Below are 69,440 nucleotides of genomic sequence, written 5' to 3'. Positions count from 1 at the left end.
TGAAATTGGGGCTCCCACAGCTGTGAAAATAACCACCCCAGGCTGCTTTGCGGTATGCTAAGTGGGGTGGGAGTGCTGATGCAAATAACCGAAATACCAATGCAACACTTTAAACTTCTTTCCGCACTCCCCATAATTTACCACCAGATGTCAGGGTGGGGCTCATCCTGACTCTGCTTACACCTGTATATAGGCTGTGGGGGCATCTGGACCATTGGAAAGCAGCCCTCGAATCCCTCTTAAATCAAACCGTCTTCTGCTTCGGCTGGACCTTTTCATTCCCCCTCTCCCCCCCCCCCCCCGGCCCTCTGCATTAGGACTTAATCATGACCCCTCTGATTTCAACAGTGTCTCAGGTCTCTGGTCTGCTGGTTCATGTTATCTAATGCTGTACAGCATCTAGGGTTTTATAAAAACAAAACAAAACAAAATATTCTCTCGGGGCATAGACAAGATAACGATCAACACAATTGTAATTCTTGCTTTGCAGGCCCTGCTACAAAGTATCTTTAAGTTTGTTTTTGTTACTATTTCTGATCGGTCGTAGGCTGGGGGAGATAATTCCTCATAAATGGGAAAGTGCTTCCGAATGACAAACGCTTGCCCGTGTTAACACACAACATCTAACACGGAATGGCTGCCTACAAAACTGTTTCACTAAAAGAGTGATCAACATTCTCCCCAAAACTCAGGGCAGCTTTCTTACCCCCAGGCCATGAGCTCTGTGGCTTTTTTAAAAATGTGTTTGTCCTCACTTTAGATTTTAAAAAACATTAAAAAAGAAGAAAGTGTGTGTGTGTGGGGTGGGGGGCGGGGGGGGGACGGGGACGGGACAGACTTCTTATCTCTGGTAATAAACAGCTAACTTCTTTTACATACGCTAATTTTTTCTTGTGTTTTTTGTATAAATCCAGACTGTTAAAAGCAATCTTGTTTATTTTTTGTTAATTTTTTTAAAATTAAAACACATCTGTAAACTCCCCTCAATTGCCAGTTTTCATATTCTTACCCAGTTGCTGTTTTGGTACTTTAAAAATGCTATTTTTAAAAGGACAGGCTAGTATCTTAAGCCTTTTTAGTTCACTAAACTTCTACAGAATATCCCTCAGAGTGGCCTGGTTTTGTTACAGCTCAGGCAATACTGATTTGTCATGTTAAACTTTTTAAAAAAGAAACAAACATAATCCTTCAAATAGGCCTCACTGCATACAGAATAGCCTTTAAAAAGGTCATGTTATATTACAGCTCAGTCAATGCTGTATTTTCATGTTAAATATTAAAAAAACCTTTATTTTCATGTTAAATGTTAAAAAAAAAACTTTATATAATGAAACACTGCACGTTTAGCAAGTATTAAAAGTATGGAGGGAAAGTCAGGGGCTGTTCTTCAGCTAGGCTCTCTGAGCTTCATGCAGTCACAAAGCCGTGGGTTTTTGTCTTTTACAGTCAGTAAATGGAATAAAATACTTGTTATAACTTTCACAAAGTGTCTTTCACAGCAATCTCAACATTGTTGAACATTTTACAGCATTAAAAAAGTTAGGAAAGAAATCTGTGTAAAAAAACAAGCAAACGGAAAGGGTGACCCTAGAGACTTGCTAAGGCAGACTATAGTGCATGGGTCACTGGCTAGCCTAATTAATCTTATCTGTTTTCAAAATGTAGAAAAAGCCACAGTGGTTTTCACTCTGGGGTGTTTCTGCATGCTCATTTCCTTTTAATTGAAACACACCTGTAAAAAAGTTAAATAAAGGGCTCTGTCTTCATATAAGCTTCTCTTTTAAAGTGTTTATTCCTTTACAAAACTTAATATAACTTTCACTGGTATTTGTTAAAAAGTGGGGGAAGATGCGGCCTTCTTAGCTCTGATCAACTGCCTCACAGACATTGATTTTGCTAACAGTGGCTTTGCTGCTGCCTCAAATTGTCCTCACTAAAATATCACTAGTCTTAGTCTAAAACATAGGGAAAAACTTTTAAAAACTGTTTGTTACTAAGGGCTTATGATTTTAACCTTTATTAAAGCACCTATGTAAAAGGGCTGCATGGCAGGAAAGATGCTTGGGGTCTGTTTTTTAGATAAGAATAAGGCAGTTAAGGGGGGGTAGTGAGGGGAGGGCGATGGCTCTTGTATACAAATCTTGAGACTATAGGATTGGTTCAGGAAAACGTATTCTATGATGCAGCTGTAGAATAGCATCTGATTGGTCCGATCCAAAGGCAGATAACTAACCTGAGGGGTTGTGAGCCCTGGGAGTTCCCTCCTGCCCCAGGAACAGCTGCAAGGGTAAGATCTCTCTCTGACTCAGCCACCTGCTGTCTATCTTTGCCCTTTGCAAAGGGGTTTCATTTCCCTTTTCTTGCCCTGTTTTCTCTCTTTACCTCTCTTTATATGTTTCTCTTTTATTTCACACTTTTAAAATGCTCTTTTCTTAACTTACCCTTATGTTTAATATTTTAAATGTTTTTTTATTAACCAACCTTTATATTTTTACCATGTGCTCACTACACAGTCTGCTTGATAAAATTCCCTTTTTTGCCATGTGCGTTCTTTTTTGTGTCAGTATCCTAGAATCATAGAATCTCAGGGTTGGAAGGGACCCCAGGCGGTATCTAGTCCGACCCTCTGCTCAAAGCAGGACCAAACCCAACTAAATCATCCCAGCCAGGGCTTTGTCAAGCTGGGCCTTAAAAACCTCTCAGGATGGAGATTCCACCACCTCCCTAGGGAACCCAGTCCAGTGCTTCACCACCCTACTAGGGAAATAGTGTTTTCTAATATCCAACCTAAGCCTCCCCCACTGCAACTGGAGCCCATTGCTCCTTGTTCTGTCATCTGCCACCACTGAGAACAGCTGAGCTCCATCCTCTTTGGAACCCCCCTTCAGGTAGTTGAAAGCAGCTATCAAATCCCCCCTCACTTTTCTCTTCTGCAGACTAAACAAGCCCAATTCCCTCAGCCTCTCCTCGTAAGTCATGTGCTCCAGCCCCCTAATCATTTTTGTTGCCCTCCACTGGACTCTCACCAATTTGTCCACATCCTTTCTGTAGTGGGGGGCCCAAAATTAGATGCAGTACTCCAGATGAGGCCTCACCAGTGCCGAATAGAGGGGAATGATCACGTCCCTCGATCTGCTGGCAATGCCCCTACTAATACAGCCCAAGATGCCATTGGCCTTCTTGGAAACAAGGGCGCACTGCTGACGCGTATCCATATTGTGCTGCATTGTTTCAGTACAAAAGAAATTCTAGACAAAGCATCCTGAAAAAAAGGAAACGTTCTATCTGGACATTTCCAGAATTAAATGTTTTGGTTCTTTTCAACTCAAAGTGTCCTTTTGTTTCAAAATTGACGGCAATTTGTATTTTAAACCAATTTTAAAATATTAAATGCTTGAAAATGAAACAAAACCATTTTTGTTTGGCTTTTCAGTTGGACAGGAAATTGGGCAAACTCAAAACAATTCCCACCCCCCCACCCCCAATCTTTTAGAACTGCCAGTGAACCAAAGATCTGTTATTTGTGCAGCTCTGTTGCCTGGTGCTCCACCCTGCCCCGAATCTTGGCTGTTACTCCCTTTCCTTCCTCATTTCACTCATGACTCTCTCCTCCTCCCCCCGGGCAGCGCTCGCCGTGTCAGTCCTGAGAAGCGCCGTTCAGCTCCGAGCCCAGCCCCGGGCGGCTCCCAGCACCAGGATGGTTTCCTTCATCCTCTGCCTGCTCCCTGCTCTCCTAGCTACGAGTGCACAAGGTGAGTCACTCACTGCTGTGGCCAGGTAACCCCCTCTGGACTTGGACACCCCACGGATCCCCAGTCAGGGGAACATCCAGCATGTGCAGGGAGGGGGGATTAGCTCTGGGTGGGGTACAGGGCCCTGTCTACACTACGGCTACTGTAGCCGCTTAGCCACAGCGCTGTAGCTGGGCCGGCAGAGACCCGTAGTGGAGGTGTCGCCAGTCCCAATGGACAAGGTTTTCCATCCTTCTAGGAGCTCCCCTCCCCGAGTGACGGTAGCCGAGCCCAGGGAAGCATTCGCCTGTTGACCTTCACCTACTCCAGGGGTTACACTGGTCTAGCTGTGGTGCTCAGGGTGTGGATTTTTCACCCCTCCCCTCCCCGAGTGCCACAGCCATATCACCCTAACTGTTTAGTGTCGCCCAGGCCTGGGACACCGTTACTGGACACTGCCCTGAATTCTTATTCCCACGAAGGCCTCTCTGCCCGGCTTTGCCTTAATATGGGAATAAATGACTCTGCTTGGGGATTGAGTGTAACCTGGAATCAGGCCAACAATTTCCGGTAGCAGAGGGATCTCGAACTGAGCAAACAGGCAGAATGAGCTCCAATGGCTGGGAGTTGAATATAAACAAATCCTAGCTGGAATAAACCCTGGCAAAAGCTTTTCAAGAAGGGGATGGGGTGGGCAGATTCTCCATCCCTTGGTCTCTGTACATTGAGACTGGACATTGTTCTAAAAGATCGGCTCTAGCTCAGCCATCAGATATGGGCTGGATGGAGGAAGGGCTGGGCGAGGTTCTCTGGCTTGGGCAATGCAGGAGCTCAGACTAGAACAGCATCAGAGCCTGAAAATCTAAATCTCTCTAAAAGAAAAGGTGCGAAGCTGCTGCACTTACACAGCTTGTGTGCAGGGTGCTGTACATAAGGACTAAAGGGCAGAGATCAGTCCCCACACGGCTAGGGGCCAAGGCACTGGCTTCTGCACCCCCAAACCTTTCCGTCAGACCCCTCTGCTGGCCGGCTGGCAGCCCCGAGAGCCTGGCCGCTTTCACCTCAATGGCATTTCTCTGCTTCTGTGCAACAGGCTAATGTCTGAATCCTGCATCTGACCAATTCCAATAATCCGGCATCACTGGGCAGAACCCTACTGATTTGGGGGAAAGTGAGAGAACCGGAAGAGGGAAATCAGGGACAGACAGAGTCGTTGGGTCTGGCCAACCCAGCCACTTTCAGACCCCTCTGTGACTGTGTGTAGGTCACAGAGCCGGTTGGTGGTGACAGTGATACCTCCCAGCTCATCAACCCCGCCCTGCCCAGCGTCCCCATGGAGCTCAACATGTTACACCCTGAGCAGCTGATCTCCCAGACAGAAAGATGGTGATGGTGGGGGGAGAATGGAGGGCTCTGGACTGGGGAATGGGGATTGGGGGGCACACAGAGCCCCTGGCATGAGGTAGGATGTGTGTGGGGGGAGCTAGCCAGGCATCCCTGCAATAGAAGTGGATGGGATGGGCACCCGAGGAGTCTGCGAGGGCCACAGGGGGCTGCCAGGCACCTTGGGCCATGCAATGGACTCAGCCAACACAGGCTGTGAAGCAAGCGACTCTCCAGTACTGTGAATACCTGCACAACAGGAGCCACATCTGGGATGGGCGGAGCTTATTTTGTGGGCGGAGCTTGGGAAAAGCTGGCCCAGGGGCTGAAAGTGTGCAATTGCTGAGGGTCGCCGGGGAAATTGGGTCCATTAACCCCATGGCTAGTTTGGAGCAGAGGGGGAAGACTGGGGCTAAGGGAGGTGACACTGTTACACCCCAGTAAGAAGGAAACACTTGTTCTCGTTCTTTCTCCAGCGTCAACCCTGACATGCAAAACCTGCGCTGGTTCAGCGGACGCCTGCCGTGCTGCTCAAGGGACCTGCAGAGTGGACAAGGCTACAGGTGGCTGCTATTCGGTGGCAGAAGATATTACACTGGGTAGGTGACATTGCCGTCAACCCAGGCACATCCTATCCTGCAGTCTGTCACCAGCCTCACCTCATTGCTAAGCCCAACCCCAACACAGTCCATTCACAAACACGGTCACCCGGCACAGAGCACTCAGTTTGGGCTCGATGCTTGATATGTTTAGGCAACATTACGGTGTTTCCTGCCTTCTGGAGTCAGTTGCAAATCTCCCATTGACTTCAGGGCAGTCAGGATTTCAACCCTTGTGCTTTATTTATTTATTTATCTATTTATTTTTATTCACTGAGTTTCCTTCTCCACAACAGACGTCAAAAAGCAAAGTGAAAATGGTCCTTCTGAATCATGTTAAAAACAGGAAATTGGTGCCGAGATCCCTTGTACACTGCTGGACACCCAATGTCCTTTCTGAGCTGCTAGTCTCCTGCTCAGGGCTGGAGCCCTGCATAACACATTTTCCCCCTTGCTTTGGATGCAAATTCAAGATGGTTTTTGCCCCTTTGACTTAAAGAGATTCCAAACCTTCTCCACATTCAACTCCCTGAGCTCTTCAGGCCGGCGGATTTCACTAGTTCCCGTCATTTCTCAGCATTTGCCCTTTGGAATTGAAAATCTGAGTTACAGACCTGGCTTTGTTCATCCTTCCATTGAATTAAAGACATTTAAGATTCCTTCCATTTATCCTGTAAGATGGATGCATAGCACAGCATCAGCTTTAACGTGGTCTGTCATTAACTATCTATCTAATCTCCCATACATGCATCTCTCCCTATCTCTCTCTTTCTCTCTCTCTCTCTCCTGCTTTTTCCCCCCCACCCCCCGACCACACTCAGGAAATTTTCCCAGCACAGTGACAAATGGGTTGATTAAAACTTCCCCCCACTCAGGGTTTGTCTTCACTGCAGTTGATGTGGGCTGTGACCTGGGGTTTAGCCCCAACCTGCCCCCCCACCCCCACCATCCCCTACTACCCCCCCCCACAAACCCCTTTAGCCTCCCTGGATACGAGCTTTGAGCTCAGCCCGGCTGACGCAGTTCAAGGTGTAGCTTAGACCCGGGTTCCACTTTAACTTTGCAGTGAGGATGCAGCTGTAAACTAGGTTATTTCACACAGTTGCTGATAGTCCTCCAATGACTTCCCATAATTCCTTCGGGGCCGTGTTTTCCTGCCCTCCTTCCTACTCACTTCTGCTGTACTGAAATCACCTGCCGGTTTACACACCCCTTGGTGATGTTTCAGACCCCACGTTCCCTGCAGCCGGCTCCGGCTCTACCCGGCTCTCAGGCAGAGACGCCGTCGCAGAGACTCGCGGCAGAGAACGGCCCAGCTCAGGGCAGCGCTAGGAGCCCTGGGACATGCCCCCAAAGGCCTAGCGCTGCCCCGGGGTTAGTGCAGCACCGGCCGGGTGGTGTCCGGGTGGATCTAACCCCTGGGAGGCTTCGCAGTGTGGACGCTCATCCCAGAGCGTGGCTAACCCGGGTTCACTCTGCAGTGCAGACACGGCCACCGAGTCCTAGACCCCAGGGCCACAAGGGACCGTTGGGATCGTCTTGTCTGACCCCCAGCTCAGCACAGGCCAGAGACCTGCCCCAGATCATCCCTAGAGCAGAGCTGGGAGAGAAACCTCCCATCTGGCTTTACACATTGTCCCTGATGGAGAATCCACCCCGGCCCCTGGGAGATCGTCCCAGTGGTTAATGACCCTCCCTGTGAAAAACCTTCCCCTTATTCCCAGTCTGAGTCTGTCCGGCTCCAACTCCCAGCCACGGGACGGCGTCCGACCTTCCGCCGCCCGACTGAGGAGCCCGTCAGTGAACGTTTGTTCCCCGGGTAGGTTCTGGCAGACGGGGACCACGTCACCCCTGAACCGTCTCTGTGTTCAGCTCCACGGATCGAGCTCCTGGCATCTCTCACGCTAGGGCAGGTTTTCGAACCCTTCAATCGTCCTCACGGCTCTTCTCTGCCACTGACCAACCTCCTTCCTGAACGGTGGGGCCCAGAACTGGGCACAGGCTCCCAGCAGCGTCGCCCCAGGGCCAGACACGGAGGTAAAATAACCTCCCTGCTCCTCCTCCAGGTTCCCCTCCCAGCCTCTCAGTTCTGTTCTCTGTTTTCTTTCTTTACAACAGAGGGGATAAAGACCATGGGCTTCGCCAGTCGCTGTACAAATAACTATAATATGGGAGTTAAAGACCCCGTCACTCTCACTCTTGGAAATGGCACGTATCTGCGGATCAACACCACATGGTGCAACACAGACAATAACTGTAACTCGGCCGTACCGGAAGGTAGGTTATGGATCTGTTTTACTGGCCCCATTTAAGGGCTTGTTCACCCAAACAATTAGACAGTGGTGAGCTGGGGTGTTTGTCACTGTGCCTCTGTCAGTCACAACAGAGAATACCAAATTCAGGACAGGTTGCTGGGGAAAGGGCAGACACACCCCAAAACTGGTGGCTATTCTTCCATGAGATATACCAAACCAGCAACCAATGTAAACTTCTGTCTCACCGCACCAGCTAACAAGAAGTCAACAGTGCAGCCTCCTTAGGCCCTCCAGTCCTTGTATCACCACCAAAAACCCTAGACTTAAAGATGAGTGGTTATTGAAAACCAATTTTATCAAACAAAAGGGTTCTTCTGGGTATGTGGCTGGTCCTTTGGGATCAGGTCACTATATAACTCAGATCTTAGAATAGTCATGCTGGTGCCAATCCTTTAGTATCTAAAATCTAAAGTAGGGCTGTCAAGTGATTAAAAAATTAATTGCAATTAATCACACTGTTAAACAATAATAGAATACCATTTATTTAAAAAATTTGCATGTTTTCTGCATTTTCAGATATATAGTGTTCTCCGACTGCTTTTTGAATGTTACAATTCTTAATGTCTGATTTGTGTCCATTAATTCTTTTGCGTAGAGACTGTCCAGGTTTGGCCAATGTACATGGCAGAGGGGCATTGCTGGCACATGATGGCATCTATCACAATGGTAGATGTGCAGGTGAACGAGCCCTGGATGGTGTGGCTGATGTGGTTAGGTCCTATGATGGTGTCCCCTGAATAGAGATGTGGACAGAGTTGGCACCAGGGTTTGTTGCAGGGTTTGATTCCTGGGTTAATGTTTCTGTTCTATGGTGTGTGGTTGCTGGTGAGTATTTGCTTCAGGTTGGGGGGCTGTCTGTAAGCAAGGACTGGCCTGTCTCCCAAGGTCTGTGAGAGTGAGGGATCATCCTCCAGGATAGGTTGTAGATCCTAGACGATGTGCTGGAGAGGTTTTAGTTGGGAGACAGGCCAGTCCTCGCTGTATTTTAAAGAAGCCTTATTGAGGGTGCAGGAACAAACCATCCCGATGTGCAGAAAGAATAGCAAATGTGGCAGGCGACCAGCTTGGCTTAACAGTGAAATCTTTGAGCTTAAACACAAAAAGGAAGCTTACAAGGAGTGGAAACTTGGACAGATGACTAGGGAGGAATATAAAAATATTGCTCGAGCATGCAGGGGTGTAATCAGGAAGGGCAAAGCATAATTGGATTTGCAGCTAGCAAGGGATGTGAAGGGTAACAAGAAGGGTTTCTACAGGTATGTTAGCAACAAGAAAAAGGTCGGGGAAAGTGTGGGCCCCTTACTGAATGGGGGATGTGGAAAAAGCTGAAGTACTCAATGCTTTTTCTGCCTTGGTCTTCACAGACAAGGTCAGCTCTCAGACTGCTGTCCTGGGCCACACAGTATGGGGAGGAGGTGAGCAGCCCTCAGTGGTGAAAGAACAGGTTAAAGACTATTTAGAAAAGCTGGACAAGCACAAGTCCATGAGTCCAGATCTAATGCATCTGAGGGTGCTGAGAGAGTTGGCAGATGTGACTGCAGAGCCATTGACCATTATCTTTGAAAACTCGTGGCAATCAGGGGAGGTTCCAGATGACAGGAAAAAGGCAAATGTAGTGCCCATCTTTAAAAAAGGGAAGAAGGAGAACCCAGGGAACTACAGACCAGTCAGCCTCACTTCAGTCCCCGACAAATTCATGGAGAAGGTCCTAAAGGAATCCATTTTGAAGCACTTGGAGGAGAGGAAAGTGATTAGGAACAGTCAACATGGATTGACCAAGGGCAAGTCATGCCTGACCAACCTGATTGCCTTCTATGATGAGATAACTGGCTCTGTGGATATGGGGAAAGTGGTGGCTGTGATATATCTTGACTTTAGCAAAGCTTTTGATACGGTCTCCCAGAATATTCTTGCCAGCATGTTAAAGAAGTATGGGCTTGATGAATGGACTATAAGATGGATAGAAAGCTGCATAGATCATCAGGCTCAATGGGTAGTGATCAATGGCTCCATGTCTAGTTGGCAGCCGGTTTCAAGTGGAGTGCCCCAAGGGTCGGTCCTGGGGCCGGTTTTGTTCAATATCTTCATTAATGATCTGGATGATGGGATAGATTGCACCCTCAGCAAGTTCTCAGATGACACTAAACTGGGAGGAGTGGTAGATACACTGGAGGGTAGGAATAGGGTCCAGAGTGACCTAGACAAATTGGAGGATTGGGCCAAAAGAAATGTGATGAGGTTCAATGAGGACAAGTGCAGAGTCCTGCACTTAGGATGGAAGAATCCCATGCACTGCTACAGACTGGGGGCTGTCTGGCTAAGTGGCAGTTCTACAGAAAAGGACCTGGACATTATAGTGGCCGAGAAGCTGGATATCAGTCAGCAGTGTGCCCTTGTTGCCAAGAAGTCTAATGGCATATTGGGCTGTATTAGTAGGAGCATTGCCATCAGATCGAGGGAAGTGATTATTCCCCTCTATTCAGCACTGGTGAGGCCACATCTGGAGTACTGGGTCCAGTTTTTGGGCCCCCCACTACAGAAAGGATGTGGACAAATTGGAGAGAGTCCAGTGGAGGGCAACAAAAATGATTAGGGGACTGGGGCACATGACTTATGAGGAGAGGCTGAGGGAACTGGGGTTATTTAATCTGCAGAAGAGAAGAATGAGGGTGGATTTGATAGCAGCCTTCAACTACCTGAAGGGGGGTTCCAAAGAGGATGGAGCTCAGCTGTTCTCAGTGGTGGCAGATGACAGAACAAGCAGCAATGGTCTCAAGTTGCAGAGGGGGAGGTTTAGGTTGGATATTAGGAAACACTATTTTACTAGGAGGGTGGTGAAGCACTGGAATGGGTTCCCTAGGGAGGTCGTAGAATCTCCTTCCTTAGAGGTTTTTAAGGCCCGGCTTGACAAAGCCCTAGCTGGATGATTTAGTTGGGGTTGGTCCTGCTTTGAGCAGGGGGTTGGACTAGATACCTCCTGAGGTACCTTCCAACTCTGATATTCAATGATTCTAAGATGGCTGGAAACCGGGTTTGGAGCCCCAGGGCTGTTCATCGCTGGCCACTCTATTCCCATGGGCCCTTGTGCGAAAAATTCAAAACCACCCGTTTGGCCATTTCCCCAAACAATGTGATTTCCTGTCGCTTTCAGCATTTGAAGCAGTGAATGATCCCAGCTGTGACATCGCCGGCATCACAGAGCCGTGTGGGGAGAACACACACGGGTGGGATATCCGCACCCAGGGGCCCAGCTTGTTCCTGGAGGGCAGGGATAGCGGGAGGAGGGGTTGCCTTGGATAGCAAAGGTGTTTGCACCTGCTCTGAGGCTGAGATGTGAATAGCAGACAAACTCATTGGAAATCTCTGGGTAGGGATAAAAGGGGAAAAACCAGGGGGAGCGCACCATGGTAGGGTTGGCTACAGACCGGCTAGCCAGGAAGAAGAGGAGAATGAGGCTTTTTTTAAAAACAATTAACAAAGTCATGCAAAGCCCAGGACTCATAGACTCATAGACTTTAAGGTCAGAAGGGACCATTATGATCGTCTAGTCTGACCTCCTGCACAGCGCAGGCCACAGAATCTCACCCACCCACTCCTGTAACAAACCCCTAACCTATGTCTGAGCTACTGAAGTCCCCAAATTGCGGTTTGAAGACCTCAAGCTGCAGAGAATCCTCCAGCAAGTGACCCGTGCCCCATGCTGCAGAGGAAGACGAAAAACCTTCAGGGCCTCTGCCAATCTGCCCTGAAGGAAAATTCCTTCCCGACCCCAAATATGGCGATCAGCTAAACCCTGAGCATATGGGCAAGACTCACCAGCCAGCACCCAGGAAAGAATTCTCTGTAGTAACTCAGATCCCACCCCACCTAACATCCCATCATAGACCACTGGGCATACTGACCTGCTGATAATCAAAGATCAATTGCCAAATTAATTGCCAAAATTAGGCTATCACCTTCATACCATCCCCTCCATAAACTTTATCAAGCTTAGTCTTAAAGCCAGATATGTCTTTTGCCCCCACTACTCCCCTTGGAAGGCTGTTCCAGAACTTCACTCCTCTAATGGTTAGAAACCTTCATCTAATTTCAAGTCTAAACTTCCTAGTGTCCAGTTTATATCCATTTGTTCTTGTGTCCACATTGGTACTAAGCTTAAATAATTCCTCTCCCTCCCTAATATTAATCCCTCTGATATATTTATAAAGAGCAATCAAATCCCCCCTCAACCTTCTTTTGGTTAGGCTAAACAAGCCAAGCTCTTTGAGTCTCCTTTCATAAGGCAGGTTTTCCATTCCTCGGACCATCCTAGTAGCCCGTCTCTGAACCTGTTCCAGTTTGAATTCATCCTTCTTAAACATGGGAGACCAGAACTGCACACAGTATTCCAGAAGAGGTCTCACCAGTGCCTTGTATAACAGTACTAACACCTCCTTGTCTTTGCTGGAAATACCTTGTCTGATGCATCCTAAAACCGCATTAGCTTTTTTAACAGCCATATCACATTGGCGGCTCATAGTCATCCTGTGATCAACCAATACCCCGAGGTCCTTCTCCTCCTCTGTTACTTCCAACTAATGCGTCCCCAATTTATAACTAAAATTCTTGTTATTAAACTCTAAATGCATGACCTTGCACTTTTCACTATTAAATTTCATCCTATTACTGTGGAAGCAGCAAAGAATCCTGTGGCACCTTATAGACTAACAGACGTTTTGCAGCATGAGCTTTCGGGGGGGAATACCCACTTCTTCGGATGCAAGTAGTGGAAATTTCCAGGGACAGGTATATATAAGCAAGCAAGAAGCAAGCTAGAGATAACGAGGTTAGTTCAATCAGGGAGGATGAGGCCCTGTTCTAGCAGATGAGGTGTGAAAACCAAGGGAGGAGAAACTGGTTCTGTAGTTGGCAAGCCATTCACAGTCTTTATTTAATCCTGAGCTGATGGTGTCAAATTTGCAGATGAACTGGAGCTCAGCAGTTTCTCTTTGAAGTCTGGTCCTAAAGCTTTTTTGCTGCAGGATGGCCACCTTAAGATCTGCTATTGTGTGGCCAGGGAGGTTGAAGTGTTCTCCTACAGGTTTTTGTATATTGCCATTCCTAATGTCTGATTTGTGTCCATTTATCCTTTTCCTTAGAGACTGTCCAGTTTGGCCGATGTACATAGCAGAGGGGCATTGCTGGCATATGATGGCGTATATTACATTGGTGGACGTGCAGGTGAATGAACCAGTGATGGTGTGGCTGATCTGGTTAGGTCCTGTGATGGTGTTGCTGGTGTAGATATGTGGGCAGAGTTGGCATCGAGGTTTGTTGCATGGGTTGGTTCCTGAGCTAGAGTTACTATGGTGCGGTGTGCAGTTGCTGGTGAGAATATGCTTCAGGTTGGCAGGTTGTCTGTGGGCGAGGACTGGCCTGCCACCCAAGGCCTGTGAAAGTGTGGGATCATTGTCCAGGATGGGTTGTAGATCCCTGATGATGCGTTGGAGGGGTTTTAGCTGGGGACTGTATGTGATGGCCAGTGGAGTCCTGTTGGTTTCTTTCTTGGGTTTGTCTTGCAGTAGGAGGTTTCTGGGTACACGTCTGGCTCTGCTGATCAGTTTGCTTATTTCCTCGTGTGGGTACTGTAGTCTTGAGAATGCTTGATGGAGATTTTGTAGGTGTTGGTCTCTGTCTGAGGGGTTAGAGCAGATACGGTTGTACCTCAGTGCTTGGCTGTAGACAATGGATCTTGTGGTGTGTCCGGGATGGAAGCTGGAGGCATGAAGGTAGGCATAGTGGTCGGTAGGTTTTCGGTATAGGGTGGTGTTAATGTGACCATCACTTATTTGCACCGTGGTGTCTAGGAAGTGGACCTCCCGTGTAGATTGGTCCAGGCTGAGGTTGATGGAGGGATGGAAGCTGTTGAAATCGTGGTGGAATTTTTCCAGAGTCTCCTTCCCATGGGTCCAGATGATGAAGATGTCATCAATGTAGCGTAGGTAGAGAAGGGGCATGAGTGGACGGGAGCTGAGGAAGCGATGTTCCAGGTTGGCCATAAAAATATTGGCATATTGTGGGGCCATGCAGGTGCCCATAGCGGTGCCACTGATCTGGAGATATATATTGTCATCAAATTTGAAATAGTTGTGTGTGAGGATAAAGGCACAGAGCTCAGCAACCAGTTGTGCTGTGGCATCATCAGGGATACTGTTCCTGACAGCTTGTATTCCATCAGTGTGTGGGATGTTTGTGTAGAAAGCCTCTACATCCATGGTGGCTAGGATGGTGTTTTCTGGAAGGTCACTAATGCATTGTAGTTTCCTCAGGAAATCAGTGGTGTCACGGAGATAGCTGGGAGTGCTGGTGGCATAGGGTCTGAGTAGAGAGTCTACATATCCAGACAGTCCTTCAGTGAGAGTGCCAATGCCCGAGATGATGGGGCGTCCAGGATTTCCAGGTTTGTGGATCTTGGCTAGTAGATAAAATAACCCTGGTCGGGGTTCTAAGGGTATGTTGATTTGTTCCGGTGTTAGTGTAGGGAGTGTCTTGAGTAGATGGTGCAGTTTCTTAGTGTATTCCTCAGTGGGATCTGAGGGAAGTAGCCTGTAAAATTTGGTATTGGAGAGTTGTCTGGCGGCCTCCTTTTGGTAGTCAGACCTGTTCATGATGACAACAGCACCTCCTTTATCAGCCTCTTTGATTATAATGTCAGGATGGTTTCTGAGGCTGAAGAAACCCTATTACTATTACTCCAGTTTACAAGGTCATCCAGATCTTCCTGTATGATATCCCGGTCCTTCTCTGTGTTAGCAATACCTCCCAGCTTTGTGTCATCCGCAAACTTTATTAGCACATTCCCGCTTTTTGTGTCAAGGTCAGTAATAAAAAGGTTAAATAAGATTGGTCCCAAAACTGATCCCTGAGGAACTCCACTAGTAACCTCCTTCCAGCCCGACAGTTCACCTTTCAGTATGACCCATTGTAGTCTCCCCTTTAACCAGTTCCTTATCCACCTTTCAATTTTCATATTGATCCTCATCTTTTCCAATTTAACTAATAATTCCCCATGTGGAACCGTGTCAAATGCCTTCCTGAAATCGAGGTAAATTAGATCCACTGCATTTCCTTTGTCTAAAAAGTCTGTTACCTTCTCAAAGAAGGAGATCAGGTTGGTTTGGCACAATCTACCTTTTGTGAAACCATGTTGTATTTTGTCCCAATTACCATTGACCTCAATGTCCTTAACTACTTTCTCCTTCAAAAATTTTTCCAAGACCTTACATACTACAGATGTCAAACTAACAGGCCTATAGTTACTCAGATCACTTTTTTTTCCTTTCTTAAAAATAGGAACTATGTTAGCAATTCCCCAGTCGTACGGTACAACCCCTGAGTTTACCGATTCATTAAAAATTCTTGCTAATGGGCTTGCAATTTCATGTGCCAGTTCCTTTAATATTCTTGGATGAAGATTATCTGGGCCCTCCGATTTAGTCCCATTAAGCTGTTCGAGTTTGGCTTCTACCTCGGATGTGGTAATATCTACCTTCATATCCCCATTCCCAATTGTCATCCGTCCATTATCCCTAAGCTCCTCGTTAGCCTTATTAAAGACTGAGGCAAAGCATTTGTTTAGATATTGGGCCATGCCTAGATTATCTTTAACCTCCACTCCATCCTCAGTGTTTAGCGGTCCCACTTCTTTCTTTGTTTTCTTCTTATTTATATGGCTATAGAAACTTTTACTATTGGTTTTAATTCCCTTTGCAAGGTCCAACTCTACATGGCTTTTAGCCTTTCTCACTTCATCCCTACGTGTTCTGACCTCAATAAGGCAGCTTTCCTTGCTAATCCCGCCCATCTTCCACTCCTTGTAGGCTTTCTGCTTTTTCTTAATCACCTCTCTGAGGTGCTTGTTCATCCAGCTTGGTCTACAACTCCTGCCTATGATTTTTTCCCCCTTTCTTGGGATGCAGGCTTCTGATAGTTTCTGCAACTTTGACTTGAAGTAATTCCAGGCCTCCTCTGCCTTTAGATCCACAAGTTCTTCAGTCCAATCCACTTGCCTAACTAATTTCCTTAATTCTTTAAAGTTAGCCCTTTTGAAATCAAACACCCTAGTCCCAGATCTATTTTTCTTTATCCTTCCATCTGGTTTGAAATGAATTAGCTCATGATCACTCGAACCAAGGTTGTCCCCTGCAACCATTTCTTCTATGAGGTCCTCACTACTCACCAAAACCAAATCTAAAATGGCATCCCCTCTTGTTGGTTCTTCAACTACTTGGTGAAGGAATCCATCAGCTATCGCATCCAGAAAAATCTGAGCCCTATTATTGTTACTAGCACTTGTCCTCCAGTCTATATCTGGGAAGGTAAAGTCTCCCATGATCACACAATTCCCATTAGTGTTTACTTCATTAAAAACATTAAAGAGGTCTCTATCCATATCCAGATCAGATGCCGGCGGTCTGTAGCACACCCCAAGCACTATCTCAGGGGAGGCTCTAGTAGCTTTCTTTCCCAATGTGATTTTTGCTCAGACAGACTCTGTCTTATCTATTCCATCACTTCTTATTTCTTTACAGTTAACCTCATCACTGACATACAATGCTACTCCACCACCTTTGCCTTTATTTCTGTCCTTCCTAAACAGCACATAGCCTTCAATACCTGTACTCCAGTCATGACTACTATTCCACCATGTCTCTGTTATCCCTATAATATCCGGTTTCACTTCCTGCACCAGTAGCTCTAGTTCCTCCATTTTGTTACCTAGGCTCCTCGCATTAGTGTACAGACAGCTTAATTTTTGCCGTTTTGGCTTCACTGACATTCTTTACCCGGTTAGGCCCAGACATTCTACCACCAGCATCACCTATTAGACTGGTATCTACACTACCCTTCCTCCTTATGTCCATTCTTCTGCCCATGGCTGTATCCTCTCTTACTTTGTTTTCTTCCCTCTCATGTTAAATTCTGGCGTGGAGATTACCTGGACATCTCCCAACCATCTCCCCCAAATTCCTGGTTTAAAGCTCTCTTAATCAGTTGTGCCAGCCTCCATCCTAGAAGTCTATTTCCCTCCTTACTCAGGTGAAGTCCATCCCGAGAGAACAGTCCTCTGTCCATGAATGCTTCCCAGTGGCCGTACATCCCAAAGCCCTCCTTGTAGCACCACTGCCTGAGCCATCTGTTGATCGCCATAATCTTGTCACACCTTTGTTGCCCTTCTCTAGGAACAGGCAGAATCCCACTGAAAATCACCTGATCCTCAATTTCCTTAAGCATCTTCCCCAGCCTGGCATAGTCTCCCTTGAATACGTTCCAGCGAGAATCTAGCCGTATCATTTGTTCCCACATGAAGGACAATCAACGGATTCTTTCCCGCTCCCGTTAGGATCCTTTTCAGCCTCAGGTCCACATCCCGTATCTTAGCGCCTGGCAGACAGCACACCCTTCTGTTCTCCGGATCAGCTCTAGTTACAAGCCTGTCTATTCTTCTCAGTAAGGAGTCCCCAGTCACATAGACCTGCCTTTTCCTGGTGACAGTGTGATTCTCTGGTCTATCCCCTGCTCCCACTGTCTGCAAGTCCTCTTGATTGCTATTGTCCCTTGCAATCCTCCGCAACCCATCCCGTATCCTCCTGGGGCTCATATTTGGTGTTGTCTCCATTGACTCTTCCCCTCTTCCTATAGGACTAGCTGCTCTTCTCGTTTTCCTTGTCCTCTCACCTTCAGCGACCACCTGCTGTGCCCCTTCTTCATTTTCCAACTCTGCAAACCTGTTCCTGAGCTCTATTTCTCCTTCACTGGCCCGTCTTTTCCTCTGCCTGGTTCTGTTAATCACATGCTTCCACTGTCCACTTTCCTCACCCAGCAGTCTCCCCTCAGAATTCTTTGGTCCTGCTTCCATCTGCAAGTCTGAGATTATCCCTTCAGCCTCCTCATGTCTTTGCTCCATCATCCGCTCGAACCCCCTTCTAAACTCAACCAGAGTTTCCACCTGCATCTCCAGTCCTCGGATCTTTTCTTCCATCAGCTCTATCAGGCGGCACTTCATGCAGACGAAACTCTTTTCAGGTACCACCTCCAGGATCATGTACATGCTGCAGCTTCCACATCCAGTCATCCTCATTGTGTCTTTCACTGCTGCCTCTGTATCGGTCATAGCCTTCCCACCTAAAACCTGTTAGTCCAGGAAACACAAACACAAACCAAAACAAAGCCCCAGAACACCGGCAGACCACCACCCCTCCCTTCACTAGCCTGTCAGTTCCTCTGCCTAGGTCTAAGTCTCCCCCGCAAACTCCCAGTGAAACTCCCCTGTTTACAGCTCTGTTTGCTGGCTGCTGTGCCGCTGCAGCTGTCTAGGGACGTGTGGTGATGGGGGACTTCAGCCACCCAGAGATCGGTTGGAAAATAATACAGCTGGGCAGATTGTCCAACAAGTTCATGGAATTCATTGGGGACAACATTTTTTATTGCACTCTTCCCTTCCTTGCCATGGATTCAGGGCACCCACCATGTCCCCCTTCCCCTCTTCCCCACCCATATCAGGTCTGTGTATATGCCGCCTTAATCCCCCTTCCACCTTCCCCCCCGCCACTATCCTCCTTTCTGTCTGGGAGATGGGTCATTCTGGGTGTCACTGTGTTACACCCCCAGGGACGCTGGGCAGAGCGGAGATGGGGTGTCAGTGGGGCCATTGACCGGGGGTTTGATCTGAGACAATTGCAGAGGTGGCTGGGCTAATCAGCTGTCGGGGTGTGTGCGTGGGTGGATGGGAGAGGCGGGTCCGATTTCTCTCAAAGATGGCAGGCTTCTGGCCCTGGGTGCCTAGAAAATGCCCAGAAATTCTGGAACCGATCGGCTGCCAGTTTCAGAGGTTGCCGTGTGACAGACGGATGCTGTCGGGCTGGGGGTAGGGACCTTTAAACGCTCAGGCAATGCAGGGCAGTGGGTGCACCGTACGGTTTGAGCGAGGTTTAACCTACCCGGTAATCATGTCTGTCTCTCTCTCTCTCTCTCTTGGTTCTCAGTGCCCAAGGGGAGCACCACCAAGAATGGGCTGCAGTGCCCGACCTGCTGGTCTCTGAGCACTGATACCTGTGACAGCCACATCGCCCCTTGTACAGGGGACGAGACCTATTGCATCGATTTCGCTGGGACGATACGGAGAGGTAAATGCTGCCAGCTGGCCGCAGTGTGGGAGCTGCCCCGGGAATCTCACGCCTCAGGAACTCCCCAAAGGGCGGGTGAAACCTAGGGCCAGTCTACACTGCACCATTGTACCGCATCTGGTGAAGACGCTCTGTGCTGACGGGAGAGAGCCCTGCTGTCCGCACAATAAATCCACCTCCACAAGCAGCGGTGGGGATGTCAGCAGGAAGTGGGCACTGGATGGCGTAACTTACATCGCTGAAGGATGTGGCTTCTTCATACCCCTGAGCGACATACAGACCCAAGCTGTAGTGTAGACAGGCCCCTAGAGTCTCCCAGACCCTCAGGCTGTGCTGAGCCCTTGGGCGGTTGGGAGCCACCAAGAGGGGTTTTGGCCGGAGGGAAGGAGAGAGGAATTTGGAAGTTTTCCCTTCCAGACCAGCTCCCCCCTCCCAGTGATGCCGCCCTGATCCTGGAGTTACGACAACACAGTACTTGCCATGGGAAGGGTTGTCATGTCAATGATGCAGAGCTGGGGAGAGAACCCAGGAGTCCTGGCTCCCAGCCTCTCCCTGCTCTAACCACTAGACCCCACCCCCGGTATGTTTAAGGTGGAGCTAAGCTATTGCTCAGTGTGGAAGCTCCTGTTCTCAGTGTGTGTCCAGGACCCCCAGCGCTTTGGGGTGTTTATAAAATAACTGAACTGAACCCGGTCAGGGCTGCAGGGGATGGTGAAAGCTGGGCCTGGGCCATTCACTTTCCACCACAGGCCTGGCCCCCTTCCTCTTCTCCCCGAGGTCCTGCCGGCCAGCCAGGCTGGAAACTGGAGCCCGGCCTGTCATAGGTTTGTTCCCCACTTTGAACTTTAGCGTCCAAAAGGTGGGGACCTGCATGTACCCTTCTAAGCTTAAATCCTAGCTTAGATCTGATAGCACTGCCACCAACCAAAAATATAGTGTTTTGGTTCACTTTCCATTCCCCCCAAACCTTCCCTGGGGAACCCAAGACCCAAACCCCTTGGGTCTTAACACAAAGGGAAATAAACCATTCCCTCACCTTCCCCCCTCCCAGACTTTCCCTCCCTCGGTCGTCTGGAGAGACGACCTTGATTCAACCTCCTTGAATCTAAAAGAAAGAGGGATTCACCTTCCCCCCCTTCTCTCTTCCCCCCACCTATCCCTGGTGAGTCAGACTAATCCTCTGGGGTCTCAAACAAGGGAAAAATCAATCAGGTTCTTAAAAAGAAAAGATTTTATGAAAAGAAAATAAAAACTAAGGGCTAGTCTACACTTAACAGCCGGGTCGACGCGGTGAGTTCGACTTCTCGGAGTTCGAACTATCGCGTCTAATCTGGGCGCAATAGTTCGAACTCCGGAAGCGCCGGGGTCGACTCCGGTACTCCACCACTGCAAAAGGCGGTGGCGAAGTCGACCTTGGAGCCGCGGACTTCGATTCCGCGGCGTCTGGACGGGTGAGTAGTTCGAACTAGGGTACTTCGAATTCAGCTACGCTATTCACGTAGCTGAACTTGCGTACCCTAGTTCGACCCCCGCTCTTAGTGTAGACCTGCCCTAACTCTGTAACGCCAGGATGGAAAATATACAGGGTTTAGCTTATAAAAACTAAAGGGACTCCCGCCCCCCTTCTAGCATAAGCACAAGTAACAGCAAACAGAAATAAAATAATCTTCCAGCAAACACACATTTGCAAATACAGAAAGCAACCAAAAGACTAATCCGCTTTTTAACTAATACTCACTATACTGAATAGAAGAGACTATTTCAGGAAGCTTGGAGAGCCTGTAAGTATGTCTGGCTTCTCTTAATCCCAAGAGAGAACGGACAACAACACAAAAAGAACAAACAGACTTCCCTCCACCGAGATTTTTAAAGTATCTTGTCCCCTGATGGGTCCTCTGGTCAGGTGTTAGCCAGGTTCACTGAGCTTGTTAACCCTTTCCAGGTAAAAGAGACCTTAACCCTTAACTATCTGTTTATGACACGGCCCAAGGAGCCTGAGCAGCTGTGGGGTGCTGTGCACTCTCCATCTGCTCTGGGCAGGGGACCCAGAGGGCAGGGACTTGGGGCGGGGGCTGCTCTCAGTTCCCCCACCCTGGGCAGGTGGAGAGGCCCAGGGTCCCCAGCCCTGCAACGGCTTCCGGCTTGGCTGGGGGGCAGGGCCCCAAGGGGAAGAGGAGAGGTGGGGTGGGACCACAGAGGGGGCAGGGCCTCATGGCCCCCCACTTTTAGGAAGACTCTGTCGACCCTGGCCCGAGCATGGTCCCCGGGGGTGCCGGGCGCTGTGGAAGGAGCCTTCACTGGAGATCAGCTGGTTCCAAACTCCAGCTTCAGTCTCATGTGGAGCTGCAGAAAGGGGTGCGGGGGAGGCAGGAGGGGACCAGACGCCCGCCCTGCCATGGCCGGTTACAGCGAGAGCAGGGAGAGCACCGGGCGGGTGGGAACGGGAGGCAGAGGTGGGAACCGCTGGATGGTGGAGACAGAGGTTACGGGGGCAGAGAAGGAACCAGAGCTGCCCCCGCCTAATAACAGGCTGATTTTCTCCATCAGGTTCAGAGAAATCAACATTTGCTGCAAAAGGCTGCGCTACTGCGTCCACAAAAGTGATTAAAGGGGGAATGGGCCTGTTTTCTGCACTCTCCACGTTCATGTTCACCAAAGCGACCTCCAAACCTGCGGAGAAAACACCCCCCAGTGGGGCCAGCCCGGCTCTGGGGCGATTCTCCTTTGCCCTCTACCTGCCTGGCCTCACTGGGCTGCTGCTGGTGAAGCTGCTCGCCTGACCCCCGACCGGCACGGCCCTCACAGCACCTGATTCCTGTGCGTTGCAGCCCGAGCTCTGAATCATACGTTAATTCTATTGATTACTTACGAAGTCCCAGTGCTCGCTGGGAGGTCTGACAGCCTCTAATTCCTAGATCCGTCCCAGTGTTATTAAAATTGCTGTTCAGTTGGGAACCCCGAGGGGGCTGGTCGCAGTCCTTGCACTGTAGGAAACTTCTGTGTTTCTAATGGTTGATCAGCACATTTAGCAGAGTCCCAAAGGCTCCAGCCCAGGAAGGGGGACAGCGGTAACACAGAATGTCCATCTGAACCGCCCCGTTCTCGCACCGCCCCTTGCAGAACAACCGGAAATGTCAGTCATTATCTTCCTCCTCACCAGCACCTTCCTCCTCATCACCCGGGGCCGTGATCCGGGCACCCCCCAAACACTGCGTCTCGCTCACCTCCTGCCCACAGGCTGGGGTGTGACTTTTATAATGTTACGCTGACGCCACTGTGCCTAATGCCTATTCAGTAGGGGCTTCTCCCCTCCGCCTTATCTGTATCTCCTCACCCTGCCGATGTCGGGGTCCCTTCTCCTGTAGGTTAGGATGTTACTGATCTCAGCTTATTCTCAGACACGTCAATTCCTTGCCATGGCCGGCTTGTGGTCAGACATCTGCAGACATTCCCGTCCTACAATATCCCAAAGCCGGTGTTAGCTCACGTCCCTGTGGCTGGCTGGTGTCATTACGGACAAACCGCCCCTTTAAACACTCTGTTCCCAGGCCCCCCAAACGTAGGGGCGAGTTGTGATAAGTAAAGTTGGGGGCGAGCAGCTCCCTTTGATGGACACCCAGCCAGCCAGTTAGCTGTAAAATCCCTCTTGGTGGCTGTTCTTAACTTGCTTTACCTGTAAAGGGTTAAGAAGTCCCCCAGGTAAAGGAAAGGAAGTGGGCACCTGACCAAAAGAGCCAGTGGGAAGGTAGAACTTTTTGAAAATGAGGAAAGAAACTTTCCCTTTGTCTGTTGTTCTCTCTGGGCTGCGGGGACAGGATCAGCCATGCTATAAGCAGCAATGCTGGGTAAGCTTTGAACCACGTATGAAACATTATTTTCCCTGCCTAGCAGGGCTCATTGGGACAGGGAATGTCCAGGTGGACGCAATCAGGTTATTTCTTTATTTTGGCTTGTGGACTCCTCTGTGCTAACCCCAGGTGCTTCTGTTTGCTTGTATCCTTTAAGCTGAACCCCAAGAAGCTATTCTGGGTGCTTGGTTTTTGGAATTGCTCTTTTAAAAACTAGCAGAAGCTGAAGTTCCAGATGTATTTTCTTTCTTTTTGATTTGAATAAAATTTACCTGTTTAAAGAACAGGATTGGAGTTTCGGTGTTGTAACAGGTCTGTGCACATGCTGTTTGATTAGCTGGTAGCAACCACTAATTTCCTTTGTTTTCTTTCTCAGCTCTTCCCCTGGGGGTGTTGAGAGGGCTTGAGGGTGCCCCACATGGAGGAATTCCCAAGTGCTCCTTCCTGGGTCCAAGGGGTTTTTGCATTGGGTGGTGGCAACGTTTGCCAAGCCAAGGTCAGAGAGAAGCTGTAACCTGGGGATTTTAATACCAGCCAGGAGTGGCCAGTACTGATGTTTAGAATCCTTGCGGGCCCCCCTTTCCACACTCGAAGTACCAGAGGGGGATTCAGCCCTGACACGAGTGTTGGCACATGAACGTGTGTGTGTGTGGACATAATACTTGAATTAAATATCTACATTCCAAGCACACCATGGAGGTTGCACACGTTGCCATTACCAGCTTAATTCATTCCCCCGGCCCGTTTGCAGTGTGCCACAGCCTTTGAGTCCATGGTCACACACTGTGTTCTCCGACACAGCCCTGCCTCAGACAATACGTCTTTTCCTTCTTGCTGGGTGGGCGGAGGGCCACCCCAGGGTGTATTTCCCACCCACTGTTCCAAGCCTGCACTGAGCTGAATGATTAATGACACCCCCGGGCCTCTCTGGAGTTCTCGCTGTGGTATCTGAGGGCATCACAAACATTCATAACTTGGTCTGAGCAACAGCCCTGTGTGACCCCGGGAAACTGAGACACGGGCACAGGGAGTCCTCACACTCACCCCCCCTGCTCACGTCCAAGTCCTGGTGTGATTCTCACATGAGCCCCTGCCTCCTTCACCTCGATACAGCAGAGGTGCTGGGGAACTTTCCTGGCTTCTGCAGCACCCTGGTGGTAGTGGACAGTGACAGAATCTGAGTCCTCCCTTCACCCAGAGGCCGGCCACCTTCAAGGGCTCCCCTTCCTCCCAAGAGGACACAGTTTGCAAGAGACACACGTCTGGGTTTGTTGAAAGGTGTTTTGAGTGAGCCTAGACACGCTCGAGATTTAAAATTTTTTATCTTTCACAAAAAGCATCACCACTGGGTCATTTTGCACTAAGTCGTTACAATATAATTTTTAAATCTGGTCAAAGATGAACCCTTGCTAGGGCGATGTAAGGAAAACACACAGGGATAGCTGCAGCCGACAGAGCAGGGGTCTTGTAATCGGGTTTGCCCACCTCACAAAGCCTCGATTTTCACCATCCAGCTCTGCTGCTCTGTGTTGCACTGACAATGTCTTTGTAAAACAGACTAGCAGAAAATTGCGTGGCAAGGGTGTCATCACTGTAATTGAGCACCGAGTCTATAAAGACTTTGTAAGGGTCACAGTTGTTGCTTTGGCTTACAAGGTGGTCTCCCAGCATGACATCCAGCTGCCTGAAAATAGATGCCACTGGGTAATTCACCAGGCCCACCTCGGCTTCCCTGGTGAGTTCAGTTCCGTCCTCTTTTAGAGTCTTGCAACAAAGCGACAGCAGCGGGCTGCTTAATATAACCTGCAAACAGGGTTTGAAGGAGCTCTCCCCTGACATCTAGTGACAAGCTGGGGAAGAGGATGTGGGGAGCGCTTCTCCTTTGCCCGGGCACACCCACACTGCCTAGGTGCTCGGCATGATGGGATTGCTTGCCCAAAGGGTCACTCTTGGCTGGTGTGGGATCCCCAGTCGCCTTGTAATTGGGGCAGGGGCACTAAAGGGTGGTTATCCTTGTTGCGTGAATCGAGGGCAGCAGAACCGTACTTGGCACATCCCGACTGAGGGACTCGCCCTCAACTGAACGGCACTCGCTAGGCAGGGGACGTGGGTGCCAGTGAGTTCAGAAAAGGTGATAATAGGTACTTGTATTGGGTGTGTGTCTGTCTAGTCTATTTGACCCTTTTCTCTGTCCACTGTATAATAACAGAGCTGATTAAGACTCAATTAAGAGTCTTATTACACCCCTGGGGTGAAAGGCCAATATGGCTTTCTGGTAAGTGGCCACCAGTACTGGTCTGTACACAGCTGATGTTAAAGTCCCAGCAGCTCTTTAAGATCACTGCCCTTTTCTACCCATCCCCTGTCAGTGGCCTGGCCAGTAGGGACCCTACTGGCAGGGCTGCTGATGTGGGGTGGGATAAAAGGGGCAGCTGCCCTGGGGCCTAGTGATTTAAAAGGGCTTGTGGCTGCAGTGGCTGGAGCCCTGGGCCCTTTTAAATCATCGCCGGAGCCCCAGGCAGTGTGGGCCAGGCAATGCGGATGGGCTGGCTGGGGGAGGCCACCCCAAGCACGGCAGTCAGGCAGCCTTTGGTGGCGCACCTGCGGGAGCTCCGCTGGTCCCGTGGCTTTGGCGTACCCACCGCTGAATTGCCACCGAAACCGCAGGACCGGTGGACCTCTCGTAGGCGCACCGCCAAAGGCTGCCTGACTGCCGCCCTCACGGCAACCGGCACGCCGCTCCCCTTGGCTTGCCACCCGAGGCACACGCTTGGTGTGCTGCTGCCTGGAGCTGCCCCTGGCTTTGTCATAGTTGCCGTAGACAGTGGGGTTCCCATAATTTATTAGGGTCACTATAGTGTTCTGCTTGTTAGAAACCTCGCCCTCTCCGGGAATGCAAGTGCAGCTTGACGATCACCTTGCCACTGTGAAATGGGACGCGTCTCTTCTGGTCTGTCTTTATTTTGGGGGTGATGGTGCCGATGTGGTGTTTACTGACAGGCACGTAATGAGGTTTATCATAGGGGATGGTGACAAACTCATTGTTCCTGCCTCGGATGGGGGCGCAGAGTAACAGGGGAATGGAAAAGTTCCCCACCAGCCCTTTCCGTTTTAGATAGTCTCACGTGGTCGCCTTTCCTAAAAGGGGCAACAACTTGTTTCATTTTACAACTCCCTCTGTAAACCATTTTTCACACCTTCAGAGAATTTGGGGGGTTGACATCAGCGGGTCTGGTACGTAGAGTTCTGTGAAAGTTCCGGCTGTCACTCTTTAGAAACTCAGGGAACATGTCGAGGTAGCGAACGGTGTTGTGGGATGTAAAATATCTCCATGTAGCGGGGTGGTCACTGGCTCCTGCCTGGAAGGGCTTCAATCAGCCCTGGGAGAGGGCTGGGGCAGAGAAAAGCTGGGCTGATGGAGAAAGCAGCCACAGCTGTAGCCAGTGAAACCAAGGCCTCAGCTGGCCCTATTTAAGAAGCTGGGAGCCAGGAGCTCAGGAGACTCCCTCTAGCTTCTGAGAAGGAGGGGCCTGGATGCAGGGACCTGGATGCAGGGACCTGAGTGGAGCAGGGCTGGGGAAAGGCAGAGGAGCTGGGGAGCTCCAGTCTGGCAAGCCCCAGGCTGCGGCCTAGCATTGGGCTAACAGGTACTGGGGGTTGCAGAGGGCAGCCCAGGGGTAGGCCAAGGCAGCAGGTCCAAACCCTCCTTGCCAGTGCTGAGTGGCTGATACTGCAGCCTGCCCCAGGGCGCGGGGGCTAGTTGGTGACTGGCAGTAGCTTACAACTGAGGCCAGGTGGGGATTAGAGGGTTGGGGGTTCCCCAGAGAGGGGAGACCCAGAGGCAGAGGGTGGGGGTATTGCCAGGGGGCAGCACCCCAGATAAAAGGGTAGCGGGATCTGGGAAGGACACGGCACCCAAGCAGCAAGCGGGACACCGGCCTGCAGAGGGCGCACCAATGGCTGGAGAAGAGCTAATTCCCACGGACAACCAGCAGGAGGCGCTGCCGGGTGAGTCTGCACCCGCTTACACTCCACAGCCGAGATTTTGAAGTCCTGTTAAATCGCACCACAACCCCCGCTTTGACTTCATTATTAGTAACAAAATGGTGAACACCATTAACGCCGCTTTAACAATCTGCGTAAAGGTTTGTTTAAAAATTATTTTCCTCAAACGTTTTGTAATTTTTGAGACACGCGACCTTCGCTGAAAACAGCTTTAAAGGCCGTGGATACTTCACTGCCCGTCTTTCTTCCAATTTATTCTTATCCTGATTTTTCTCTTAAGAACTGTGTCTCAGGCATGAGCAAAAACACCTGATGCATGAAAGATTTACTGCCACATGACTCTCAAAGGCCTCTAGAAAGGTGGTGTTGAGATTTTCAGAAAAGAAAGAGCTGTAACCTCCCTTCCCCCTGCTTTTAGATTTACAAAACCCCAAGTTGGTTCCTACCCCATTACACCCCATTACACCCCATCCTTGTCCATCACTTCTTATCATTTATTCACCTGTGCAATGTCTTCTCTGTTCACCTCGTCCACCAGTGACTCCCATGAGCTGCAGGCACCTTCCTCCACACAGGTGGACAACAGGAGGCCATCATGCTCACCAGTCTGCCTCACGAGCGCTTGGGTCATGGGGTTGGGTTTTGACGTACTCATCAATGGCTGGGCCACAGGGCTCCCCTCGGTCGCTCCCTCCACCTCACAACTGTCGCTGACGTAGGTCTTTCTCTGCAGGCAACCGAACACCCTGGGAACTACAACAAATTCCTAAATTCTCACTGGAGTGGTGAAGGACTCCATGTTTCCTCTCAGCATTTCCACAATTTCTGGAAACAAACAAACAAACAAACAAAAATCATGTTATTGAAACGAGACAGCCTCTTCTATGCAGTGTTGGGACTTCTGGGGCAGTGCTGCCAGCTGGCCAACCATTGTGCTCCAGAGATTGGGAGCGGGGGTTCCAGCCCAGAGCCTTGCACTATACCTATATGGATTGATAGAGGGTGAAATCCTCGCTGATTGGTAGATGGTGGTGGGAGGAGTTCTTGGATTGGTTACACGAGCCACTTCCAGCTGGGAACCCTGCCCCAATTGGTCAATTCTGCTCTTGCGGAGGGCCCATGGAGCTGAAACCCACCGCGATTGGTAGTGCGCAGCAGGAGGAGTTCTTAGAGGGGTCACATGCCACCCCTTGCTTCTGGTCATATGTCAATCTTGACCCTGGAAGTAATATCCCACAGGATGGGCCTTATGGTGAGAGGTGGGAGGGGCCTTAGTGGCCACAGGGCGGAGTCAAAGTTTGATTGACAGTAGACCCTTTTACTACTCATGGCTCTTCTCTGCAATTGATCAACATCCCTCACAAATTGTTGTCCCCAGAACTGGACAAAGGATCCCAGCAGCAGCTCCACCAAGGCCAACTTAAATCACCTCCCTGCTCTTATGTGAGATTCCCCCTATTTATTGGGCCAGAGATACCAAGAGCACAAGCGAGAGAAAAATTCTGTACCTGGGAGGTGGGAGTCTCAAGCTCTTGTTCCAATGAATATTTCAGTTACACACCGTGGGACAGCATCAGTAGGAGGCAGAAATAAGCTCTACGGGCAAAAGGGGTTTTCTGTTGGTATAACTGCCCCCATGCTGGGGCTTTAGCCAGCACAGAGATGTCCCAGGAGATCACGTGCCCTAACCAGCTTAGCTGTGCCAGCAAACGTTTCTGGTATCGACCCAGCCATACTCTTGTGTCTTCAATGACAGCGAGATTCTAGAGAACAAGGCTGCAACTTCAGAGATGCGCCGATACAAAACCACCACCCACCAGTTGAATCTGAGCCTCGCATTAATACATTGATCTAAATAATCCCCAGCTTTTCCATCACACTGTTCATCCGTCAATCTCCAACCACCCTCTGTCTCTGCCCTTCCTGGTGATCCTAACTCCTGGATTCTGTCTGGAAGCCCCCTACCCATCTCTACAACCTCAGGGAGCAAAACTGGCCTGAAGCGCGACGAAGGCCAAAACGCTCTTCTCCACTCAGTTATTCTATAACTAACTTCCCCCAGCCGGGTGCAACGTCATGTTCGTGAGATCCGGCTTGGCACAACACCCTTGAGATGTGGCGGGTAAGAAAATCTTTCCCCAATGAATATTTACACAAGTTAACAACAAGGAAGTTAGCGACCTGTTCTGGGAATGGGAGGGGAGCTGTCGTAATGGAGCAACTCCATGGCCATCCTTATGTTTTGCTATGACGGTCTCACCAGACCCCCATTTGGTGTCAATTGGCCATTGCTCCATTGAAGTCAATGGAACCAGATCCCCCACTGTGTCAATTGGCCCTAGCCCCACTGGAGTCAATAGGGCCTGACCCCCATCTGCTGTGAATTTGCCATTGCTTTATGATCTACACACCTCAGGATCTGGCTAAACACCTCTAATGTGCAAACAGTCGCACCTCTACCCTTGTGACTGAGCTGAGTATCACCTCTTATCTCTGTTGCAAGGACCAGCAGACTGTATGGAACAAGTTCTATAAAACAGAATAGGTTGAAAAGGGTCAATATGAACTGTGTTTAAAGAGGGAGTGTCCAGGTATGAGTCTTGTATAATGTTACATTTCAGTAAATCATTCACTTTTACTCCCAATTTCTGGAATAATCCAATTCTGTCTTTGGACTATATATAGAGGAAAGGGGCCGTGCTAGATGGGCTAGTGAATCTCTGAATTTGGAGAGAACTTGAAGGTGAACAGAACCATTGTGCAGCTGAAGGTAAGAGTTTTTAATGCTGTGTTAAATTATTGTTTGTAATCTTTCATGATCTGCTCCAAAGCACGTAAAGGCTGGAGATATATTTCAGGTGGAAGCTCCCATTGTAAAACCCCCTGACGACGACAGAGCAGGGGTAAAGCGGCTCAGTTTGTGCAAAGGAAAAGCAGCCCCACTCATGGAATGGTGTGTGAGCGAAATAGGGAGATTTTCAAAGGCAAAACTGGCAGTCAGGGGGGCCAGCATCTGCTGAAACTCCCTGGGAGTTGGGCCTCGAACTCTCTTCGGCTGCTTTGAACATCCCAGGCTTAGGGAGCAGAGAGGAACCAGTTGACATACTTGATTTGGACTTTCAAAAAGCCTTTGGCAAACTCCCTCGCCGTGGGGCAGTAAGGAATCGAAGCAATGCTGGGGTGGGAGGCAAGGGACTGTCATGGAGGAGAAATGGGACAACAGCCAGAGAACAGGAGTTTGCAGCGTTGTAGCCATGTGGGTCCCAGGATACTAGAGAGACAAGTTTGGGTGGGTGAGGGAAAAGCTTTTATTGGACCAGCTTGTGCTGGGGAGAGACAGAAGCTCTGGAGCTCCGCTGACCCGCAGAAGAGCTCTGTGCCGCTCAGACGCTCGCCTCTTCTCCCACCTTCTGCCTCTAGAAAACAGAGCTGGAATTCAAGGGAATTTTGTGTGATGGCAAAAGCTTAAAAGTGGAGGCCTCCAAGTTCTGCACTAGAAGAGAAAAGCGAAGACGCCGTTGGGCTGCCCAAGGGGATGGAGATAATGTGAAAACACTGCAGTGCCCCTCTGCAGACCAGCAGGATGCTCTGACCCTGGCGCCCCACAGGCCGTGCTGGTCGTCGCATGTCAGAAGGGACAGTGCAGATCTGGAGCAAATACGGACAAGGGAGTGAAAACTGGGCCAGATCCCTGCTGGGGTCAATAGGTCGTAGCTCCATTGCAGTCAATGGGTCCGGATCCCCAGCCGGTTTACACCAGTGTAGCTGTTGAAGTCAATGGACCCATTTGCTTGCTAGGGCCCTGGCCATCTGGCAGTAAGTACCCAGGCTATAGGCTGACTTGCTGTTTAACTGTTTCCGTCTACATTCAATCTTTTTGGTGTAACAAGGTGTGAGTCATAGAATCATAGAATCATAGAATCTCAGGGTTGGAAGGGACCTCAGGAGGTCATCTAGTCCAACCCCCTGCTCAAAGCAGGACCAAACCCAACTAAATCATCCCAGCCAGGGCTTTGTCAAGCCTGACCTTAAAAACCTCTAAGGAAGGAGATTCCACTACCTCCCTAGGTAACCCATTCCAGTTCTTCACCACCCTACTAGTGAAAAAGTTTTTCCTAATGTCCAACCTAAACCTCCCCCTCTGCAACTTGAGACCATTACTCCTTGTTCTGTCATCTTCTATCACTGAGAACAGTCTAGATCCATCCTCTTTGGAACCCCCTTTCAGGTAGTTGAAAGCAGCTATCAAATCCCCCCTCATTCTTCTCTTCTGCAGACTAAACAATCCCAGTTCCCTCAGCCTCTCCTCGTAAGTCATGTGCTCCAGCCCCCTAATCATTTTTGTTGCCCTCCGCTGGACTCTCTCCAATTTATCCACATCCTTCTTGTAGTGTGGGGCCCAAAACTGGACACAGTACTCCAAATGAGGCCTCACCAGTGCTGAGTATAGGGGAATGATCACATCCCTCGATCTGCTGGAAATGCCCCTACTTATACAACCCAAAATGCCATTAGCCTTCTTGGCAACAAGGGCACACTGTTGACTCATATTCAGCTTTTCGTCCACCGTAACCCCTAGGTCCTTTTCTGCAGAACTGCTGCCCAGCCATTCGGTCCCTAGTCTATAGCAGTGCATGGGATTCTTTCGTCCTAAATGCAGGACTCTGCACTTGTCCTTGTTGAACCTCATCATATTTCTTTTGGCCCAGTCCTCTAATTTGTCTAGGTCCCTCTGTATCCTATCCCTACCCTCCAGCGTATCAACCACTCCTCCCAGTTTAGTGTCATCTGCAAACTTGCTAAGGGTGCAGTCCACACCATCCTCCAGATCGTTAATGAAGATATTGAATAAAACCGGCCCCAGCACCGACCCTTGGGGCACTCCACTTGATACCGGCTGCCAACTAGACAAGGAACCATTGATCACTACCCGTTGAGCCCGACCATCTAGCCATTTTTCTATCCACCTTACCGTACAGTCGGGGCAGGTCATGTCCCCGTGACTCTCACTGGCTCCATTTGACGTCTCTGCTTTGCTGGTCACCATGATTCCGTCCGGAGCAATGACTATTACAGGGATTGCCCTACCGAGCGCCCGTCTCCGGATGTCCCGGAGCCCCCGCTCTGCTACTGCTGGGCATGTCTGTGCCATGGGGAGCTGGGAGAAATTCTCTAACCAAAACTTTTCTCCACTGAAAAATACAGGTTCAGGGCGACTGAAACATTTCACAAATTTGTATCGATTTCACTGCATTGCTTCAGCCAGAAAAATTCTAGGAAAAAAAATCCTGAAAAATGGAAACGTTCTGTTTCAACACTTCCAGAATGAAACATTGAGATTTTTTTCAATTAATTTCAAAGTTGACGGCAATTTTTATTTTAAAACCAATTTACAAATGTTTTAAAACGCTTGAAAATGAACCAAAATCAGTTTTCATTTGACTTTTCAGTTTGATGAGAATTTTGGGTCAACCAAAAATGATTCCCCCTCCCGATCTTTTGGAACTGCCAGTAAACCGTAAAATTGGTTATTTGTGCATCTCTGTTGCCTGGTGCTCTTCCCCTGCCCCCCTGCCCTGAATCTCGGCTGTTATTCCCTTTCCCTCCTCGTTGCAGTCTTGACTCTCTCCTCCTCCTCTCTGGCAGTGCTCGCCGTGTCAGGCGTGAGAAGCTCCGTTCAGCTCCGAGCCCAGCCCCGTGCGCCTCCCAGCACCAGGATGGTTTCCTTCATCCTCTGCCTGCTCCCTGCTCTCCTAGCTACAACGAATGCACAAGGTGAGTCAGTCGCTGCTGTGGCCATTGAAACCCCCCCGGACTTGGAGAGTTTACACCCCACGGATCCCCAGTCAGGGGAACATCCAGCATGTGCAAGGAGGGGGGATTAGCTCTGGGTGGGGTACAGGGCCCTGTCTACACTACGGCTACTGTAGTCACTTAGCCACAGCGCTGTAGCTGGGCCGGCAGAGCCCCCTAGTGAAGACGCCGCCTGTCCCAATGGACGGGGGTTTCCATCCCTGTGGCAACTCACCTCCCTGAGCCGGTAGCCAGGCCAAGGGACACCATTACTGGATACAGGCCTGAATTCTTATTTCCGCGAAGGCCCCTCTGCCCTGCTTTGGCAGCATAAAGAGGACTAAATGACACTGCTAAGAGACTGAGTGTAACCTGGAATCAGGGCTCTCCAGCCGAGCAAACAGAGGCCAAATGAGCTCCAATGGCTGGGAGTTGAATTTAGACCAATCCAAGGTGGAATTAAGCCTGGCAGCAGCTTCTCAAGAGGAGGGAGGTGGATTCTCCATCCCTTGCATGTGCTTTTAAAAGATCGCCTCTAGCTCAGCCATCAGATATGGGCTGGATGGAGGAAGGGCTGGGCGAGGTTCTCTGGCTTGGGCGATGCAGGAGCTCAGACTAGATCAGCATCAGAGCCTGAAAATCTTAGACTCTCGAAAAGAAGCTGCTGCACTTACACAGCTTGCGTGCAGGGTGCTGTACATAAGGACTGAAGGGCAGAGATTGTTCACTTGCAGGTCCCCAGCATGTCCACGTGCTGTGGTTAATGCCACTTGTATCACCGGTAATTTGGGGAACACGGGACAATGAACGTCTTTTGTTCTATTTTTTGCCTGGCAATTTCCATCCTTCCCATCCCCCACAGATAGCGAATGGCTGGGCTGATCCAGAGGGATGTGGGCAAAGTTGGCTTTAATTTAAGCTCAGGGCCATGTAACCGGCTGTAAAGCTGGGGGACCAGTCCACTGGAGCCTTCCCAATGGGGATCAATCCCCACTCGGCTATGGGCTGAGACAGCTGGCTTCTGCACCCCAAACCTTTCTGTCAGACCCCTCTGCTGGCCGGCTGAGAGCCCAGAGAGCCTGGCTACACTCAGTTCAATTTCTCTGCTTCTGTGCAACGCAATAATGTCTGAATGCTGCATCCGATTGGGGTGAAAGTAACATTCAACACTTACCGGTGCAGGGGCCGGCTCCAGCCCCCAGGAAGGGCGGGGCCTCAGGCAGAAGGGGCGGGGCTGGGGGTTCAGCGTCCCTCAGCCGGCCCATCCATGCTGCCTGGCCTGTGCCGCCCGGGGCTCCAGTGCAATTTAAAGAGCCCGGGGCCCTGGCTGCTGCCACGGGAGCATCAGTGGTGGTTGGACCCAGCGCCCTTTTAAATCGCCAGCCCTGGGGCTGTTATATCCTTGGGGGGCAACTGTTTTAGGAAGAAATCACTGGAGACACAGAGAGCTGTAAACCTGGGAGCAGCCATTCATTGCCACACTCAGAACTAACTAGCCAAACAGGCTGGGCTATCCCCTAATAACCTAGCTCAGTTGCCATAGCAACACAAAATTCTATTACCATGACCACCAAATACACAACAGAGCCCCCCCCCAGTCAGCGGCCCCGGGGGGGGGGAGAAGGCAACAACGTTAAAGTGCCCCTGCATCTGGTCAATTCCCAAAGTTTTCAGGCATCACAGGGCAGAACCCTGTTGATTTGGGGTGAAATCAGAAAACCAGAAGTGGGAAATTGGGGACCCACAGAGCCATTGGCGTCTGGCCAACCCAGCCACACTTTCAACCACCTCTGTGACTGTGTGTACATCAAAGAACCAGCTGATGGGACCATTGATATCTTCCAGCCCATCAACCTCCCCCCACGACCCCCAGTACTGCCCCATGGAGCTTAACATGTTACACCCTGAGCGGCTGATCTCCCAGACAGAAAGACAGATGATAGTGCGGGGGGATGGGATGGCTGAATTGGGGGCACACAGAGCCCCTGACATGGTGGGAGAATGGGGGGATCCTGCTATGGAGGATGGGGAATGAAGGACACCCAGAGCCCCTGGCATGAGGTAGGGGTGGAGGGGGTTGCATGGTATCCCTGAAATCGAAGGGGATGGGAGGGGCATGTGAGGAGTCTGTGAGGGCCGCGGGGGGCTGGCAGGAACCCCAGGCCATGCAATGGACTCAGCCAACGCATGCTGCGAGGTGAGCGACTCTCCAGTAGTGTGAATACCTGCACAACGGGAGCCACATCTGGGGTGGGCGGAGCTTATTTTGTGGGAGGACCTTGTGAAGAGTATCATCCCCTTCACCCGTCCCCAATGGGACCCCCGGGTACTGCTGGCCCAGCGGCTGAAATTGTGCAATTGCTGAGTGTCCGGGAGGAAATCGGGTCCGTTAACCCCTCGGCTTGTTTGGAGCAGAGGGGTGAGACTGGGATGTGTCAGAGTGACACTGTCATGCCACATTATGAAGGAAACACGTCGTCTTCTTCTTTTTTTTTTCCAGCGGCGAACCTGAATTGCAACTTGTGCTCCGGCACAGCAGCGTCCTGCCAGGCTTCTACACAGACCTGCCCAGTAGACAAGGCTAAAGGCGGCTGCTTTACGGTGGCAGAGGAAAACACACTGGGTAGGTGACATTGCCATCAACCCAGGCACACCCTACCCTGAAGTCTGTCACCAGCCTCCTCGCTAAGCCCAACCCCAAACAGTCCATCAACAAAGCACATGCACCCGGCACAGAGCACTCAGTCTGTGCTCGAACCTTGATTTATTCAGGCAATGTTACGGTGTCTTACGTAGTGACTGGAAGACACAGCAGTTTGAAATCCTGGCCCCAAATTGCAAATCTCATATTTACATCAGTGGGGCCAGGATCTTACCCCTTGAGCTTTATTCATTTTTAATCACTGAGTTTTCAGCTCTGCAGTGGACGGCTGCGCTGCAGCAAGCGAAGCTGCTTTGGGTGGAAATGCACGTTCTGAATTGTGTTAAAAACAGAAGATTGGTGCCAAGATCCCTTGTACACTGTCGCCTTGCTCCCAATGTCCTGTCTGAAGCAGCTAGTCATCTGCTCAGGGCTGGAGCCCTGCCGTACAAGGGTTTTCCCCTAGCTTGGGATGAAGTGAGCTGTAGCTCATGAAAGCTTATGCCCAAATAAATTTGTTAGTCTCTAAGGTGCCACAAGGACTCCTTGTTGTCAATTCAAAATAGTTTTTGACCTTTTGACCTAGAGAGATTCCAAATCTTCTCCATGTTCAACTCCCTGAGCTTTTCAGGCCAGAGGATTTCAATAGTTTCCATCATTTCTCAGTTTGTCCTTTGAAATCGAAAACCTGTATTACAGTCCTGGTTTTGTTCATCCTTCCATTGAATTAAAGAGATTTAATGGTTCCTTCCATTTACCCTGTAAGAAGGATGCATAGCACAGCATCAGCTTTAACGTGCTCTGTCATTATCTATCTATCTATCTATCTATCTATCTATCTATCCCCATACATCCATTCTCTCTGACCACACTCAGGAAATTTTCCCACCACCAGTCACAAATGGGTTTATTAAAACTTCCAGCCATTCGGGGTTTGTCTTCACTGTAGTTCATAGAATAGAATCTTAGGGTTGGAAGGGACCTCAGGAGGTACTGAGTCCAACCCCTGCTCAAAGCAGGACCAATCCCAGCTAAATCATCCCAGCCAGGGCTTTGTCAAGCCTGACCTTAAAAACCTCTAAAGAAGGAGATTCCACCACCTCCCTAGGGAACCCATTCCAGTGCTTCACCACCCTCCTAGGGAAAAAGTTTTTCCTAATATTCAACCTAAACCTCCCCCATTGCAACTTGTGACCATTGCTCCTTGTTCTGTCATCAGCCACCACTGAGAATAGCCGAGCTCCATCCGCTTTGGAACCCCCCCTTCAGGTAGTTGAAAGCAGCTATCAAATCCCCCCTCATTCTTCTCTTCTGAAGATGAAACAATCCCAGTTCCCTCAGCCTCATGTGCTCCAGCCCCCTAATCATTTTTGTTGCCCTCCGCTGGACTCTTTCCAATTTCTCCACGTCCTTCTTGTAGTGGGGGGCCCAAAACTGGACCCAGTACTCCAGATGAGGCCTCACCAGTGCCGAATAGAGGGGAATGATTACGTCCCTCGATCTGCTGGCAATGCCCCTACTTATCAGGGACGGCTCTAGGCTTTTTGCCGCCCCAAGCAAAAAATTATTTGCTGCCCCCTACAGCCCTGGTCTCCCCGCCACCAGTGCTGACTTCACCCGCTCCCCCTCGCCTCCAGCCGGTCCGGCGCTGGCTGGGTCGGGGTAAGCAGCTGGGCTCCAGGCCGCGCCTCAGCTCAGGGTCCCTCCAGCCAGGGCTCCTGCCTCCAGGACCGACTGGGACCCAGGAGGGCAGAGCCGGGGGAACGCCCGGCAGAGAGCTGAGGAGCTGGGGCAGGGCAGCCCCAAAGGGAGCGGAGCCCCGGAGAGTGGGATGTGAGCCCCGCACAGCAGTGCCCCAGGCACCGGTCCCCATTATGGCCCTGCTGCTGCTGCTGCTCCTGGACGCTCTGCCACAGCCCCTGGGGGGCTCGGGCCACTTCACCCAGCCCTGGCTGCGGTGCTGGGGGGCGGCCGCCCTGCGGCACCTGCAGGTGGTTCCGTGCACCCCGCGGGGCGGCTCCCAGCCCGAGTGTCCCGTGCTCGGAGCCTGCCTGGCCATAAGGTGCGGGCGCTGCTCCCCGATGCGAACCGCAGCGGCCCCAGGGCGCCTCCCCCAGTGCAGGACGCACTGCTGCTGCCAGGGCTGGCCCTAGGCTTTTGCTGCCACAAGCGCAAAAAAAAAAAAAAAAAAAAAGGCTGCCTGGACGTGCCGCCCCCGAAAATGTGCTGCCCCAAGCAGGTGCTTGGTTTGCTCGTGCCTGGAGCCGGCCCTGCCACTTATACAGCCCCAAATGCCGTGAGCCTTCTTGGCAACAAGGGCACAGTGCTGACTCATATCCAGCTTCTTGTCCACTAGGTCCTTTCCTGCAGAACTGCTGCCTGGCCACTCAGTCCCTAGTCTGTAGCAGCGCCTGGGATTCTTCCATCCTAAGTGCAGGACTCTGCACTTGTCCTTGTTGAACCTCATCAGGTTTCTTTTGGCCCAGTCCTCTAGTTAATGTGGGCTGTGACCTGGGGTTTAGCCCTAACCCCCTCCATCCCCTACTACCCCCCTACAAACCCCTTTAACCACGGTGGATATGAGCTTTGAGCTCAGGCCGCCTGATGAAATTCAGGGTCCAGCTTAGACACCGGATCTGCTTTAACTTGGGCTGGAACCCACCCACTCTGCAGTGGGGCCTTGACCAGGGGTGCCATTTAGAGGGGGAAGCCCCCCCAGTTGTGTACAGGACGTGTGCTCCCAGGCAGAGCTCTTCACTGCAGGGCACTAGTGTGGAATGTGGGTTCTGCAGAGAGGTGCTTCTCCCAGCCTGTGCCCCGGGGCAGGGAGTCAGGGTTTTGTTTACAAACAGGGGCAGGGTGATTCAGAGAAGAAAAGACTGGTAAGGAAATTAACAATCTGGAAATCTTTAGATGAACCTGTAAGAGAAGAATCCCACTGCAGGGGGTGGAGGGTGTTGAAGAAGCCCCCCAACCCCTGAATCTGCAGGGACTCAGAAGAAATACAGCCAAGCCCTCGGGGCCAAGCTTACATTCAGAACAGAGGGATGTGAGGGGCGGAGGTGAAAAGAAGAGGCCAAACCCCAGGGCAGGGCGAGCAGTGGGATGGAGAAGTCCCCACGCTACCTGTGGGACTGATGTGGCCTCACATCACAGCCCCTGGGTGAGGCAGAGCAGGGCTGTTATGCCCATTGTACAGGTGGGACACTGAGGCACACACAGACGAAGGGCCAGATTTTCAAAGGTATTTAGACACCTAGTAGGATTTTCAAAAGGACCTAGAAGGTTCAGTGCTTTGTAAACCCCACTGGATGCCTAGCTGCGTCTTTGGTGCCTAAAGACCTTTGAAACTCTGTCCCTTAGGCCCTGGCCTGAAGTCAGACAGTCCATGGGCGAGTAGCACCCACGTCTCTCAGGGCAGCTCCCGATCCACAGCACCGGCCTTTCTCTGCAAAATGGAGGCCTCTGATAGACAGGAGCGAAACCAAGGCAGCCAGTTCTCTAGGCTCCAGCAGACGGTCCCATGGGAAGGATGTCAGGGTTGTCAGCATGAAAAGCAGCACAGAGGTCGGAGAGGCTGGAGAAGGAGAGTCACTGAAATCACCTACCAGTTTATATACTCCTTGGTGATGTTTCAAACCCCACGTTCCCTGCAGCCGGCTCCGGCTCTACCCAGCTCTCAGGCAGAGACGCTGTCGCAGAGACTCGTGGCAGAGAACGGCCCAGCTCAGGACAGTGCTAGGAGCCCTGGGACATGCCCCCAGAGGCCTAGCGCTGCCCCAGGGTTAGTGCAGCACCGGCCGGGTGGTGTCCGGGTGGATCTAACCCCCGGGAGGCTTCGCAGTGCGGACGCTCACCCCAGAGTGTGGTTAACCCGGGTTCACTCTGCAGTGCAGACACGGCCATTGAGTCCTAGTCCCCAGGGCCACAAGGGACCATTGGGATCATCTCATCTGACCCCCAGCTCAGCACAGGCCAGAGACCTGCCCCAGATCATCCCTAGGGCAGAGCTGGGAGAGAAACCTCCCGTCTGGATTTACATGTTGTCCCTGATGGAGAATCCACCCCAGCCCCTGGGAGATCATCCCAGTGGTTAATGACCCTCCCTGTGAAAAACCTTCCCCTTATTCCCAGTCTGAGTCTGTCCGGCTCCAACTCCCAGCCACGGGACGGCGTCCGACCTTCCGCCGCCCGACTGAGGAGCCCGTCAGTGAACATTTGTTCCCCGGGTAGGTTCTGGCAGATGGGGACCACGTCGCCCCTGAACCGTCTCTGTGTTTAGCTCCACGTATCGAGCCCCTGGCCTCTCTCGCGCCAGGGCAGGTTTTCTAACCCTTCAATCGTCCTCATGGCTCTTCTCTGCCACTGACCAACCTCCTTCCTGAATGGTGGGGCCCAGAACTGGGCACAGGCTCCCAGCAGCGTCGCCCCAGAGCCAGACACGGAGGTAAAATAGCCTCCCTGCTCCACCTCCAGGTTCCCCTACAAGCCTCTCAGTTCTGTTCTTTGTTTTCTTTCTTTACAGTAGATGGGACAAAGACCACGAGCTTCTCCAGAGGCTGTCTGACTGACTATAATAGTACCATAAAAGACCCCGTCACTGTCACTCTTGGGAATGGCAAGTATCTGAGGATCAACACCACACGATGCAACGACACAGATAACTGTAACTCGGGCACACTGGCAGGTAAGTTATGGGTCTGTTTTTATTGTCCCTGTTTCATGGCTTGTCCAAATGCACAGTTAGACGGCGCTGAGCCGGGGTGTGAATCCAGCTGTCCGTGTGCCCCCTGCTGATGCATGTGAACAGCTCGTTCGAGCACTCAAAGCACATTAACGAACGGTTCACGCGCGTCAGCAGGGCACACGTGGACAGCTGGGCCATGGCAGGCAGGGTAGATTTACACCCCAACGAACCCTTACATCCCCTCACCCATTGCCAGAGTCAAATGGGTCATATGGACAAGCCCCGGCAGAATCATATTTGTTCCCATTTCTCCCCTTTACTGCCCCCAAAGTCCATTCACTCGAATGTCATTTCTGTCGCCATTGAAATGCCTGTCGCTGGCGGGTCCCCAAACCAGGGGCTGGAACAGTCCGGGCCCTTGTGAAAGCAGATGGGCGAGGGCTGCACGCGAGAGAGGGGGCAGCAGCTGGGATGGGCTCCAGTCTAAACCTCCCTGAACCTGGCAGGCTCCACCTTCAAACTAGCTGGAGGCTCTTGGGGGGAGAATACACATAGCTGGGGGTGACCGGGGTCCCAGTGGGGGCTAGTTGTGGTCACTCAATTAGGGTGAACTGCAAAGAATGGGGCAGACAAACCCCAACAATCTGGTGGATATTCCAATACTTAGATTCACCAACCAGCATAAAACAGCTTCTATAGCACCTTATTGGTTACTCAGATGTCCAGACAACACAGTTCCCTTCAAGTGATCCAGCCTCAGGCCTCCATTCAGGTACCCACGTCAAATATGATGAAAAATTCTGTAAATCTTATTTCATCATATAATAGAAAAGGTTCTCCCAATCCCAATGGATCAGACACATCACCTGCCAGGTTAACGAATGTTTCAGATCTTACACAGATACACGCTACAGCCAATTCTTATTAACTAAACTAAAATGTATTAAAAAAAAAACCAAGAGAGAGAATATGGTTAAAAGATCAATATACATACAGACATGAGTTCAGTTCACTGAGGTGCAGATTCACAGCAGAGATGGTGAGCTTTGTAGTTGCAAAGAGTTCCTTTAGAATTCAGTTCATAGGTCATAGTCCAAATCTCATATTCAGGGCGTACCAGCATAACTGGGACCTCAGTCTTGCGTCTCAAACTTCCCCTGATGACGTCTAAGCAGATCTGAGATGACAGAATCAGGACCCAAGGGTCTTTTATACAGTTTCATGTCGTCTTTGGCAAGTTGGGATTCCCTCCTGGAACAAAAGGTCATTAGGATGACGTTGAAGGGCGTCCATCACCGGTACTTAGCTATAGAATTAACATAAGGCCATTTGCTTGTTCCTCCACCATTCCCGGTACATTTCAAAGAGAGATGAATATGGAGATATCCCGTGTTTACAGTTCATTTAAATGACATCAGAATACAGCCCAGACCGGGACGAGTGATTACAATGTCCACCCTACTTATACATATATAAATACACAAAACAAGAAATATTACCTCCCCACATGTCTTCTGTGGACTATTTATTTTGCAGGGCGTTTAACTCTTTCTAGCCATGAGTCACACTGGGATATCGCACCGAGGGGCACAGCTTACCCCGGGCAGGCAGGCAGATATAGCGGGAGGAGGGGTTGCCTTGTATAGCAAAGGTGTCTGCACCTGCTCTAGGGTGACCAGATGTCCTGATTTTATAGGGACAATCCCGATTTCTGGGTCTTTTTCTTAAATAGGCTCCTATTTCCCCCCACCCCTGTCCCGATTTTTCACATTTGCTGTCTGGTCACCCTAACCTGCTCGGAGGCTGAGATGGGAATAGGAGACGGACTCATTGAAAATCTCCGAGTAAGGATTAAAGGGGGAAAACCAAGGGGGATCCATGGTAGGGTCAGCTACAGGCCAGCTAACCAGGAAGAAGAGGTGGAGGAGGCTTTTTTTAAACATCTAACAAAATCATGCAAAGCCCAGGACATGGTGGTGTCGGGGGCACTTCAACCTCCCAGAGATCAGTTGGGAAAATAACACAGCCGGGCACAGATCCTGCAGTAAAGTCTGGGAATCAGGGCCGGTGCAACCATTTAGGCCACCTAGGCAGTCGCCTAGGACATGGTGATGACAGGGGGACTTCAACCTCCCAGAGATCAGTTGGGAAAATAACACAGCTGGGCACAGATCCTCCAATAAAGTCTGGGAATCAGGGCCGGTGTAACCATTTAGGCCACCTAGGCAGTCGCCTAGGGCACTAGGATTTGGGGGACGGCATTTTCTTCGGCAGCAACCGCGGTGGCTGGATCTTTGGCCGCCCCGGTTGCCGCCAGCATTTAAGCGGAGGGATCTGGGGCAGGGGAGCGCAGGGAGGGCAAGTAAGGCAGGGGGCGGCACGCAGGGGAACTCCCCGCCCCAGCTCACCCCTGCCCCGCCTCCTCCCTGAGCACGCCGTGGCTGCTTCACTTCTCCCGCCTCCCAGGCTTCCGATGCCAATCAGCTTAGGTGCCGCAAGCCTGGGAGGTGGTAGAAGTGAAGCAGCGACAGGGTGCTCGTGCGCGGAGCAGGGGTGAGCTGGGGCGGGGGGGTGCCTCAGGGTGGAGGGTGGGTAGCTACCTCAGGGGGGGTGCCTCAGAGCAGAGCAGGGGAGCTGCCGGGGGGGGCACCTCAGGGCGGGGGCTCGGGGACGGGGGAAGGCGCAAGGTGAAAGTTTTGCCTAAGGCGCGAAACATCCTTGCACTGGCCCTGCTGGGAATTCCTTGCAGACAACATTTTATAGCAATCTCCCCCACCTTGCCAAGGATTCAGTGCTTCCCCCAAGCCCCTCTTCCCCAATTCCCGTCCCCCCATGCCAGGTCTGTGTATATGCCATCTTCATCCCCACTCCCCCTCCCCTACCATCCTCCTTCTTTCTGCCTGGGAGATGAGTCATTGCGGGTGTCACCGGGTTACACCCCGGGACGGTGGACAGAGCGGAGATGGGTGTCAATGGGACTGTTAACCAGTTGTTTGATCTGAGACAATGGCAGAGGTGGCTGGGCTGATCAGCTGGTGGCAGCGGGAGAGGGGTGTTTCCGATTTCTCCCAAGGATGGCAGGGTTCTGGCCCTCGGTGCCTAGAACATGCCTGGAAATTCTGAAATTGATCGGATGTGGGATTCGGAGGTTACCCTGTGACAGACAGATGGAGCAATGCTGTTGGGCTGGGGATAGAGGCCTTTACACGCATGGGCAATGCAGGGCAGCGGGCGCACAACATGGGATAAATTAATCTGAACCCATCTCGTAACCATGTCTCTCTCTCTCTCTCTCTCTCTCTGGGTTCCCAGTGCCCACGGGGAGCACCACCGTGAACGGGTTGCAGTGCCCAACCTGCTTCGCTCTGAACGTCACCAGCTGCAACAGCCAAATCACCCCTTGTACCGGGGACGAGACCTATTGCATCGATTTCATTGGGACGATACAGAATGGTAAATGCTGCCAGCTGGCCGCAGCGCGGGAGCTGCCCCGGGAATCTCACGCCTCAGGAACTCCCCAGAGAGCTGGTGAAACCTAGGGCCCGTCTACACTAGAGGTGCTACCACGGTGAAACTGTAACACATGAGGTGAAGACGCTCTGTGCTGACGGGAGAGAACTCTCCCATCGGCACAATAAAACCATCCCTGCGAGCAGCAGTAGGTACATTGGTGGGAGAAGCTCTCCTGCCGACACGGGTGCTTAGGGTGGTGTCACTTATGTTGCTCAGTGGGTGGCTTAGTCGTACCCCTGAGCGCTATAGCTTATATCACCATAAAATGTAGTGTAGACAGGCCCCTAGAGTCTCCCAGACCCGCGGGCTGTGCTGAGCCCTTGGGCGGTTGGGAGCCGCCAAGAGGGGTTTTTGGCCAGAGGGAAGGAGTGAGGAATTGGGAAGTTTTCCCTTCCAGACCAGCTCCCGCCTCTCAGCGATGCCGCCCTGCCCCTGGCGTTACGACAACGTGTCCCTTGCCATGGTGTAGCGATGCGGGACTCACCCCTGTGGCGCCTCCTGCTGGTCATCTCGGGGAATTAGCTCTCCAGCCGCCGGAGCACCCTCTGCAGGCTGGTGTCCTGCTGCTGCTAGGCCCCTGTGTCCCTCCCGAACCCGGTGCCTCATAATCTGGGGTGCTGCCCCCTGGCCATACACCCCTCACTCTCAGGGTCTCCCCTCCCTGGGGAGCCCCCACCCCCTATCCCCACCTCGCCTCAGTCGTAGGCTACGGCCAGTCACCAACTCGCCCCGCGCCCTGGGGCAGACTGCAGTGTCAGCCACTCATCGCCAGCAAGCCTGGGTCTGGACCCGCTGCCTCTCTCTGCATCCCAGTGCCTCTCTGGGGCCTTGGACAAGGCCCTGCAGCCTGGGGCGTTGCCAGCCTGGAGCTCCCCAGCCCCGCTGGCCTTTCCCCAGCCCTGCCTCACTCCAGGCACCCTGAGCTTCCCAGCAGCCCGGCCCCCCTCTCTCTGGAGGCAGAGAGCGACTCTCTGTGCCTCTGGCTCGCAGCCTCTCACAGGAACCAGCTGGGCCTGGCTGGGCGGTGGCCACAGCTCCCCCATCCGCCCAGCTTTCCCCGCCACAGCCCTCTCCCAGGGCTGTTTTAGCCCTTCAGGGCAGGGTAACCACCCCGCTACACAGGGGAAGGGTTCTTATGTCACCGATGCAGAGCTGGGAGAGAACCTGGGAGCCCCGACGCCCAGCTCCCCCCGCCCCCCGTTCTAACCACTCGCCCCTAGTCCCCTCCCAGGGCCAATGAGAGAACCCAGGAATCCTAACTCCCTGTCCCCGCTTGCTTTAACCCACCAGACCCCTCCCCTAGCTCAGAGCTGGGGAGAGAACCCAGGAGTCCTGGCTCCCAGCCCCTGCTGCTCTAACCACTAGACACCACTCCCTTTATGTTTAATGTGACTAAGCTATTGCTCAGTGCGGAAGCTCCTGTTCTCAGTGTGTGTCCAGGACTCCCAGCGCTTTGGGGTGTTTATAAAATAACTGAACCGAGCGGTCGGGGCTGCTGGGGACGGTGAGAGCTGGGTGTGTTCCCCGGGGGGCCGCGCGCTAGGGAAGGAGCCTGCCCCGGAGATCAGCTGGTTCCAAACTCCAGCTTCAGTCTCATGTGGAGCTGCAGAAAGGGGCACGGGGGAGGCAGGAGGGGACCAGATGCCTGCTCTGCCGTGGCCGGTTACAGCGAGAGCAGGGAGAGCACCGGGGGGTGGGAACAGGAGGCAGAGGTGGGAACCGCTGGATGGTGGAGAAAGAGGTTACGGGGGCAGAGAAGGAACCAGAGCTGCCCCCGCCTAATAACAGGCTGATTGTCTCCCTCAGGTTCAGCTACTTTATCATTAGCTGCAAAAGGCTGCGCTACTGCGTCCACAAAAGACATTCCAGCTGGAACCTCCCTGGTTTCTGCATTCTCCACTTACAACTTAACAAAGGTGACCTCCAATCCTGCGGAGAAAACACCCACCAGTGGGGCCAGCCCGGCCCTGGGGCGATTCTCCTTTGCCCTCTACCTGCCTGGCCTGACTGGGCTGCTGCTGGTGAAGCTGCTTGCCTGACCCCTGCCCGGCACGGCCCCACAGCACCTGATTCCTGTGCGTTGCAGCCCGAGCTCTGAATCGTACGTTAATTCTATTGATTATTCACAAATTCCCAGTGATCGCTGGGAGGTCTGACAGGTTCTGGGCCCTAGATCCGTCCCAGTGTTATTAAAATTACTGTTCAGCTGGGAACCCCGATGGGGGGACAGCGGTAATACAGAATGTCCATCTGAACCGCCCCGTTCTCGCACCGCCCCTTGCAGAACAACCGGAAATGTTAGTCATTATCTTCCTCCTCACCAGCACCTTCCTCCTCTTCACCCGGGGCCGTGATCCGGGCACCCCCCAAATGCTGCCTCTCACTCATCTCCTGCCCACAGGCTGGGGTGCAACTTTTCTAATATGTTACGCCAATGCCACTGTGCCTAATGCCTATTCAGTAGGGGGTTCTCCCCTCCGCCTTATCTGTATCTCCTCACCCTGCCGATGTCGGGGTCCCTTCTCCTGTAGTTTAGGATGTTACTGATCTCAGCTTATTCTCAGACACGTCAATTCCTTGCCATGGCCGGCTTGTGGTCAGACATCTGCAGACGTTCCCGTCCTACAATATCCCAAAGCCGGTGTTAGCTCACGTCCCTGTGGCTGGCTGGTGTCGTTACGGACAAACCGCCCCTTTAAACATTCTGTTCCCAGGCCCCTCAAATTTAGGGGTGACCATTGGGCCATTTATCTGTGCCAAAGTTCATAGGCCCCCCCAAGCTTTATGGTATGTTCAGGTTTCCCGTTGCTGAGCCCATCCGCATAAGACTGGGGCGCTGACCGATGCTTTAGCCACATAAGAATTTGCTTCTCTTTCTCTGTGTGTGTATAAATAGAATCTGTATTAAAAATCTGCCTTCCAAGCACACCATGGAGGTGGCCTGCTCAAGCACTGAGAAGTTAGGAAATGCCACGGTGCCAGTGCAAGCTTAATCCAACCCCCCAGCGCGTTTGCAGTGTGCTGCAGCCATAGGCGTCGACTTCTGCTCGACCTCGCTCTGCCCCTGGCCCCGCCCTGACTCCACCCCTGCCCCGCCCCTATTCCGACTCCTTCCCCAAATCCCCGCCACGGCCCTGCCTCTTCCCCGGAGCGCGCCACGTTCCTGCTCCTCCCCCTCCTTCCCGGAGCTTGCTACAGCTGTTTGGCGGTGGGAGGAGCGCTCAGGGAGGTAAGATGTGGGGGGCAGGGTAGCTTGGCTGCCAGTGGGTGCAGAGCACCCTCTAATTTTTCCCTGTGGGTGCTCCAGCCCCAGAGCACCCACAGAGTCGGTGCCTATGGCTACAGCCTTTGATTCCACGATCACACACTGTGCATTCTCCACCGCAGCCCTGCCTCTGGCAATACGTATTTTTCTTCTCGCTGGGGGAGCTACTCCAGGTGGGATTTCCCACCCAGCGTTCCAACCCTGCGCTGAGCTGAATGATGAGCTCACTGCCTGCGCCTGTCCCCGGAGTTCTCACCGCGGCATCTGAGAGCGTCACAAACATTATTGACTTGGTGGGACCCGGGAAACTGGGGGTCGGCTCCACACACATGATGCTGGGTGTGAGTTCCCCACCTCCCTCACCCCGATACAGTAGAGGCGCTCTGAGGCCGTGTCTATGCCAGTGGGGGATGTTCCCGCTACTGCAGGGAACTTTCCTGGAATCTACACTGCCCCGGTGGTATCGGATGGTGGCAGGATCTGAGTCCTCGCTCCAAGTCCTTCACCCAGAGGCCGGCCTGCTCTCGAGGGCTCCCCTTCCTCCCTCCTGCATGGCAGAGTCTTTGTAACCCCAACAAGGCTGGGCCCAGGATCCCTGGGGGGCTGCACCCCCAGTCTTCTTGTGGTCACTTAGGCCAGGGGCTCGTGGGTAGGGTTGACAGGCGTTTGGTTTTTTGACCGGAAGGATCAAAGCACTCAGCTGAGCACCACCGTTCTGTCGACCTAAGCTTTCAGCATGGACCAAGCCCGGATCATAAACGACTCGGCCAGTCACATCTGGGTGCCTCTTTCCGGGCCAGATGTCATGGGCTGCACGGTGAACTCACGGGGGGACATTCGCCAACCTGGGCTGTGCGGGAAACCAGACTGGATCACCGTGACGGTTCCTTGGCCATCAATTCTATGCCGGGGAATCTCTTACCTTCAGCCCCCTGTGTGTCAGTGAGCAGAACAGAGATGGGGGCGTCTTCCTTTCTTCTCCCGGCCTGAGCTCCTCTTCCCTATAGATTTATATATACATACGCAGCAGACCCCTGCATCATATAGAAAGTGGAATCACTTTCTGATAACGATTTCCGATAACACAGCACTTAGCGATCTCTCATAAAGAGGGCTGGAATGATGGGAAACCAGGCGATAATCCTTTCCCAAGAAAGCTGCCCGGATTTAACCCTTCGCTAGCCAACCCTCTCTGTGTTTTCGAGGCCTCACTAAGGCAAGCCAGTTGGTGCAGGTGAACGTCAGTCAGATCTCACAGAGTGAAGCCAAGCAGCTGGGCTGGGTTGTTAAAGCTGATTTCATTTCAGAGTCTAAGGCCAGAAGGGAGCGGTAAGATACTCCAGTTTGACTTCCTGTATATCTCAAGCCAAATAACCTCCCCCTGTGAGTTCTGCACGCAGCCCATATCGGGGGAGCGGGGGGGGGGGGGAACGAGCCACATCCTTTAGAAAGAAAGAAGTGTCTTGATTTAAGAATGGAGAATCCGCTCTGTCCCTATCTCCTGGGAGCCAGGACTCCTGGGTTCCATCCCCAGCTCAGGGACTGGAGGGGGCAGAGGCGGCTCTAACTTTTTTGCCACCCCAAACAACAACAACAACAAAAATGTGCTGACCCGCCGAACCAAAACCAACCCCTCCGAGCGCCGCCCCGCCGAACCAAAACCACCATCACCAACAAAAGAACCTGAGCGCTGCCCCGCCGAACCAAAACCAACACCTCCGAGCGCTGCCCCGCCGAACCAAAACCACCATCACCAACAAAGAACCCGAGCGCCGCCCCGCCGAACCAAAAACAACACCTCTGCGAGCGCCGAACCAACAACAACAAAAAACCCAGCGCCGCCCTGCCAAACCGAAAACAACACCCCCCCGAATGCCACCCCGTTAAACCCAAAGGAAAATCACTCCCCCCCTCGGAGCGCCGCCCCACCGAACCAAAAACAACACCCCATCAAGCGCCACCCCTTGGAGCGCCGCCCCACCAAACCAAAAAACAAAACAAAACAAACAAACAAAAAACCCGAGCGCTGCCCCACCAAACCAAGATTGGCCGCCCCTTATAAGGTGCCACCCCAAGCACGTGCTTGGTCGGCTGGTGCCTAGGGGCTGAATGTCAGGACTCCTGGGTTCAACAGGGCAGGGGTTTGTCCTGATGTGAATCGCTGACCAAGCTGAGGAGTGATGCCGCACAGTGCTGGGGTGTGGGGCTCCCCACACAACTTTGGGGTGGGCATGACAGACGGCTGGGGCTGATCTGGGGCAAAGTGGGTGCAATCCAAATGTTTAGCAGGGAGGGGAATTATCCACCCAACAGTTCCCTAGGGCGGGGGTGGGAGCTCCCACCCTGGCACTCGTTAGCTCGAGATTTCGTGGCAAGAACTTGCAGCGTGTCTCCAGGCCCCTGGGGCCGTGTGCCTCGCCGAGAAAAGCTTCAGTTGGAAACCTTCACCCAGTTCATTGCACGCCTGCAAATCCCGCTCTTGGCACCAGACCCGCAGAACGCCAGACGATCACCAGGCAGCCGGTGCCCCGAGGCTCCTGCCCACCCCGCTGGGCCAGACTGGCTCCTCATGTCCTACTGTCAAGGGCCAGTGGTAGGGTGGCCAGAGAGCAAGAGTGAAAAATCAGACACTTTTTTGGTGGGGGAGGGGGATAGTTGTGTATATAAGACAAAGCCCCTAATATCGGGACGTCTCATTACCCTCATTGTTGGCTCCTCACTGAAATGTGAGGGGGGGAGGGGTTGGTCAGCCCTCTCCCAGTACCCAAAGAAAGGGGGAGGGCTGAAGAAGGGTCATTATCCTGAGACTGACAGGCCTCAGGGCCAATGGGGAGAGGCCAGCACTCCAGCTAGGCCTGATTGACAGGGCAGCGGGCCAATGCGGGAGTCAGGAGCCCAGAGCCCGTCCTCCGTGTGAGCTGGGGCTGGCTGAGGCAGGGCAGAGCTAAGGGGAGAGAAGCCCAGTCCAGCACATGTCATGGAGCACGCCGAGCCCCCCACAATATGGCCGGATGAGGAAGCCTCGTGGTGTCCAGCAGCCTAGTGGTTAGAGTGCTCATCCTGGCTGTGGGAGAGGCTGGTGTGATGCTTCCCTTTGCCTGGACGTCCCTTCCAGGGGCACGGCCTGACCCCCAGGCTGTAGGTCCTTCCGGGGGGGGGGGGTCTCGCTCAATCTCTCCTTTTCCAGCTCTTCCACTTGGGATAAACTATTTAAAGAGTCGCAGATCCCCAGGCCAGACGGGACCCACCGGGGCCATCGTGTCTGACCTCCTGTGTCACAGGCAAGGGAACGTCTACCACAGGATTCCCAGAGCAGGTCTCTCAGCAAAAGCACCCAGGCTTGCCTTGAAAATGGCCACTGATGGAGAACCCAGCAGGAGCCGTCAGAAACTGTTCCAAGGGGTAATTCCCCTCCCTGGTAAACACGTTCATCTTATTCCCAGTCTGACTTTGTCCAGCTCCAGCTTCCAGCCATGGGATCACGTCGAGCAGCCCATTAGTAAATATTCATTCCCCATGTAGGGACTGACAGGCCGGGATCAGGTCACCCCTGGCCCTTCTCTGTGCTAAGCTCAGTGGATCTGTCGCTGTGAAGCAGGTTTTCTAATTCTTTCCTCATTCTCGTGGCTCTTCTGCAATCGACCAACCTCCCCCTTGAAAAGTGGGCCCCAGACTGGACACTGGATCCCAGCAGCGTCGCCCCAGGGCCAAAGCCAGAGGGAAAATCCCCTCCCTGCTCCTACGTGAGAGTCCCCCTGTTTATTGGGTCACAGCAAATAAGCACACGAGAGAGAGAAGGATGGACCTGGAGGTTGGGAGACTCAGGCTCTTGCTCCAGTGAATGTTTCAGTTACACACCGTGGGACAGCATCAGTAGGAGGCAGAAATAACGTCTATGGGTAAAAGGGGTTTTCTGCCGGTATAACTGCCCTATGCTGGGGCTTTGGCCTGCACAGCAATGTCCCAGGAGATCACACGCCCCGACCCGCAGAGCTGTGCCAGCAAACGTTTCTGGTATCCACCCGACCTTACTCATGTGCGTTCAATGGCAGACGAGATCCTAGAGAACAAGGCTGCAGATTCAGTGAGGTGCCACTAGGAGACCACCACCGCCTGGCTGAATCTGAGCTGGGAGTTCATATGTGGTTATAACTAATCCCTAGCTTTTCCATTGCACTGTTCATCAGTTGATCTCCAGCCACTCTCTCTCGTTAGACTCCTGGAGAGCCTAACACCTGGATTCTGTGTGGAAGCCCCCTACCCATCTCTACGATCTCCAAGAGCAAAACTGGCCTGGAAGCAATCAAGGTCAAAACGCTCTTCTCCACTCAGTTATTCTGTAATTAAATTCCTCCAGCTGGGTGTGATGTCGTGCTCTTGAGACCAGTTTGATGCCACCCCCTGGTATGGGGCAGATAAGAAAATCTTTCCCCAATTAATATTAACACAATTTAACGAGAAGGAATTTAACAACCTGTTCTGGGAATGGGCGGGGAGCTGTCGTAATGGGGCCAACTCCATGGCCATCCTTACTTTCGTTCTGACAATCTCACCCGACTCCCATTTGGTATCAATTGGCCCTTGCTCCAGTGGAATCAATGGAGCCGGATCCCCAGCTGCTGTGAATTTACCTGTTCCGCTATCATTTACAGCACCTCAGGATCTGGATAAACACCTCTGGTATGCGAACGTTGCACCTCTACCCCTGTGACTGAGCTGCATATCGCCCCTTATCTCTGTTGCACGAACAGTATGGGACAAATTCAATAAAACAATAGCTGATGGATTGAGAAAGGGTCGATCTGAATTGTATTTGAAGAGGGAGTGCCCAGGTATGAGGGTCGTGCAATTTATTACATTTCAGTAAATCATTCACTGTTACTCCCAGTTTCTAGATTAATCAGACTGTGTCATTGTACTATATAGAGAGGAAGGGGCCGTGCTAGACAGGTCAGTGCATCTCTTTGATATTACAGAGAAGTTGGAGGTGAACGGAACCGTGGTGCAGCTGAAGGTAAGAGTTTTTAATGCTGTGTTAAATTATTGCTTGTTATCACTGATGATCTGCTGAAAGTGGGTAAAGGCTGGAGATATATTTCAGGTGCAAGCTGCAGGGATAAAGCAGCTCAGCTTGTGCAAAGGAAAAGCAGCCCCACTCATGGAATGGTGTGTGAGCGAAATAGGGAGATTTTCAAAGGCAAAACCAGCAGCGAGGGGGCCAGCGTCTGCTGAAACTCCCTGGGAGTCGGGCCTTGAACTCCCTCCGGCTGCTCTGAACATCCCAGGCTTAGGGAGCAGAGAGCAACCAGTCGACGTACTTGGTTTGGACTGCCAAAAAGCCTTCGGCAAACTCCCTTGCCGTGGGGCAGTAAGGAATCGAAGCAGTGCTGGGGCGGGAGGCAAGGGACTGGCATGGAGGAGAAATGGGACAACAGCCAGAGAACAGAGGAGTTTCCAGCGTTGTTGTAGCCGTGTGGGTCCCAGGATACTAGACAGACAAGGTGGGTGAGGGGAAAGCTTTTATTGGACCAGCTTCTGCTGGAGAGAGACAGAAGCTCTGGAGCTCCATTGACCCACAGAAGAGCTCGGTGCCGCTTGGACGCTTGTCTCGTCCCCCACCTTGTGTCTCTAGAAAACAGAGCTGAAATTCCAGGGAATTTTGTGTGATGGCAAAAGCTTAGAAGTGGAGGCCTCTAAGCTCTATGCTAGACCCAGAGTTCAAGTTACTCAAATGATCTGCAAGGGGGATGAGCGAGGAGGTGCTGAAATCTGCAGAGGAGGCAACTTACTGAGGTTAGTCGGGAACCTCAGCGAGATCGAACGGAGCTGGATCAATGGGTAACACGATGGCAGATGAAGCTGAGTTTTGATCAATGCAAAGTAACACACATGGGGGCTGAGGGGGTTGAAGCCTCCTAGATCTGACAGGTTCTAACTGAACCAGGCTGATCCAGAGAAGGGACCACTGTTTTTGCCGCCCCAAGCAGTGCGCCAAATTGCCGCTGCGGACATTGGGGGCAGTCTGTGTGCTGTTAGGGCAGCATGCGCATTTCCTCAGCGGCAGCAATTCGGTGGCAGCTTCTGTCTTCAGCCGGAGCTGGGAGAAATTTTCTAACCCAAACTTTTCTCCATTGAAAAATGCAGGTTTGGGGCAAATAAAACATTTCACAAATTTGTGTCATTTTTGCTGCATTGCTTCAGCCGGAAAAAATTCTAGAAAAACAAATCCTAAAAAAGGAAACGTTTTGTCTGGATATTTCCAGAATTAAATGTTTTGATTTTTTTCAACTCAAAGTGTCTTTTAATTTCAAAACTGCAGTCAATTTTTATTTTAAAACCAATTTAAAAATATTTTTAGATACTTGAAAAAGAAACAAAACCATTTTTTTGTTCAGCTTTTTAGTTAGATGAGAATTTTGGGCCAACCAAAAAAGATTCCACTTCCCCTCCCCGATCTTTGACAATTGATAGTGAACAAAAAAATTGGTTATTTGTGAGCTCTGTTCCCTGGTGCTTTACCCCCTGAATCTCGGCTGTAATTCCCTTTCCCTTCTCATTTCGGTCTTGACTCTCTCCTCCTTCCCCCGGCAGCGTTTGCTGTGTCAGCCGTGAGAAGCGCCGTTCAGCTCCGAGCCCGGCCCCGTGGGCCTCCCAGCACCAGGATGGTTACCTTCATCCTCTGCCTGCTCCCTGCTCTCCTAGCTACGAGTGCACAAGGTGAGTCACTCGCTGCTGTGGCCAGGTAACCCCCCCCGGACTTGGACACTTTACACCCCCCGGATCCCCAGTCAGGGGAACATCCAGCATGTGCAGGGAGGGGGGATTAGCTCTGGGTGGGGTACAGGGCCCTGTCTACACTACGGCTACTGTAGCCGCTTAGCCACAGCGCTGTAGCTGGGCTGGCAGAGACCCATAGTGAAGGCGTCGCCTGTCCCAATGGACGGGGGTTTCCATCCCTTTAGGAACTCCCCTCCCCGAGCGATGGTAGCTGTGTTGAGGGAAGGATTCACCCATCAACTTCTATCTCCTCCAGGGGTTAGACTGGCCTCACTGCAGTGCTGAGGGTGTGACTTCCCCAAGCGCCGTAGCTATAACAACCTAACTGTTGAGTGTGGACCAGGCCTGGGACACTGTTACTGGACACTGCCCTGAATTCTTAGTCCCACGAAGGCTCCTCTGCACTGCTTTGGCAGCACAAAAGGGACTAAATATGGGAGTAAATGACACTGCTTGGGGATTGAGTGTAACCTGGAATCAGGCCGACAGTTTCCGGTAGCAGAGGGCTCTCCAACCGAGCAAACAGAGGCAGAATGAGATCCAATGGCTGGGAGTTGAATTTAGACCAGTCGAAGGTGGAATTAACCCTGGCAGCAGCTTCTCAAAGAGGGGCGGGGTGTGTGTGTGTGGATTCTCCATCCCTTGGAGTCTTTACACCGAGATTGGACGTCCTTCTGAAAGATCAGCTCTAGCTCAACTATCAGATATGGGCTGGATGGAGGAAGGGCTGGGGGAGGTTCTCTGGCTTGGGCGATGCAGGAGCTCAGACTAGATCAGCATCACAGCCTGAAAATCTCCACGTCTCTAAAAGAAAAGGTGCAAAGCTGCTGCACTTACACAGCTTGCGTGCAGGGTGCTGTACATAAGGACTGAAGGGCAGAGATTGTTCACTTACAGGTCCCCAGCATGTCCATGCGCTGTGGTTAATGCCACTTGTATCAATGGTAATTTGGGGAACAAGGGACAATGAACGTCCTTTTGTTCTGTTTTTTGTCTGGCAATTTCCATCCTTCCCATTCCCCACAGACTGCGAATGGCTGGGCTGATCCGGAGGGATGTAGGCAAAGTTGGCTTTAACTTCAGCCAAGGTCTGTGTAATCAGGCTGTAAACCTGGGGGCCAGTTCATCAGAGAGCCGTCCCAATGGGGATCAATCCCCACGCGGCTATGGGCCAAGACAGCTGGCTTCTGCACCCCAAACCTTTCTGTCAGACCCCTCTGCTGGCCGGCTGGCAGCCCAGAGAACGCGGTCACACTCAACTCAATGGTATTTCCCTATTTCTGTGCAATGAAATAACTTCTGAACGCTGCATTCCATCAACTCCAAAATTTCAGGAGATGTTCTAGACATCACTGGGCAGAACCATGTTGATTTTGGGGAATATCACAAAACCAGAAGGGGGGAATCAGGGACACACAGAGCCATTGGCGTCTGGCCAGCCCAGCCACACTTGCAAGCTCCCCCTGTAACTGTGTGCAGATCAAAGAACCAGTTGATGGGACCATTGACATCTTCCAGCCTATCAACGCCCCCCAGCCCAGGTCTGCCCAGCATCCCCATGGAGCTTAACATGTTACACCCTGAGAGGCTGATCTCCCAGACAGAAAGAAAGTTGATGGTGGTGGGGAGAGCTCCTGGTATGGGGAGGAATGGGAGTCCCTGGTATGGGGGGAGAATGGGGGACCATGGTATGGGGGGAGAATGGGGGGACACACAGAGTCCCTGGCATGAGATAGGATGTGGGGGGGTTAGCATGGTAGCCCTGAAATAGAAGGGGATGGGAGGGGCATGTGAGGAGTCTGCGAGGGCCACGGGGGGCTGGCAGGAGCCCGGGGCCGTGCAATGGACTCAGCCAACACAGGCTGCGAAGTGAGCGACTCTCCAGTACTGTGAATACCTGCACAACAGGAGCCACATCTGGGGTGGCCGGAGCTTGGGAAGAGCACCAGGGGTGAAAGTAACTTACAGGACTTACTGGTACGGCCGGAGTCCTGACTGGGGGTGTGGCCTCACCCGGAAGAGGTGGGGCCTCTGAAACTTTAAAGGCCCTGGGTACACCAGCTGTGGCTCCCAGTTGCAAAGGTGGCTGGGAGCCCGCGGGGCAAATTAAAGGGCCCAGTGCTCTGGCCGCCGCAGAACTCCGGGCCCTTTAAATCCCTGCTGCATCTCCGGCAGCTGGGGCTGCAGTGGGGATTTAAAGGGCTCGGGGCTCCCCACAGCGGCTGGAGCACCGGGCCCTTTAAATCCCTGCTGCTGAAGCCGGTTCAGTCCGGCACGGCGTACTGGCTCTTGCTGGTACGCCGTGCTGGACCGTACCAGTTTACTTTCACCTCTGAAGAGCATCATCCCTTTCACCTGTTCCCAATGGGACCCCCCGAGTACTGATGGCACAGAGGCTGAAATTGTGCCGCTACTGAGTATCCTGGGGGAAATTGGGTCTGTTAATTCCCCGGCTTGTTTGGAGCAGAGGGGGAAGATTGGGGCTAAGGGAGGTGACACTGTTATGCCCCAGTAAGAAGGAAACACTTGTTCTTGTTCTTTCTCCAGCGGTGACTGTGACATGCCAAAAATGCCCTGATTCAGCAAACTCCTGCCTGACTACTACAGAGACCTGCCAAATAGACACGGCTAATGGTGGCTGCGGTATGGGGGCAGAGGACAATACATTGGGTAGGTGACATTGCCTTCAACCCAGGCACATCCTACCCTGCAGTCACCAGCCTCATCGCTAAGCCCAACCCCAAGCAGTCCATGAACACGGCACAGAGCACTCAGGCTGTGCTAGAAGCTGTATTGATTGAGGCAACGTTACAGTGTCTTACATAGTGACCGGAAGACACAGCGGTTTGAAATCCTGCCCCATGGAATCAGTTGCAAAGCTTCCATTGACTTCAGTGGGGCCAGGATTTCACCCCTTGGGCTTTATTTACTGATTTTTATTTGCTACGTTTTCAGCTCCACAATGGATGGCTGCGCTGCAACAAGCGAAGCTGCTTTGGGTGGAAATGCACGTTCTGAAATGTGTTAAAAAATGGAGATTGGTGATGAGATCCTTTGTATACCATTGGGCTCCCAATACCCTGTCTGAAAACTGTTAGTCACCTACTTGGGCTGGAGTCCTTCCTTACACGTTTCCCCCCTTGCTTGGGATGAAAATTCAAGATAGTTTTTCCCCTTTGACTTAAAGAGATTCCAAACCTTCTCCGTGTTCAACTCCCTGAGCTCTTCAGGCTGGTGGATTTCACTAGTTCCCTTCATTTCTCACAGTCTGATCTTTTGAAATCAAAAACCTGAGTTACAGACCCAGTTTTGTTCGTCCTTCCATTGAATTAAAAAGATTTAATGGTTCCTTCCATTTACCCTGTAAGAAGGATGCATAGCACAGCATCAGCTTTAACATGGTCTGTCTCTTTCTATCTATCTATCTATCTATCTCTCCCTCTCTCCGTACACCACCCCCATCTCACTCTCTGACCACACTCAGGAAATTTTCCCAGCACAGTCACAAATGGGTTTATTAAAACTTCCACCCAGTCAGGGTGCGACTTTACTGCAGAGTTCATGTGGGCCATGACCTCGGGTTTAGCTCTAATTCTCCCCCGCCCCAATATCCCCTACTACCCAGCCGCAAACCCCTTTAACCTCCGTGGATACGAGCTTTGAGCTCAGCCCGGCTGATGCAGTTCAGGGTGCAGCTTAGACCCTGGTTCCTCTTTAACTTGGGCTGGAATTCGCCCACTCTGCTGTGGGGATGCAGCTGTAACCTGGGTTACTTCACACAGATGCTGATAGTCCTCCAACGCCTTCCCATAATTCCTTTGGGGCTGTCATAAATATAAAGGGAAAGGTTTTGTTTGTGATCTCTGTGTGTGCCCTCGAAGAAAAAAAGCAAGACCAGGCAGGTAAAATAATACATATAAAATTACAAAAATTGTAAGTAATAGCAAGAAAATGCATTTAATTATCTTTTGTTTTAGCTTGTGAATTTTCCCTATGCTAAGAGGGAGGTTTATTCCTGTTTTGTAACTTTAAAGTTAAGCCTAAAGAGGAAATCCTCTGTGTTTTAAATCTTTTTATTACCGGAGCCCCCTCCCTAAATGTTTGTGTAAATCACTTGGTGGTGGCAGCAATACTGTAAAAGGAGCAAAGAAGGAATTTGTGCCTTGGAAAAGTTTTTAACCTAAGCTGGTGAAATATAAGCTTAGGGAGTGTTTCATGTGGGCCCCCAAATCTGTACCCCACAGTTCAGAGTGGGGAGGGAACCCTGACAGGGGCCGTGTTTTCCTGCCTTTCTATCTATTCCCTCCTGCTGCACTGAAACTCACCTGCTGGCAGGGCTGGTGCAAGGATGTTTCGCGCCCTAGGCGAAACTTCCACCTTGCGACCTCCCCTGTCCCCGAGCCCCCACCCTGAGGCGCCCTCCCCCATGGCAGCTCCCCCCCCTCCGCCCTGAGGCGCCCCCCCACCCCAGCTCACCCCTGCTCTGCCTCCTCCCCGAGCACGCCATCGCCGCTTCACGTCTCCCGCCTCGCAGGCTTGCGGTGCCTAAGCAATCCAGCCTGGGAGGCAGGAGAAGTGAAGCGGCCACGGGGTGCTCGGGGAGGAGGCGGGGCAGGGGTGAGCTGGGGCAGGGAGCTCCCCTGCGTGCCGCCCTCCCCCCCCTTACTTGCTGCAGGTGGCCCTCCCTGCGTCCCCCTGCCCCAGCTCCCTCTGCCTAAATGCCTGCGGCAACCGGGGTGGCCAAAGATCCAGCCGCCGCGGTCGCTGCCGAAGAAAATGGCTGACTCGCGCAGAGGATGGCCCAGCTCAGGGCAGAGCGAGGAGCCCTGGGACATGCCCCCAGAGGCCTAGCGCTGCCCTGGGTTTAGTGCAGCACTGGCTGGGTGGTGTCCAGGTGGATCTAACCCCCGGGAGGCTTCGCAGTGCGGACGCTCACCCCAGGGTGTGGCTAACCCGGGTTCACTCTGCAGCGCAGACACGGCCACCGAGTCCTAGACGCCAGGGCCAAAAGGGACCGTTGGGATCATCTCGTCTGACCCCCGGCCCAGCACAGGCCAGAGACCTGCCCCAGATCATCCCTGGAGCAGAGCTGGGAGAGAAACCTCCCGTCTGGCTTTACACATTGTCCCTGATGGAGAATCCACCCCGGCCCCTGAGAGATCGTCCCTGTGGTTAATGACCCTCCCTGTGAAAAACCTTCCCCTTATTCCCAGTCTGAGTGTGTCCGGCTCCAACTCCCAGCCACGGGACGGCGTCCGACCTTCCGCCGCCCGACTGAGGAGCCCGTCAGTGAACGTTTGTTCCCCGGGTAGGTTCTGGCAGACGGGGACCACGTCACCCCTGAACCGTCTCTGTGTTCAGCTCCATGGATCGAGCCCCTGGCGTCTCTCGCGCTAAGGCAGGTTTTCTAACCCTTCAATCGTCCTCACGGCTCTTCTCTGACCTTCCCCCACCGACCAACCCGACCTCCTTCCTGAATCGTGGGGCCCTGAACAGGACTCAGGCTACCAGCAGTGTCACCCCAGGGACCAACGTTGTGGTAAAATAGCCTCCCTGCTCCTCCTCGACATTCGCCTCTCAATTCCTTTTTTCTGTTTTCCTTCTTTAAAACAGACGGGTTCCAGACCAAGGCGTATAGCAGAGTCTGTATAGCAGACAAGAATAACCGCAAAGAAGTTCTCATCTCTTTCACTGTTGGGAAGGGCAAGTATCTGAGGCTCAGCATCGAAATATGCAACACAGATAACTGTAACTCGGGCTCAGAAGGTATGTACAGATCTGTTTTACTGTCTCTGTTTCATGACTTGTCCACATGACCAGTTACACAGCGCTGAGCTGGGGTGTGAATCTCGCTGTCCGCATGCCCCCTGCTGATGCACGTGAACAGATCATTAGAGCACCTTGAAAGAGGACCAGCTCAAAGCACATTAATGAACTGTTCACATGTGTCAGCAAGGCGCACATGGAGAGCTAGGTTGTGGCAGACTAGAACAGGGTCGATTCACACCCCAGCGGACCCTTAGACACCTTCCCCACCCCCGCCACAGTCGAATGGTTGATGTGGACAAGCTCCGGCACAATTGTATTTGTTCCCATTTCTCCCCTTTACTGTCCCCAACGTCCATTCACTCGAATGTCATTTCTGTCGCCATTGAAATGCCTGTCGCTGGCGGGTCCCCAAACCAGGGGGTGGAATGGTCCAGGCCCATGTGAAAGCAGATGGGCGAGGGCGGCACGCGAGAGAGGGGGCAGCAGCCGGGCTGGGCTCCAGTCTAAACCTCCCTGAACCTGTCAGGCTCCACCATCAAACTAGCTGGCGGCTTTGCCCACCCCCCACCCTCCGTTCCCATGGGAAACTGCTCCAAGACCTCCCTCGCCTGATGGCTGGAAACCGGGTTCGGAGCCCCAGGGCTGTTCATCGCCGGCCAGTTTATCCCCCTTGGTCCTTGTGCGAAAAATTCAAAACTGCCCGTTTGGCCATTTCCCAAAACAATGTGATTTCCTGTCGCTTTCAGCGTTTGAAGCAGTGAGTGATCCCAGCTGTGACATCACTGGGGTCACAGAGACATAGGGGGGAGAACACACGTGGCTGGGATATTGGCACCAAGGGGCACAGCTTGCTCCAGGCAGGCGGGCAGGCAGGGATAGCGGGAGGAGGAGTTGCCTTGGATAGCAAATTTGTCTGCCCCTGCTCGGAGATGCGAATAGGAGACGGACTCATTGAAAGTCTCCAGGTAGGGATAAAAGGGGTAAAAACCAAGGGGGATGCCTGGTAGGGTCGGCTACAGACCAGCTAACCAGGAAGAGGTGAACAAGACTTTTTATAAACTCACAAAATCACGCAAAGCCCAGGACTTGGTGGTGACGGGGGACACAGCCGGGCACAGAATATTCAACAAATTCTTGGAGTGCATTGGAGACAACTTTATTATTACAATCTCCCCTGCCTTGCCAAGGATTGCATGCATCCCCCCACACCCCTCTTTCCCCATTGTCCCCCTCTCACCTGCCCCATGCCAGGTCTGTATATATGCCCCCTCCACACCCATTCTTCCTCCCCCACCATCCTCCTTCCTTCCGTCTGGGAGATCGGTCATTGTGGGTGTCACCGTGTTACACCCCCAGGGACGCTGGGCAGAACGGAGATGGGGTGTCAGTGGGGCCATCAACCTGGTGTTTGGCCTGCAGGCAATCGCAGAGGTGGCGGGGCTGATCAGATGGCCAGGAGTGTGTGTGTCGGGGGGAGTGTTTCCAATTTCTCCCAAAGGAAGCAGGGTTCTGGCCCTGGGTGCCTAGAAAGTGCCCGGAAATTCTGGAATTGATCAGCTGCCAGGTTCAGAGGTTGTCGTGTGACAGACGGATGGAGCAATCCCATTGGGCAGGGGGTGGGACCTTCTCACAACCAAGCAATGCAGGACAGACACACCCACTAGTTTGAATGAGATTTAACCCACTCTGTGACCATCTCTCTCTCTCTCTCTTTCGGTTCTTGGTTCTCGGTTCTCAGTGCCCACGGGGAGCACCACCGAGAATGGGCTGCAGTGTCCAAGCTGCTTGTCTCTGAACTCCGATACCTGTGTCAGCCAAATGACCCCTTGTACTGGGGATGAGAAGCAGTGTGTCGATTTCACTGGGACTGTAAGAAAAGGTAAATCCTGCCAGCTGGCGGCAGAGTGGGAGCTGCTCTGGGAATCTCATGGCCCAGGAACTCCCCAAAGGGCTGGTGAAACCTAGGGCCAGTCTACACTGCGCCATTGTACCGCATCTGGTGAAGACACTCTGTGCTGACGGGAGAGAGCTCTGCTGTCCGCACAATGAAACCAGCTCCACGAGTGGCAGTGGGGATGTCAGTGGGAAGTGGGCACTGGGCACTGGCACTTAGGTTGGCGTAACTTACATTGCTAAGTAACATTACTTGTACTGACCCAAGCTGCAGTGTAGACAGGCCCCTAGAGTCTGTACTGAGCCCTTGGGGGGTGGAGGCCACCAAGAGAGAGTTTTGGCTGGGGGGGAAGGAGAGAGGAATTGGAAGTTTTCCCTTCCACACCAGCTCCTCTTGCCATGGGAAGGGTTGTCATGTCAATGATGCAGAGCCAGGGAGAGAACCCAGGAGTCCTGGCTCCCAGCCACGCTGCTCTAACCATTAGACCCCACCCCCGGTATCTTTAAGAGGGAGCTAAGCTATTGCTCAGTGCGGAAGCTCCTGTTCTCAGTGTGTGTCCAGGACTCCCAGCGCTTTGGGGTGTTTATAAAATAACTGAACTGAACCCGGTCGGGGCTGCAGGGGACGGTGAAAGCTGCGCCTGGGCCATTCACTTTTCACCACGGGCCTGGCCCCCTTCCCTTCCTCTTCTCCCCGAGGTCCTGCCGCCCGGCCAGGCTGGAAACTGGAGCCTGAGCAGCTGTGGGGTGCTGTGCACCCTCCATCTGCCCTGGGCAGGGGACCCAGAGGGCAGGGACTCGGGCCAGGGGCTGCTCTCAGTCCCCTCACCCTGGGCAGGTGGAGAGGCCCAGGGTCCCCAACCCTGCAACGGCTTCCGGCTTGGCGGGGGGGCAGGGCCTGTAGGGGATGAGGAGAGGTGGGGCGGGACCATAGAGGGGCAGGGAAGGACCCACCTCCAGCGATCAGCTGGTTCCAAACTCCAGCTTCAGTCTCGTGTGGAGCTGCAGAAAGGGGCGCGGGGGAGGCAGGAGGGGACCAGACACCCACCCTGCCGTGGCTGGTTACAGCGAGAGCAGGGAGAGCACCGGGGGGTGGGAACGGGAGGCAGAGGTGGGAACCGCTGGATGGTGGAGACAGAGGTTCTGGGGCAGAGAAGGAAACAGAGCTGCCCCCGCCTAATAACAGGCTGGTTTTCTCCCTCAGGTTCATCTTCAGCTGAATCACCATTTGTTGCAAAAGGCTGCTCTATTGCGTCTACAGAAAGTATTAAAGATGGAGGCACCCTGCATACTTCAGTCTACATATTCTCAATCAAAAAGGCGACCTTCAAACCTGCGGAGAAAACATCCACCAGTGGGGCCAGCCCGGCTCTGGGGAGATTCTCCTTTGCCCTCTACCTGCCTGGCCTGACTGGGCTGCTGCTGGTGAAGCTGCTCGCCTGACCCCCGCCCGGCACGGCCCTCACAGCACCTGATTCCTGCGCGTTGCAGCCCGAGCTCTGAATCGTACGTTAATTCTATTGATTATTCACAAAGTCCCAGTGCTCGCTGGGAGGTCTGACAGGTTCTGGGCCCTGGATCCGTCCTAGTGTTATTAAAATTGCTGTTCAGTTGGGAACCCCGAGGGGGCCGGTCGCAGCCCTTGCACTGGAGGAACCTTCTGTGTTTCTAATCGTGGATCACACATTTAGCAGAGTCCCAAAGGCTCCAGCCCAGGAAGGGGGACAGCGGTAACACAGAATGTCCATCTGAACCGCCCCGTTCTCGCACCGCCCCTTGTGGAACAACCGGAAATGTTAGTCATTATTTTCCTCCTCACCAGCACCTTCCTCCTCATCACCCGGGGCCGTGATCCGGGCACCCCCCAAATGCTGCCTCTCGCTCGCCTCCTGCCCACAGGCTGGGGTGCAACTTTTCTAATATGTTACGCCAATGCCACTGTGCCTAATGCCTATTCAGTAGTGGCTTCTCCCTTCCTCCTTATCTGTATCTCCTCACCCTGCCGATATCGGGGTCCCTTCTCCTGTAGGTTAGGATGTTACTGATCTCAGCTTATTCTCAGACACGTCAATCCCTTGCCATGGCCGGCTTGTGGTCAGACATCTGCAGACGTTCCCATCCTGCAGTATCCCAAAGCCGGCGTTAGCTCACGTCCCTGTGGCTGGTTGGTGTCGTTACGGACAAACCGCCCCTTAAATACTCTGTTCCCAGTCCCGCAAAACTTAGGGGTGACCGTTGGGCCATTTATCTGTGCCAAAGTTCATAGGCCCCCCAAGCCTTATGGTACCTGCTGCAGCCAGCATCTTACGGGAGACAGGCCTGGGGGTTCCTTGTGTTGCAGCTGGATGAAATGAATGCTAAAGCTGGCTCGATGGGTGACAGAATAAAGGCCTGAAGTCCCAGCTGCACCCCCTCCGACGCCCCTTTGCGCTGCCGGGCGACGCAAAGAGGCCATAGCCAAGGGTCTGCCCAGCGTAGGGGTGTGTCTGTCCCGGTACCTCACGGCTGGCTGGAATCTCTGCGCATTAGCAAATTCACTGAATAAATCAGGATCCGAAATAAAAGCCTTCGGTGTGGTGTTGTGTTCTGGTGCCCCGTTGCTGATCCCATAGGCGCCGACTCCGTGGGTGCTCCAGCCCTGGGGCACCCACTGGCAGCCCCACAGATCAGCTCCTCTCCCTCCCCCCAGCCCTCCCACCCACCGGTGCTCAGCTGTTCAGCGGAGTGCAGGAGGTGCTGGGGGGAAGTGGGGGAGCGGGGGCAGGAAGGGGCAGGGGCAAGAAGGGGCAGGGGCAGTGTGGGGGTGGGAAGAGGAGGGGCGGAGGCTTCAGAGAAGGGGCGGAGGGGGGGCGGGTCCTGAGGCGGAGGCGGGGGAGGACTCCCCAGGAACTCGGGAAGTCGCTGCCTCTGGCTGAGCCCGTCTGCCTGAGCCTGGGGCGCTGTCAGATGCATTAGCCACAGAAGAATTTGCTCTGCCCTGTGTATATCCACACCCTGGGCACCCACATGGGGTTCTGGGAATGTCTAACGTGGGTTTTATTTTGCGCCCGCGCTGAAGCCTGAGCTCTGGGACCCTGCGGGGTCTCCCCTGCAACGTCCACACTGCTGGTCACCCAGTGCTGAGATGCAGCTGTGTCATGGACTCACAGATCGTGCCCCGTGCGGTCCGTGGGGGGGTGGGCCTTCCAGTGCGACAGCCCTTCTCGGGGGTCCCCTCTCTCTCTCGGGGTCAGGCCCCTCCATCTCCTGGAGCCAGGGGCGGCTCTAGATATTTCAACGCCCCAAGCAGGGCGGCACGCCGCGGGGGGGGTGCTCTGCCAGTCACTGGTCCCGCGGCTCCGGTGGCCCTCCCGCCTAGGCATGCCTGTGGACGGTCCGCTGGTCCCGCGGCTCCACTGAAGCCGCGCGGGACCAGCGGACCCTCTGCAGGCACGTCTGTGGGAGGTCCACTGGAGCTGCCTGCTGCCCTCCCGGGGACCAGCAGAGCGCCCCCCTGTGGCATGCTGCCGCAAGCATGTGCTTGGCGTGCTGGGGCCTGGAGCCGCCCCTGCCTGGAGCCGCACCTCTCTGATCCTCAGCACGTCTGTCTCTGCCGTGGGCCCCCTCAGGGAGTCCCCTCACTCTGGGCCCCTGGGCCTCCACCGCTGAAGGGGATAATGCCCCCCCTCCCTCGCCAGCCCTGTTCTCTAGCCCGGAGCGACTCTCAGTCAGCGTAACACAGGAGGGTTTATTGAGAGTTGAACCCAACACAGGAAACTCTCAGAGCCTCAGGCCTGGCCTCCCCCAGCTCAGCACATCCCAGTCCCCCTGCAGCCAGGGGGGCTCTGCCTGCTCCCCCCTCCAGCCCCGAGCCCCCTGCTTCCCAGCTGGGCATCTGATACCCCCAGCACCAAGCCCCCTCTGTCCATTGGCTTCTCTCCAGGGAAACAGGGTCGTAAACAGGGTTGCCTGGGTCTCCTCTCCTCTCTTCTGTCCTCTGGCCCTTCTGGCTGGAACCGGCTGGTCAGGTCACCGGCGTCCTCTCCCTGCAGCCCGTTGTCCCCACTGGACAGAACCAGCTGCGGCTCCTGAGCTGGGTCTCTGGGTCACCAGGTGACCAGGTGCCTGGGGTCTCCATCCTCCAGGCCATCGGCCGGGGTCCCAAGCTCCCTCTCTGGTCCTCTGTACCAACAAACTCCCTCTCCCCTCCCTTCGTCTAACCAGTAAGACCCAGAGACACTGAGTCCCCTCCCTCTGCATGCAAACCATTGGAAAAACCAAGAAAATCCCCCACTTCGTCACAAGCTGTCTCTGGGGTGGAGCACGGGGGCTGTTTATACAGGGATCCTTTACCCAGAGCGGAGTGTGGAAACGAGCCACATCCTTTAGAAAGAAAGAAGTGTCTTGATTTAAGAATGGAGAATCCGCTCTGTCCCTATCTCCCGGGAGCCAGGACTCCTGGGTTCCATCCCCAGCTCAGGGACTGGAGGGCGCAGGGGCGGCTCTAACTTTTTTGCCACCCCAAGCAATAAAAAACAAAGAGCCACCCCCCTGAACCAAAACCAACCCCTCCGAGCGCTGCTCTGCCAAACCAAAACCAACACCACCAACAAAAGAACCTGAGCGCCGCCCCGCCAAACCAAAAACAACACCCCCGCGAGCGCCGAACCAAAACCAACAACAACAAAAACCTGAGCGCTGCTCTGCCGAACCAAAAACATGCCCCCCAGTGCCGCCCCACCGAACCAAAAACAACACCCCCACGAGCGCCGAACCAAAACCACCACCAACAAAAAAATCCGAGCGCTGCCCTGCCGAACCGAAAACCACAACAACAAAAAACCCAGCGCCGCTCCACTGAACCAAAAAGAAAATCACTCCCTCCCCCTCGGAGCACCGCCCCACCGAACCAAAAAACAAAACAAACAAACAAAAAAACCGAGCTCTGCCTCACCGAACCAAGATTGGCTGCCCCTTATGAGGTGCCACCCCAAGCACGTGCTTGGTTGGCTGGTGCCTAGAGCTGGCCCTAGGAGGGAGGAGTAGTGGTTAGAGCACAGGGCCAGGAGGGGCCGAGTGTCAGGACTCCTGGGTTCAACTAGGCAGGGGTTTGTCCTGATGTGATTCACTGACCAAGGTGAGGAGTGATGCTGCAGAGTGCTGGGGTGAGGGGCTCCCCACACAACTTTGGGGTGGGCACGACAGACGGCTGGGGCTGATCTGGGCCAAAGTGGGCACAATCCAAATGTTTAGCAGGGAGGGGAATTATCCATCCAACAGTTCCCTAGGGCGGGGGTGGGAGTTCCCACCCTGGCACTTGCTAGCTCGAGATTTCATGACAAGAACTCGCAGCGCGTCTTCAGGCCCCCGGGGCCATGCGCTTCGCCGAGAAAAGCTTCAGTTGGAAACCTTCACCCAGTTCATTGTACGCCTGCAAATCCCATTCTTGGCACCATCCCCTCCTTGGCACCAGACCCGCAGAACGCCAGACAACCACCAGGCAGCCGGTGCCCCGAGGCTCCTGCCCACCCCGCTGGGCCAGACTGGCTCCTCGTGTCCTACTGTCAAGGGCCATTGGTAGGGTGGCCAGAGAACAAGAGTGAAAAATCAGACACTTTTTTTGGGGGGGAGAGGGGGATAGTTGTGTATATAAGACAAAGCCCCTAATATCGGGACGTCTCGTCACCCTCATTGTTGGCCCCTCACTGAAATGTGAGGGGGGGAGGGGTTGGTCGGCCCTCTCCCAGTACCCAAAGAAAGGGGGAGGGCTGAAGAAGGGTCATTATCCTGAGACTGACAGGCCTCAGGGCCAATGGGGAGAGGCCAGCACTCCAGATCGGCCTGATTGACAGGGCAACAGGCCAATGAGGGAGTCAGGAGCCCAGGGCCCGTCCTCCGTGTGAGCTGGGGCTGGCTGAGGCAGGGCAGAGCTAAGGGGAGAGCAGCCCAGTCCAGCACGTGCCCCCCACAATATGGCTTGATGAGAAAGCCTCATGGTGTTCAGCAGCCTAGTGGTTAGAGCGCTCATCCTGGCTGTGGGAGAGGCTGGTGTGATGCTTCCCTTTGCCTGGATGTCCCTTCCAGGGGCACGGCCTGACCCCCAGGCTGTAGGTCCTTCTGGGGGGGTCTCGCTCAATCTCTCCTTTTCCAGCTCTTCCACTTGGGATAAACTATTTAAAAAGTCGCAGATCCCCAGGCCAGACGGGACCCACCGGGGCCATCGTGTCTGACCTCCTGTGTCACAGGCCAGGGAACGTCCCCCACAGGATTCCCAGAGCAGGTCTCTCAGCAAAAGGACCCAGGCTTGCATTGAAAACAGCCACCGACAGAGAACCCAGCAGGAGCCGTCAGAAACTGTTCCAAGGGGTAATTCCCCTCCATGGTAAACACGTTCATCTTATTCCCAGCCTGACTTTGTCCAGCTCCAGCTTCCAGCCATGGGATCACGTCAGACCTTCCTCTGCTGGGTCGAGCAGCCCATTAGTAAATATTCGTTCCCCATGTAGGGACTGACAGGCCGGGATCAGGTCACCCCTGGCCCTTCTCTGTGCTAAGCTCAGTGGATCTGTCGCTGTGAAGCAGGTTTTCTAATTCTTTCCTCATTCTCGTGGCTCTTCTGCAATCGACCAACCTCCCCCTTGAAAAGTGGGCCCCAGACTGGACACTGGATCCCAGCAGCGTCGCCCCAGGGCCAAAGCCAGAGAGACAATCTCCTCCCTGCTCCTACGTGAGAGTCCCCCTGTTTATTGGGTCACAGCGAATAAGCACACGAGAGAGAGAAGGATGGACATGGAGGTTGGGAGACACAGGCTCTTGCTCCAATGAATGTTTCAGTTACACACCGTGGGACAGCATCAGTAGGAGGCAGAAATAACGTCTATGGGTAAAAGGGGTTTTCTGCCGGTATAACTGCCCCATGCTGGGGCTTTGGCCTGCACAGCAATGTCCCAGGAGATCACGCGCCCCGACCCGCAGAGCTGTGCCAGCAAACGTTTCTGGTATCCACCCGACCTTACTCATGTGCGTTCAATGGCAGACGAGATCTTAGAGAACAAGGCTGCAGATTCAGTGAGGTGCCACTAGGAGACCACCACCGCCTGGCTGAATCTGAGCTGGGAGTTCATATGTGGTTATAACTAATCCCTAGCTTTTCCATTGCACTGTTCATCAGTTGATCTCCAGCCACTCTCTCTCGTTAGACTCCTGGAGAGCCTAACACCTGGATTCTGTGTGGAAGCCCCCTACCCATCTCTACGATCTCCAAGAGCAAAACTGGCCTGGAAGCAATCAAGGTCAAAATGCTCTTCTCCACTCAGTTATTCTGTAATTAAATTCCTCCAGCTGGGTGTGATGTCGTGCTCTTGAGACCAGTTTGATGCCACCCCCTGGTATAGGGCAGATAAGAAAATCTTTCCCCAATTAATATTAACACAATTTAACGAGAAGGAATTTAACAACCTGTTCTGGGAATGGGCGGGGAGCTGTCGTAATGGGGCCAACACCATGGCCATCCTTAGTTTCATTCTGACAATCTCACCCGACTCCCATTTGGTATCAATTGGTCCTTGCTCCAGTGGAATCAATGGAGCCGGATCCCCAGCTGCTGTGAATTTACCGGTTCCTCTATCATTTACAGCACCTCAGGATGTGGATAAACACCTCTGGTATGCGAACGTTGCACCTCTACCCCTGTGACTGAGCTGTGTATCGCCTCTTATCTCTGTTGCACGAACAGTATGGGACAAGTTCAATAAAACAATAGCTGATGGATTGAGAAAGGGTCGATCTGGATTGTATTTGAAGAGGGAGTGCCCAGGTATGAGGGTCGTGCAATTTATTACATTTCAGTAAATCATTCACTGTTACTCTCAGTTTCTAGATTAATCAGACTTTGTCCTTCGACTATATAGCGAGGAAGGGGCCGTGCTCGACAGGTTAGTGCATCTCTTCGATATTACAGAGAAGTTGGAGGTGAACGGAACCGTGGTGCGGCTGAAGGTAAGAGTTTTTAATGCAGTGTTAAATTATTGCTTGTCATCCCTGATGATCTGCTGAAAGTGGGTAAAGGCTGGAGATA

At 52.6% G+C, this 69,440-nt stretch overlaps 3 protein-coding genes across 3 annotated transcripts; all 3 read left to right on the top strand.

The window, feature by feature from the left end:
- The first annotated feature begins 2,152 nt into the window (after positions 1–2,152).
- On the top strand, positions 2,153–23,328 carry LOC120390608 (phospholipase A2 inhibitor and Ly6/PLAUR domain-containing protein-like). Its single transcript, XM_039513338.1, has 6 exons — positions 2,153–2,287; positions 3,627–3,752; positions 5,591–5,713; positions 7,832–7,990; positions 19,053–19,193; positions 21,741–23,328. The coding sequence occupies exons 2-6, from the start codon at positions 3,698–3,700 to the stop codon at positions 21,971–21,973; spliced, it is 711 nt and encodes a 236-aa protein (XP_039369272.1). The 5' UTR covers positions 2,153–2,287; positions 3,627–3,697; the 3' UTR covers positions 21,974–23,328.
- A 9,394-nt stretch (positions 23,329–32,722) lies between these two features.
- Positions 32,723–46,529, top strand: LOC120390611 (phospholipase A2 inhibitor and Ly6/PLAUR domain-containing protein-like). Its single transcript, XM_039513340.1, has 5 exons — positions 32,723–32,821; positions 35,340–35,462; positions 40,009–40,167; positions 43,480–43,620; positions 45,487–46,529. The coding sequence occupies exons 1-5, from the start codon at positions 32,764–32,766 to the stop codon at positions 45,717–45,719; spliced, it is 714 nt and encodes a 237-aa protein (XP_039369274.1). The 5' UTR covers positions 32,723–32,763; the 3' UTR covers positions 45,720–46,529.
- Positions 46,530–50,903: 4,374 nt separating this feature from the next.
- Positions 50,904–63,484, top strand: LOC120390109 (phospholipase A2 inhibitor and Ly6/PLAUR domain-containing protein-like). Its single transcript, XM_039512421.1, has 8 exons — positions 50,904–51,034; positions 51,872–51,959; positions 52,578–52,704; positions 53,537–53,662; positions 56,270–56,392; positions 59,336–59,488; positions 61,230–61,370; positions 62,589–63,484. The coding sequence occupies exons 1-8, from the start codon at positions 50,904–50,906 to the stop codon at positions 62,825–62,827; spliced, it is 1,128 nt and encodes a 375-aa protein (XP_039368355.1). The 3' UTR covers positions 62,828–63,484.
- Positions 63,485–69,440: the final 5,956 nt, after the last annotated feature.

Source organism: Mauremys reevesii, linkage group 24 (genome assembly GCF_016161935.1).
Source record: "Mauremys reevesii isolate NIE-2019 linkage group 24, ASM1616193v1, whole genome shotgun sequence".
NCBI classification, from domain to species: domain Eukaryota; kingdom Metazoa; phylum Chordata; order Testudines; family Geoemydidae; genus Mauremys; species Mauremys reevesii.
This window is presented reverse-complemented; position numbering and strand designations above follow the sequence as displayed.

Excerpts from the sequence above, each read along its gene's own strand:
- LOC120390608 (XM_039513338.1), top strand. The coding sequence starts at position 3,698 with ATGGTTTCCTTCATCCTCTGCCTGCTCCCTGCTCTCCTAGCTACGAGT. Across the intron at positions 3,753-5,590 it reads CCTAGCTACGAGTGCACAAG|CGTCAACCCTGACATGCAAA; the intron begins GTGAGTCACTCA and ends TTCTTTCTCCAG. Across the intron at positions 5,714-7,831 it reads GGCAGAAGATATTACACTGG|AGGGGATAAAGACCATGGGC; the intron begins GTAGGTGACATT and ends TCTTTACAACAG.
- LOC120390611 (XM_039513340.1), top strand. The coding sequence starts at position 32,764 with ATGGTTTCCTTCATCCTCTGCCTGCTCCCTGCTCTCCTAGCTACAACG. Across the intron at positions 32,822-35,339 it reads AGCTACAACGAATGCACAAG|CGGCGAACCTGAATTGCAAC; the intron begins GTGAGTCAGTCG and ends TTTTTTTTCCAG. Across the intron at positions 43,621-45,486 it reads CATTGGGACGATACAGAATG|GTTCAGCTACTTTATCATTA; the intron begins GTAAATGCTGCC and ends TGTCTCCCTCAG.
- LOC120390109 (XM_039512421.1), top strand. The coding sequence starts at position 50,904 with ATGTCCCAGGAGATCACACGCCCCGACCCGCAGAGCTGTGCCAGCAAA. Across the intron at positions 51,960-52,577 it reads GAACCGTGGTGCAGCTGAAG|AAAACAGAGCTGAAATTCCA; the intron begins GTAAGAGTTTTT and ends TTGTGTCTCTAG. Across the intron at positions 52,705-53,536 it reads CAAGGGGGATGAGCGAGGAG|CGTTTGCTGTGTCAGCCGTG; the intron begins GTGCTGAAATCT and ends TTCCCCCGGCAG.